The 72,089-nt window shown below is 44.5% G+C and overlaps 1 protein-coding gene across 1 annotated transcript; it reads right to left on the bottom strand.

Moving 5' to 3' along the window:
* Positions 1-3,125: 3,125 nt before the first annotated feature.
* LOC129707714 (CD9 antigen-like) lies at positions 3,126-36,719 on the bottom strand. Its single transcript, XM_055652941.1, has 8 exons — positions 36,414-36,719; positions 14,913-15,015; positions 9,145-9,242; positions 7,311-7,385; positions 6,137-6,238; positions 4,971-5,060; positions 3,834-3,917; positions 3,126-3,730 (listed from the first exon to the last, which is right to left on the bottom strand). The coding sequence occupies exons 1-8, from the start codon at positions 36,474-36,476 to the stop codon at positions 3,665-3,667; spliced, it is 681 nt and encodes a 226-aa protein (XP_055508916.1). The 5' UTR covers positions 36,477-36,719; the 3' UTR covers positions 3,126-3,664.
* Positions 36,720-72,089: the final 35,370 nt, after the last annotated feature.

Consider the following 72,089-nt stretch of genomic DNA (forward strand, 5'->3'; position numbering starts at 1 on the left):
TACTCCCCTGCACTGTCACACCAGCCCCGAAGTTTATTATTCTCAGGTCTGAGGTAATTCCTAGTGTGCAGTTTGAGTTTTTAATAGTCTCACAGCAACTGTTAACACTTAAGCCGCAAATTGCAATATTGGAAAGTTGACTTTGATTATTTCAGTATTTTTGTGACTTGATTATAGAGCAGCAGCTGAGAGTAGCAATCATACTGCATTTCCCTTCACAGCAAAACGTCAGCTTTCAATAACAGATTAGAGCATTCAATTGGCATTAACTGAGAGTTGTTGTGTATTACGGTTCTTTTGCCAGATGTGTATTGAGTTTAGTTTAGAGATTCCCTACCCCTGGGTAAAAGACTCCATGCATCCTCCCGATCCGAAAATGTATTGACAGATGCAGCATGGAAACAGGCCCTTCAGCACACAGAGTCCATGCCGACCACCGATCACCCACTCACACTAGTGATCCCACTCTCTCATCCACCTGCCGCATACTAAGCGCAATTTACAAGGAGCAATTAACTAACAAACCCGCACGTCTTTTAGAGATGTGGGAGGAAACTGGAACATCCAGAAAAAACTCACCTGGTCACATGGAGAACGTGCAAACTCCACGGAGACAGCGCCCGAGGTCAGGATCGAACACAGGTCTCTGGTGCAGTGAGGTAGTGCCAGCTCTACCAGCTGCGCCATCGTGCCACCCTTAAATGTAATATAAATTCTAACAAAAGATTGTAAACGGAGAATGTCATCTTCAATTTCTTGTAAGCGCAGCTTTCCAGGTCAGTTATACCGTAACTTAACAGGAAATTAGAACTCGAATTCCATGATTATTAAGAAAGACAAGTGCTATTCTTGTGGACAAAAGGTGTTGGGATGCATCTTGTACCTTGTGGTTGATGTCCACGGTAGATCATTGTCCGACAAGCTGCTTCACGGGTTTAAGAGACTGACCACCTAATTTAATTGATACATTTAAAAAAAATATTGTCATCTTTTTGTCAAGTTAAAAATTCAAAAAAATTGAAATCTTGTTTTCAAACTTACTGTACTGGAACATTGCATAACAAAAAAAAAAAAAATCACACTAAGGTTAATCAGAACCTGCAGAATCCAGTGTCACCGGTATGAAGGGATCCGGCCTGAAATGTCATCGAACCATGACGCTGCCCGACCGACTGAGGTACTCCAGCACTTTGTGTTTTACTCAAGATTCCTGCATCTGCAGTTCCTCCAGATAAAGGTCTGGTGACTACATATGTTTGGCAGTCATTGAAGATCACACCTTTCTGTTAGCATGTACTGTATACATTTGTCCCACCAAGTCCACACCGACCAGTGATCACCCCGTACACTAGCATTATCCTACACAATTTACAGGAGCCAGTTAACCTACAAATCTGCACGTCGTTGGAATGTGGGAGGAAACCGGAGCACCCGGAGGAGAGCCACACAGTCACAAAACCTCCGTACAGACAACAGCCATAGCCGGGACAGAATCAGTGTCTCCAGCGCTGTCAGGCTGCGCCACCGTGTTGCCCTCAACTTGCAGCGAGATCTCCCTCAGTAGCTCTCTCCAAACAGCTGACGCCATCTGCACGGTGCTAACACTCTCCACTTTGGGAGTTTGTTCGGAGTACCACAACAACAAACTTCCCCAGTCACACGTGCTTTCCCAGCACATTTGAGAGAGATATCATAACGTCCATGGAGCGAGATGGAAAGGGAACATAACAAATAAACAGAGATGAAGCTCACATTTCTGAACAGAGTTCAAATCCTCAATTTGTACAATCCACAATTTTCAGAAAAGTCAGGCTTAATATAACATTTCTGCCCATTTGATTCCGAGAAACTGTTCATCAAGTAATGTCATCCATCAGCTGGATAGATGTCAGATGAAGTCACTTTTACATCAAATGACACAAGACATACCATTTTCCCTAAACAGGCAGAGGTTAGGAATTACCAATATTCCTAGATTTTGCCCATCTTTGGACCTCAAGGGATAATTATACAAAACAGGCGACAGTGTGGCGCAGCAGTAGAGCTGCTGCCTCAGGGTACCAGAGTCCCGGGTTTGATCCCGACTATGAATGCCGTTTGTGTGGTGTTTGCAGGTTCTCCTTATGATTGCATGGGTTTCCTCTGGGTGCTCTGATTTCCTTCCACATCGAAAGGGTTGTAAGTTAACTTGCCTCTGCAAATTGCCCTAGTGTGTTGGGAGTGGATGTAAAAGTGTGATAACAAAGAACTAGTGTGAATGGGAGATCAATGGTCAGCATGGTCTTGATGGGCCGAAAGGGGTCTGTTTCCGTTGTGTATTCTTCAATAAATCATGGGATAGGGTGTATGTGGTTTATTTTACCCAGGATAGGGGAATCAAGAACCAGAAGACACATTTAAGGTGAGAGGGAAAATATATAATAAGAACCTGAGGATGCAACCTATTCCACAGAGTTTGGTGGCTATATGGGACTAGCTGCCAGAGGAGGTAGTTGAGGTAGAAACTATAACAGCATGTAAAACACACCTGGACATGTACATAAATAGGACAGGTTCAAGGGGGATATGGGCCAAGTGTGGGCAAATGGGACTAGTGTAGATGGGTCATCTTGGTCAGCATAGACGAGTTGGGCCGAAGGGCAAGCTTCCTTGTTGTATGATTCCATGTCAATCAATAACGGTAGCACATAGGAACCAAATAATGATAGTGCTATGGACCAAATAACACTCTGCTCTTAGAATTTACCTTCAAAATGTATATCCTTATATAAAATTATGAAGTGGATGGATATAGTAGACATGCAGAACCTTTTCCCCAGGGTGGAAGTGTCCAACACTAGCGGGCATAACTATAAGGTGAAAGGGAGTTAGGTTGAATGGAGATGTGCAGGGCAAGTTTTTTTGGACAGAGGCTGTAGAGACCTGGAACGAATTGCCAGGGTCAGTGGTGGAGGCAGATATGATAGCAGCGTTTAAGAGGGTTTTAGATAGGCACATGGAAGTGCAGGGAATAGAGGGATCACACGCAGGCACAGGAGATCAGTTTAACTTGGCATCATGTTGGGTACAAACATAGCGGGCCGAAGTTCATGTGCTCTACAGTTCTATGTAAAATGACCCACACATTTCTGTAAGTTCAAATTTAAACTTTATTTTTTGAAAGGAACGGGTAAATTTAGATATCTACATGTTGCATCATTTTTTAAATTCCACAAACAAAATATTTTAAAGGAATTATTAAATTCTGACCAGGTCATAATTCAACATAAGCATTCTGCTCTTTAGAGCCACAGATTAACACATGATAGCTATTTAACTACATTGGCACTTTAAATTCAAAATCTAAAGTCTCCTCTCTCTCCTCGAACTTTCAATTTCAGCCAATACAACAAATACATTTAAAATTATTGAAAACCTTAAAGAAAACTTCAGATTTGCGTTTACTGCTCTTTGCACTCAATTTATACAAAATGTTAAATGCAGTGTAAACCCACTAAACAGATGAAGTTTTGTTTAAGGTTACGTTTTGCAGATATTTTAAACTGAATATAAAATGTGAAAAAAAATTATATGTTTATTAAAGTCAAGCTGTTAACAATAGAAGCAAATGTGGTGGAAAAAAATCCATTCCGTGGCTGAAAGGCACAGTTGTTTGAACCAATCCTCAAATCATCTCTCTACTGTTACGAATGGCACAGCACAACACCATGCTGAAAATCATTCCAAATACCTTGGGGAAAAAAAAAAAAAAGTTATTAAATTGAATGCACATATTAAAAGCAAGCCATCTTAAGTCCCCCATTTCAGGGATTGGAACCACTACCACTACTCACCATTACGATTCCAATTCCAATTCCAACTGCCCCAATGATGTAGAGTTTTGTGCTGAACAAATCATCAATTGCCGTTAGACATGACTGCAAAATAAATTCAAAAACGATGAAGTTCTTCATATAATCATTTGAAGCTTAAGTTGACCGAACTGTGGACGTCTGGGTTAGTGTGGGAAACTGGAGCTATGATGGAAAATGATTTTCAGGAACAGCAGAAGATCTGGTTAGTCTTCTCCTTCTTTGGCTTCTTAGGGCACATGGTGCCGGGGTTACACAGGGGGTTCAGGCAATTCTAATTCTTTCACCCGAGCTTCCCTCCCAGCCATAGTCACACCCACACATTAAAAAAAACACGTTTTTATTTTCCATTGACATTGAGGCATTCATATAATTCGGATGACGTTCATAAATGCCGATTGTCCCCAGAAAGGGAAACAAGACAGGTGACCATTACCTGAGGTGACAGTGGAGGACTTAGACCATTGTAACAGGGGAAGGAATATGCACTGGACAGAGGTGACTGAAATAACATTACGGGGGGCTCAATTGTATTGCTCACAACAGCAGAGAGTGATAAGATTAGCCAGAGGTTAGAATTAGTTAAGCCCAGAGTCTTGGGTAGGGTACAGGACTAGAGGCGGTTAAAGCCAAAGGAGAGACACAAACCTGTACAGAGATTTGAAAACCAAGAGGATTTTGAAATCATTGCATTTTTTTGACCTGGAGCTATAGCAAGCCAATGTGATGCAGAGGGGTCATGGGCAGAATTATGAATCATCGCAAGAGTAATCAGGGTGAACAGGAGTCCGTCCAGGAGATGGCCAAGGCATGGATGAGGGTTTGAAGCATGGGAAAAGCTTGACGATGTTACATGGAGAGCAATGGCATGGAAGAGCTAAGCTAACCAGCAAGGCTACACAACCGCATTAGTTTCAGTTCATTAGAAGAGCATTAGAAAAAATCAATGGTCAGGAAATTAACATGATGTTAGACCATGCATGATGTTAGCATGGTTAAACTGGCATGATGTGAACATGGTTTAAATAAATGGTTAGCATGATTAAAATGGTGCTAGTATGATTAAAAAAGCATGATTAAAATAACATGGTTAGACCAAATCCAAAAAAATTACAATACCTGTTTGGTTACCATGTCAATGAGTCCTGTTTTCGGACAGGTTTCTTGGATAAGCACTTCCAGTGGAACTCCAATTCCACAGCAGTTCAGCTGAAATAAAATAACTTATTCCAATCATACCTTCTTTATACAAATGAACTCATGCTGAAAAGTGGTTATCTGTGAAGTCAAATATTTTCAATCGCGTGCAAACAGTTAAATAGTATTTTAGTTTCCCCTTTCAAAAGAAATAAAAACTGCATGCTAAATCAAAGGGTTTACAACAACTTCCATCTAAACATAGCATTCCCACATTTAAATGTTAACGGTGTTTCTTATTTTTGCTCGTACCACACATAAATCCCAGCCAAGAACAAAATGCTGGAGAAAGACATCAAGTGGCATTCTTCATGTTGAATTGAAAAGGTAGGGAGACAATGAAAGATTTTTTTTTAAATGGTCAATCACATTTTCAAATTTGTGGACTGGTGTATGGAGTCAATCATTCCACTTAACTAGCAGAGAGAAAGGAAAATAAATCCAAAGAATTACACTGACCAATAATGCCAGCCAGTGAGTGTGTAGGAAGGAACTGCAGATGGAGGCTTAAACCGAACATAGACACCAAAATCTGGAGTAACTTAGCCGAACCGGCAGCATCTCTGGAGAGTAGGAATGGATGACGTTTCGGGTTGAGACCTTTCTTCAGACTGTCTGAAGAAGGGTCTCGACCTGAAACGTCAACCATTCCATCTCTCCAGAGATGCTGCCTGTCCCGCTGAGCTACTCCAGCTTTTTGTGTCTATCTTGAGTGTGAAGCGATGTCAATTGTGATCATTTGGCCCAATGTGGAGATAAAGAATTTGCAACACTGCTGTAGAACTGATGCCAAGCTAGTTCATCTCCCTCCCACCCTCCAACACCCTCACACAAAGGAAGTCAAATTCGAGTTCAGCGTTGAAATCGAAGAGTGTTTTGCAAGTTGCGTTGCTGCTAATTTGTGCCTTACTAATTCACAATAGACCTGTGTATTGTCCATGGGAGGACAAAAGCAGGGTACAGACGCCGATGGTTATGACACCAACATGCAACTTCAAATATATTTTCTTCATAACTTCATATAACTTCACAATTTTCCCAATAGAACATTTATAATTAAAACTGTTTTAGCCACATTAATGACTTACTCCATTCTGTATGCCAATTAGAGCTGCTTTCTTGCTTTCATCTTTTGATTTGATATATTCAGTGTACAAGGACATGTATCCGTCCTTCACTTCTTGAGTGACCTGTGGGTTACAATTAGAAAATATCACTTATTTACTTGTATGGACAGACTAAATTTTAACAGTTCTAACAACAAATGTTACCAGCAGAATCGTGCATGCAGAAATAAAAACAATGCAGGCAACCTTCAATATCCCAAAATAGTATGTTTGGACCAGAGCTAAGGACACAGGAGGAAGAGCCAGGAACCAAATGCCCAGGAATGCTGGAAACATTAACCCACCGGAGAACTATTTAGGTGTCTTATTGTCAAGTGTACTGAGGTACAGTGAAAAGCTTTGTTTTGTGTGTTATCAGATCAGATATTACTCTACATAAATACAACCACTTCAAACTCAAATACATTGGGGAGAGGAAAGGGTGCTAAACAGAGTTCTCAGCATTGTAGCTCGTCAGTTCCATAGACAAGGTCCAATGTCTGTTATGGGGAAGAGGCAAATCAACAGCACCCTAGCTTATGGAAGGACTGCTCAAAAGCCCGATAACGGAGGGGAGAAGCTGTTCCTGACTCTGATGAAGCGCACTTTCAAGCTTCTGTACCTTCTGGCCAACGGGGGCGAGAAGAAAATGGAGGGGCCTGGGTGGGACAAGTCTTTGATGATATTGTTATCAATGTAATGAACTTTCTCATTTGTTCAAGAGTCCTTCAAGAACAAAAGCGAAGGATCACCAAATGGATCTGAAGGTCGTTAAAGATATCCAACTCTTGGATCCAAATTCAGTCCAGACATCTTGGGGTGAATGCCTCTCTCTCTCTCTACTGTCAACAGGAACCCCAATCCAGGAGAACTAGGATTGCCTCTGCCCACCACAATGGTTACACTCTTTCAATCCAATTCAAGACAAATTGCAGTTGGAGGCACTGTATCTTGATTGGATTATGTGTAAAACAGAAAGTTAGCACATACCTCAAAGTGGTAAGGCAACACTGCTCTGGTACAATGTCGTCAGCGAGAAACGTTTGACTTGGAATTGCCAATGGCAATAGATGGCCAAGAAAAGTTAATGCTCAATTTATTAGTGGCAACATCCTTTAGGTGGCAATGAGCCATCAGGTAAAACCTTTCAACATACCGTATCTTTATTCAAAAAGCCCCATATTCCAGCCGCAATTTCGACTGCAAAGATGATGAGGAGGAACACGAAGAACTGAAATAGAAGATTGTTACATTAAAACACGCAAACTCTATCAGTATAAAATTCAGTCCGGTTTAAAAAAACGCTCATACTCCATTTTTTCCTGAGGATGAATTTATCCAAAAGAACTGATAAACATCAAGTGATGTGACCAGTCCAGCGTCGAGTCCCATCACGACAACATGGGACTGATTTGCAGGAGTATCTCTCTCTCCCTGCCTTACCTCACAATTGTATCATGAGGGTCACCTGTTGAATATCTCAGTTATTCTTCAAAGCTAGTGCGGTTTGGCGCTCGTCCTTTTCCAACATAACGGTGAGACCATACTGCACCAAAATTGAAGAATAAATTTCCCTCATTTATTTTGCTTTCTATTTCCTAATTAAAGATTATGCAGGTGAGAAAATTCCAAGGTGAGTAATCCAGTTACAATCAGTGGATAGGTATGCTTTAGAGGGCTATGAGCCAAGTGCAGGTAAATGGGATTAGCCCAATGTGCTGACTCGGTAGACAAGGCGGGCTGGAACCGTTTCCGGGCTGTACAGTTCTATGCCTCTGAAGTACCTGTACCATAAAACTGTTGACTGAAAATCAAAGCACATTGTCCAAATTTGAATATTGGTGTAAAAAAGAGTGCTGTAGTAACCCAGTGGGCCAGGCAGCATCTCTGGAGAACATGGATAGGTGACTTTTCACACTAGTTCTGTATTATCCCACTTTCTCATCCAATCCCTGCACATTCGGGGCAATTTACAGAGGCCAATAAACCTACAATGCGGCTTCACCAACACTTTGTACAACTGAAATATAACTTCCCAACTTCTATACTCAATGCCCTGACTGATGAAGAAAAATTTACCAAAAACAGAAGGTGAAAGGAATACTATTTGTAATGGAGCAGCTTCCTATCCAGTTGCCTCTTGAGTTAATTACGAATAGAAAACATAACCAAAACTCTTTAGGAAAACACAAAACAGGCAGGAAGAATCTCCTCCAACAAATCAGTCCACTGTTGTGGCGTTGGGACTCGACGCTGGACCAGTAACATTTGAGGAAGGGTCTCGACCCCAAAACGTCACCCATTCCTTCTCTCCAGAGATGCTGCCTGCTCCGCTGAGTTATTCCAGCATTTTGTGTCTACCTTCCAGTAACATCACTTGTTATTTATCAGCCCTTTTGGATAAATTCATCCACAGGCAATCAACAGATCAGGCGACATCTACGGAGGGAATGAACCGATGACTTTTCGGGTTGGGATACTTCTTCAATCTTGATTGGAGTGGGGGGGGGGGGGGGGGGGGGGGGGGGGGGGGGAAGAAAGCTGGAAAGGAGGCGAGGACAGAACAGAGTGAGTAAAGTCCATTTTCAACTTTACAGCATTCTGAACAACAATGTCATGAATAGTTTCATTGATCTAGAACTTCAGGTCCTCCAAACGCACTGAAAACAATGCAGGCGCAGATTTTATTTGGAACCTCGACTAACGGGCCTCAAGGCGGAGTAGACTCGATGGGCTAATTCTACTCCTCTAACTTGTGAACATGCGAGTTCGCACCGACCCGTACACTAGCTCTATCCTACACACTAGGGACAATTTATAGAAGACAATTAGCCAACAAATTCACACATCTTTCCGATGTGTGAGGAAAATAGAGCCACAGGAGGAAACCCACAATGTCACAGGGTGAAAGTAAAAACTCTGTACAGACAGCCCCCATGGTCAGGATTGAAACCGGGGCTCTACCGCTGCACCATTGTTGTTCTACTTACACATCCAAGCATGCAAGTCGACTCTTGAATGGCCCCACAGCATCCGAGGAACCCAACAATCATCATCAGTGCACCAGCTCCGATCAAAATGTAGACACCTGCAGGAAAAAGCATGAAGCATGAGTGGCAGATCCGGCTTGGGAGCAATAATTGTCAGTGTCGATATTCTTCCTTCATTTTCATTGGGGTAAAATCCTAGGACTTCTCGCTCAACAGCATTACCCAACTTTAGACTCCACACAAACTGAGGGGACCCGATCCAAAACATCGTCTATCTAGATAGACACAAAATGCTGGAGTAACTCAGCGGGACAGGCAGCATCTCTAGATAGAAGGAATGGGTGATGTTTCGGGTCGAGACCCTATCTAGAGATGCTACCCGACCTGTGCACCAGCACTAGGTTTAAAAAAAAAATGTAAACCAGCATCTGCAGGTCCTTGCAGATAGACAATCTCAGTTTAACACGCAGTTCAACACCAACTTCTAAAATGTGAACAAGCAATAGGCATTAAATGCTGCCTGAGACAGCAAATCACATTTTCAGTGCACCAAAGGCACCAAGTATTTGCAATTTAAGTTTCCTCCTTTGACAACCTTCCATTTAAATTGACTAGTGGAAAGCCTAGGCACCCACATCTACCCGATTCTCACATGGACTTGCTACCTACATACAGACGTTATTTGTGGCTGAACCCCTGCTTAGATAAAGGTGGGAGTTAAAATTTCCAAGCAATAGATTTTGAAAGCTGTAACTGAAGCTCAATGAAGCAATCTTAAGAAGCGCCCTACCCAAAACATCACCTATCCATGTTCCCTTACCCGTTGAGTTAGTCCAGAACTTTGTGTCAACTTTGAACTATTGATGGATGCCCTTACACATGCAAATGAGTCTCCCATTAAATAACACAATGCAGAAAGGAAACGGCACCTTGATCAACAATCCCCATTTAGAAATTAATCTGATCTCAGCCTTTCCACAGAAACCACCCCCCCCCCAAAATTACAACATCTTCGAAGCCAAAACAATGTGCTACTTGCACAGAACACATCTGCATCAGAGATACAATTCACAATTGTACGCTGCAATAAATGATTACCATTCTCCACAAAGCCATCTTTCAGTGGGAAGCAGCAGGAAGTGCCTAATGTACAAGGCTGCTCTATATTTAACATGGCACATATCCTTACCATTAAAATCAGCCATAACCCTGATGACATTTCAAGGGCTGAAGTCTCGCATGCAAGGAAAAAATTCCAAGCTTCCACAAAACTTTAAAAATAAAACCAACTGGGTCAGGGCACAAAGGAAGCCAGATAGTGATATGACCAGCAACAGACATTGTGGTAGAACATTCAAAACACTTCTGGTTTAGATATTTTCCATCCATTCATTAACTGTTTCCATCTTGACAGATGATGCCTGACCTACTAAGAATTTCTAGTACTTTGCTTGTAATGCTAGTCTCTCCACGGAAGAATGTTGTGTGTGGTACTAGGAGTGAATCCAATCCAAACTCCATTATTTACACAATCTTCTTATTCCACCCACCAGAATGAATTTGTTCCTTTGGCTCCGCTATAACTTTGCTTTGAAACGTCAACCATTCCAACCCATCCACATAACTAAGTTCACCAAGCAAGGCCGCTTTCCTAATTCTATAAGATGAGTAAGCCACATGCATCTCCTCCTTGCCCGAAAACATTGGCTCACCAGTACACTGGTAGTTACCAGTGTTTTATTTTAGCTGCACCAGCCAACATCATAACCACAAGTTGAAGTCTGGAGTCAAGGAAGCATGAACCATAGTGCGTTCTGGCTTCTACATTATTCCTTTAACCATCTTTGGATGTAGCTCAAAAATAATGCAGCTTCTCTGGAGAACATGGATAGGCGATGTATCGGGTCGGGACCTGCCTTCAGATTGCTGCATAAAGCTGCAGATACTGTTTTCAAAACAATTGGCTGTTTGGAATAGTTAACCCCCCCCCCCCACCCAAATATATAAAAACTGCATATTTAGTTTGATTTTAATTCAAAAGCTTGAATCACCAGGGGTCCAGTGTTTAGAGATACAGCGTGGAAACAGTTCCTTCGGCCCACCGAGTCCACGCTGTCCATCGGTCACCGGTTCCCAATAGTTCTTTGTTATCCCAATTTCTCATTCGCACTTTGTATCCTTTTGCGTATTGACCAGCATCTGCAGTTCCTTGTTTCTGCAATGGTACAGGACATTGTGTGAAGGGACACTAGTGGGCTGGGCAGGCAAGGGTGTAGATGCATATTGCACACATACTGCTCTGCCTGCCAAAGTTGGAGTGGGACAAGGCTGTGCAGGCTAGTACCAGCAGTTCAGCTGCATGAGATAAGAAACAATAACCTCACTGTATTCTCTGCCCATTTGGTTCACCAATGAGGTCCAAGCTTTCAGTAGCAGCAATGAATTGGGAGTTTACAGAGTTGAACAACACCGACTGGAACCAACCAGAACAAACTATGAGGAGATAGAAGGCGATGCTTTCACTTTGGAGACATCTCTTGGAGAACCTGGGCCCTTCCCGTAAACACTGGAGTTGTCCGCTGGCATGGCAACAGGACCGATGCTGGTTAACCTCCCTGCAAGGTCAGAGGTTGTCGAGGCACAATGGTTCAATGGTGCTTTATTGTCCCATGTACCGAGGTACAGTGAACTTCCCCCTTTGCATACAGTTCAGTAAAATTCGTACTACACAGCGGCACGATCATACAAAGTACAAGAGTGTAAGAATAGTAGATTACATTGAGGCAGTACATAAGATTCGCCACGTTTCCGGCTCCATTTAGTATCCTTTAAGTTCGAAGTTGTTAAAAATTTAGTCTTATCTTGGCCATAAAGGCGGGGTGGCCTGTCGACACCACTGGGCTGGAGTTGCAGGGTTGGGCCAGGCCTGGTGGTGTTGTCAATGTTCTCCACTTGCCGCTCCGTGCCGCTGCAGGCCATGTCTGATCCACATGCTCAGCCTCTTGGAGTGGTCCTGTTCTGATCCAGCCCCAGGCTGCTTCAGGGCCTCCAGCAGCCCACTCCACCAATGCCTTTATCTGGGCATGTCGGCCCACGGACGCACCGCCCATCACCGCCAGCGGTCACCATTCAGCCTCCGTGCTCAGCCCACTCACCAGCAATGACACTCTCCTCCATCCACTGCCGGACACATGGCGCTCCCACCCCAATCTGAAAATTACCACCCTACACCAATTCCTCACAACCCATCCATGAGTAGCTGCCTGATCCTTCACCGGATGTGACAGTGGCAACAGCTTAGAAATTACAGCTTTTCTTCTTCATGTCTAGAACAGTACAGCACAGGAGCAGGCCCTTTGGCCAACAGAGGACCTAGGTCTAAGACCTCATTCATAGATCTACCAGTTACTGCTTCCAATACTCTTGCACCCACTGCATTAATTCATTACAGGGCTCTTGGACTCCAGAGCAAACAATCACAGGCTGGTTTTTAACCTTTGAAAGTTCCTCTGCTGAGGTTGTGAATAGTGCTGCTTACACATTCTCCCTGCAGCCGTGCGAGTTTCCTCCGGGTGCTCTGGTTGCCTCCCACATCCCAATTTCATGCGGGTTTCTACGTTAATTTCCCTCTGTAAATTGCCCCCTGGTGTGTAGGGAGTGGATGCGAGAGTGGGAAATCTTAGAACTAGTGTGAACAAAGAGAACCAGAGACACCACCATTACCTCACATCTGGCGGGAAGGTGCAGCCTTTCCTCGAAAGACCTGGATAGAGGGGATGTGGAGTGGATGTTTCCACTACTGCAAGAGTCTAGGAGCAGAGGGCATGGCCTCAGTGTAAAAAGTATGCGGCAGAGGTCATGAATTAGGTCGTGAAAGTGGGACAGGCCCTTTATTCTGTCCCTATGAAGTGTGACCTGATGGGAAGAGACAGAGTGGGACAAGCGCCGGCCAGACTGCTGAGCCAAGCCCCACATCTCACCGTTGAGGCCAGTCCTCAGAGGTCTCCTCACAGCAACCATGGACCCATTATTGATGAGGGAGTGTCAGGGCCGGGAATGACATCGGGTTTCTGGCACAGCTGCGCTGGCAATAACAATAACACTTCTCCACGCTAGAATGAATCACAGTCCTGGAGTCATACAATGATTCCACTGGGAGCAGTGTCCCCAGGAACACATCTCCAAGCACTGCGCTCATGCATCAGCACCCGTGCATCACAACCTCTGCCCCCCCTTACACCACACTACATGTTTCAAATAATCTCCTGCAGTACGTGCAATAAATCACTCTGCACGAGTGGAATGAGTGATACAAGCTCCACCCTCAAATGCAGCATGATAGGACTTAAATGGAACAACACAAAGTGCTGGAGTAACTCAGTGGATCAACCCGCATCCAGGATTTAAATGGAAGTGACTGATGTGCATTTAAGCATGATTTCTGTGACCCACTTCCCAGTTTAGGTTTATTACCGTCACATTTACAGCGTCTCAGTTAAAAGCTTTGTTTTGCCGGCTATCCAGTCAGATCAGATAAGACTCCACGTAAATATAACCAAGCCAAACTCAAGTCCAATAGGTAGAGCAGAGATAGGGACTGCAGAATATAGTTCTCAGCATTGTAGCGTATCAAGTCCATAAAGTGAACAAGTGCTTTCAAGTGAAATGAACAAGTAACAGTAAAAGGTTTTAAAAGATGTGACAAAGCTGGCAGAAAGGGGTCACCATCACATTTTAGGATTGACCCTTATTTCAATGACATTTTCCCAAAGGAAAATAGTCATACAGATTATAAACCTCACCTCATCAATCAGAAAGATAAACCATGCAAAACATGAGGTGGCTTCACATTTCACTGTTTTTTCTCTCATCTTACACATTGTTCTCATATCTAACTCCAGCCTCTGTTCATCCATCTGCCATTCAAACCCTTTTCTAAAGAAGGGCCTCCACCCGAAAAGTCACCCACTCATTCTCTACAGGAATGCTGCCTGTCCCGCTGAGTTACTCCAGCATTTTGTGTGTCTATCTTTGATGTTAACCAGCATCTGCAGTTCCTTCCTACACATACCACCTCACCTGCAACTACCTATCGACCGCCAAGCTTTGCTCCATGCCCACCTCTTTCCCCAGCTTTCTCCCCCTCACTACAGTCAGTCTGAAGAAGATGACAGAAGGTGACTTGAAACATCACCTTTCCACATCCACCAACAGATGCTGCCTGATCTGCTGAGTTACTCCAGCACTCTGCGTTTCCTTGAAGGTTTTAGGTGGTTGAGTTTTCTATTCATAATTGAAAACTCCCAAGAGTAAACATGTATCTGCAGCTCCTTGGGTCTACATTAGGAAGTGAAGATGGAAATCACGTTACTCTAGGAGAAGGTACACGTTATAACCTAGTTCAAGTGACATTCAAACGAGAGAATTAGTGTCAGGCGTGTACACATCTTTGCTACATTTATATAATTATTCACATCTACATGTTTGATTTGTTTTTTCAAACAGCTGACAGAACGTAGAAACAAGTAACTGCTGATGCTGGTTAATATACAGGACACAATGTGCTGGAGGAACTCAGGTCAGGCAGAATCTCTGGAGAACATGGATAGGTGATGTTGTCAAGGCCCTTCTTCAGATTCCTACAAAATGTGTTAGTCCTTGCTTTCCATTGACCACCATTGTTCGCATGTTCTACAAATGTAACACACTCAGAATCAATTTGGACAAACTCTCCTGTATCCTCTCTTACACAAGCAGTTTCATCTTACCCCTGTAGAATGTAAAAGACTGGTTTTCAATTTCAAAAATGCTCTTCGTCGACGGATCGAATCGAAGCCATAATCCGACTGCCAGGACTGCTGTTCCTGCGAGCTGAAAGAAATGAAAGAACATTGAATGCGCCACACTTGCAGAAACATGTTATAACACGGCTAGACTTGCCAGCCTGTAGTGCTTCATCTTTCCCATAACGGAAGAGAAACAAAACACTGATGAGCTCAAGGAATAGCAAATTAAATAAAACACAAGATAATGGATTTCAGAGGCAGTCGATTTAAAATGACATAATGCAAGTGCTTATCCAATCATATTTATAGATGTATTCTGAAAAAAACACCTTTAGCACCACACTGTCTCCTACCTTTAAGAACATTTTGTATCCAATTGGCCAGCTCATCCTGGGTCTAACTTTCTGGATCAGCCTACCTTGTGGGGCCTTGCTAAAGCCCACATAGACATGTCCACTGCACTGCTCTCAATCTACTCAGTCATTTCTTTAAAAAAAAACTTGGCAAGGATTTCCCACAGAATCCCTTTCTGACTATCCCTTTCCCAAATGGTGGTCGTTCCCGTCTCTCCGAATCCCCTCCAATAATTTACCCACCACTGACATTATGCTCACCACTCTGCAGTTCCCACGTCTTCCCTAAATAGAGGCATAAGATTAGCCATCTTCTAGTCTTTTGGCAGCTGTAAATCATACAAATATCTTTGCCAGGGCTCCTGTTATTTCTTCTCTAGCTTCCCACAATGTCCAAGGATATACTTGATCAGATTTGTCTATCTTAATGTGCTTTAAGACATCCAGTGTCCCCTCTTCTGTAACGGACTCTCTTCGCACCATTGTTATTAACTTCCGAGTACCCTACAGAAATTGCAGATGAGAAATATTGCACCCTGGCCATCTCCTGTCTTTAAGAGGCCTTAATCTTTTCCGAGTTACGCTTTTTGCCCTTAATATACCTCAAGAGTTAAGAGTGTTTAACTGTCTTTAAAATCGTGACCAGTAGAATGAAATTCTTACTTACTGCAGCTTTATAGGCACATTAAATGCAACAACAGTAAATAATAAGTAATACATTAGAAGTTATTCTTGGTAATCTAGATCACAATAGTGCAAGTTAAAGTGTGCGGTGCAAGTTTGCTGGTCCAAAATCCATAGCAGTTCGGTGCTGAGGTAGGGTTGCACTGACTGGTTCAGGAGTTAGAAACAAGGAACTGCAGATGCTGGTTTACCAAAAATGACACACAGTGCTGCAGCAATTCAGCGGGTCAGGCAGCATCTCTGGAGAACATGAGAAGGTGATGTTTTTGGTTGGGACTCTTCTTCCTGGTTCAAGAGCTTGATCATTGCTGGGAAGAAGCTGTCCTTGATCCTGGAGATAATGGTTCTTGGGCTCCTCTGTACCGTATCCCTGATGGGAGTAGGGTGATGAAAGCAAGGCCAGGAAGGCAAGGGAGTATGATGATATTTGAAGCCTTTTTGAGGCAGTGCTTCCTGTCGATCCCTTTGATGGTGGGGTGATCAGTTCCAGTGATACATTGGGCCGTGTCCACCTCTCTATGTAAACTCCTTCATTTGTAATATACAAGTTACCCATCCCAACTAGTCAGTATATACTCTCTACTGCACACCGGTAGAAGTTTGATGCAAGTTTGGCAACATGCTGAAAACATCTCCAAACTCCTGAGGAAGTAGTACTTGTAAAAACCTCCTCTGACTCTCTTTTGCCTCATCTGCCAAGCCCATCTTATGTCCCATTTTTGAGCTCAGAGAAGAAATAGGAGGATGCTGTCAGGACTTGAGGGCCCGAGCTATAAGGAGAGGTTGAGCAGGCTAGGACTTTAATCCTCGGAGCACAGTAGGATTAGGGGTGATCTTAAAGAGGTGGAAATGATTACGAGAGGAATAGATTGGTTAAAGGCACAGAGCAGAGGATTCACAAACCAGAATGACATGGGTTTAAGGTGGCCCGCGCAACTTTTTTTTAAAACACAAAGGGGTATGTATATAGCTGCCAGAGGACGTAGTTGAGGCAGGTACTATCCCGTTAAAAACATTTGGACATGTACATGGATAAACGTGTGCAGGTGGGACTATTGTAGGTAAGGTATCCTGGTCGGCCTGGGCAGGTTTGGCTGAAGGGCCTGTTTCCATGCTGTACAACTCGAATGACTCCTAATATTCCTCTTGCAGGTACTCTTACACCTCTTATACTCAGAGGTACTCAACATTAAGAGTCTAACCAGGAATGACCTGTTCAAATGTACCATGAGGAACTTGGAGATAACAATGATAAACTATTGGTATTTCAGCATTCAATCTAGTGAATCTTCATGGCAATCTGATCTAAGGTTCAGTGAAGATGACCCTTCCAGATGCTGTCTCACCAAAATATCTCCCCAAAGAACTCTCCCTTATCCTGTTTGAATGAAGGCCAACTTAATTGCCCATGGTAACTTTCAATTATGAACAAGAACCAATTATGAACATGAATCAGCACTCGTTAATCAGAAGCCTGAATTTGTGTTTTGGATCCTTCGTGAATGGTCAGATAAAATTTGCTCAAGATTCCTCAATCACTTAGCAAAAAAAATAGAATGTAATAATAAGCTTAAAATCAAATCCAAATCAAAAGTCACCTATTCTTTTTCTCCAGAGAAGCTGCCTGACCCGCTGAATTACTCCAGCAGTTTGTTTATCTTCAGCATAAACCAGCATCTGCAATTCCTTCTTACATATCCTGAACAAATTAAAGTTTAAAAAACTGCAGATCTGATCTTGGTTTTCATTTGACAGATTTCTTTAATCAAACTCTTCAATGGATTCCCATGTTAAAACAGAAACAGCATTTATTAACAACATTTGTGATGGCTTTTTAATAGAATGTGTAATTAATGCAAGGAATCCATAGCTACAGAGGTTTACATATCAGCATTGACTGTGGGTCCCAAAACCCAAACCATGTTAACTGTTAAACAGCTTCTGAATGGGCAAATAAAAATGAATCTGGAGAGCAGTCCAATTACAAGCTAGGCTAATAATAAATCAAAGAATAGTGGGAATAGCATTTCAGCTCTTCCCGTCAAAAACAAAGTGTACCAGACTTGAGCAGATACTAACAACGCCTACTTTCTGTTGGGCATATGTCCATCTGGCACTAGACTTTAATCTGCACCATTCCCTACTGTCTATTTACATGGCTAATGAATTCAGGGAAACAAGTTCCAGTGCGTGGACACAAGCAACTGCAGAAGCTGGTTTACAAAAAAAAGACACAAAGTGCTGGACTAACTCAGCAGGTCAGGCAGCATCTCTGGAGAAGATGGACAGGCGATGTTTTGTGTCGGAACCCTCTCCGATGCGGGTAGTGGGCTGCCACAAGTATTCACGATGCACGGATCTGCATTGCACCGACATTCATAGAAACATAGAAAATAGGTGCAGGTGGAGGACATTCGACCCTTCGAGCCAGTCGAACCGCCATTCATTGTGATCATGGCTGATCGTCCCCTATCAATAACCCGTGCCTGCCTTCTCCCCATACCACTTGACTCCACTGGCCCCTAGAGCTCTATCTAACTATCTAATTCCTATTAGCTCTTCATATTAATTGTGACTCTCAATGGTCTAACGACAAGAGATGGGACCCAATGTACCACCAGGAACTTCAAGGTGGTAACAATGCCTGTGTTGGCAAGTTCCCTATTTTCCTTTGCTCAAAACAAAGCCACAACAAAAATAAATCCAGTATAATTGGAAAAGCAGCAAGTCTGACACCACTCAATGAATCCTAATACAATGGTTAAGGAATTAAAACAGAATACCCTGCACTTGCCACCCCGCCGGAATCAACCAAGCAATTTGCATTTTTACACTATTATGATTTATCTAGTATTAGGATTATTAATTTATTATATTATTGATAATTATATATTTAGCTGTTATTGCATTTATGGGCCTGTTAAGGGGCAGAAAGTAAAAATCTCAATGTTTTAAAAAAGGACCCAAAGATCTGCAGTAACTCAACTGGTCAAGCAGCATCTCCGACGAAGGTTCCTGACCAGAAATGTCGCGTATCCATTTTCTCCAGAGATGCTGCCTGACCTGCTGAGGTACTCCAGCACTTTGTGCCCTTTTTTATAAACCAGCATCTGCAGTTCCTTGTTTCAACATGAAAGTCATTGTACTGTTGATAGTACATATGATATTTAAATGCCTTCGACTCTTAATACTAATAATTAAGAAAGAGATTTGGTGTAAACATCTTCGTTTCATTCATCACGTTTCTTCAATGTCTCTTTCGCAAATTTTAGTTGTTCTGAAGATATTTCATCCCTTTCTGTTCGATTTGTAGTTAGTCCCAAAGTTGGCCAGCACATGCCAGCAAACAAGGCATTATCTGAAGAAAGGTCTTGACCCAAAACGTCACCCATTCCTTCTCTCCAGAAATGCTGCCTGCCCCGCTGAGTTACTCTAGCATTTTGTCTATCTTCAGTTTAAATCAGCATCTGCAGATCCTTCCTACACGTGAAAAGCTTCCAAATGGGAATAGCCATCGCTGCTCAGGAATGCCAGAAGTGTTATCCTGACACCAAGAACATTTATTTTATGCACTGCCTCTACTTGACAGCCATTCCTCAAACAACTGGCAGTCAGAAAACATTGTGGATAGATATAAAATGCTGGAAATGCTGTCTGACCCGTTGAGTTATTCCAACATTTTGTGTCCATTATCGGTATAAACCAGCATCTGCAGTTCCTTCCTACACCGAAAACATTGTGCGTTGGGCTTGTCTTCTCAAATACTCCCTTTACTTCATCTTGGAAGTTGAGGATTATTTCTCCTTGTGTCACTCCATCCCACTAAGGTTCATAATGTTGGCAGATTACAGGGCTCAGCAGATCACATTCCCGAATACAAGGAAGCCACTGCCTGCAATCCCAACCCTTCTTCTTCACTCCAAACCTACATCTCCTGCAATCACTAACTTCCACTGGATGTATGTTTTCCCTATCACTCCCCTCTCTGCAGTGCAAGTTAAAAAAATAATTCCATAAATAACTTCAAGTGGCTAAAAACTGAGACCGGCTAAAGTATGTAAATTCCAAAGCAACCGAGTAACATTTATAGATTAGAACCCAGAGCTGCAGTGCTGCCGGGACTTAACAAGTGTCTGAAACAAACAATATCTCGGTGGGATTCAGCATTTTTAAAATACACTGCACACTATTATGTGCAATGTGAATATGAGATAAATCAAGAGATGTTTATTTTAGTTTATAACAATTGTCCAACCACCAAGAAAAAAAATGGTGGCTGATTATGGTTATTCAACACCAATTCACTGTTCCTAATGAAAACACAGTGCTAGAGTAACGCAGTGGGTTAGGCAGTATCTCTGGAGAACATGGACAGGTGATGTTTCGGGTCTGAACCCTTCTTCTGACTCACTATTGCCAATGTTGAGTACATTACTGGTGTGGATTACATGAACAGAAAGCATTGTTCTTAGCATTTCTTGCCCAGCAGATAGTACAATTTCAAGATGCACCCGTGTATGGTGACTCCGAACACAATCACTCCACTTTTGTTCCATCTCTTTTCCACTTAGGAATCACTCTGGTAATTTTCCCTTCACTCTACCATTTTGTACTTGTTTTTTCACTTGATTGTTTTCTTCAGATCAGATAGTATTATTTGATTTGATTGGATAGCATGCAAACAAAAGCTCTTCACTGTACTTTGGTAAACGTGACAAAAAAAAAAACCTCTAAACTACTACATTTTCTTCTTAGAAAGTGGTTGTGATCTCGGCGAATATTCACTCTAGCCACTTAAATCTGACATATAGTGTCAGCATCTTCTTGAACCACTGTAGTTTTCCTGGGGAAGGTACTCTATAGTTGGACAGGGGCAATTAATCCCCTGTTGTTGTAGAAATATTTGAACTGCAGTTGCTGGTAAAGCCACAAAATACTGGAGTAACTGAGCTGCAATGACCCGCTGAATTGCTTCAACATTTGGAATCTATCATGTTGTTGAAAATAGACACAAAAGACTGGAGTAACTCAGCAGCTCAGGCAGCATCTCTAAAGAAAAGGAATAGGTGATGTTTCGGGTCGAGACAACTTCCTCCTGAAACGTCACCTATTCCTTTTCTCTAGAGATGCCGAGTTACTCCAGCTTTTTGTGTCTGTCTTCAGTTTAAACCAGCATCTGCAATTCTTTCCTTCTCATGTTGTTGACAAACACTTGCTCTGCTGTGTGCTATTTACAATCTATCACATATTATATCTCAAAATCTAAATTACCATGGTAGAAGGCACAGGCGTAAAGATTTTACATGGATTACAGGAAATGAGCTCATAATCAATTAAGCTATCGTAAATCATGGATTTCCCCCGAAGACGCTTGAGGTCATTCGCCATTTTGATTAAAAAAAAGTCATACAGGAGTCAAGTTGCATTGCTGTGTATTTGGTTGTCATGTAATGTATTTGGTTATCAAATGTGGCCCAAGTATCAAATAACACAAATAATGCACAGTAACACAGATTGTAATTCTCACTCAACAAAGCTAAAGAACACTAAAATAGTAGCATTTAATTGTGGAACAGTACAGCACAAGAACAAGCGCTTTGGCCCACAATGTCCGTGCCGAACATGAAGCCAAGTTAAACTAATCTTCTCGGCTCTGATCCATATCCCGCCATTCCCTTCATATCTGTTTGCCTATCAAAAAGCCTCTATCAAAAGCTATGCTCTCTTGTATTTGACATTTCCACTCTGGGAGGGCGATTGCAGATAAGGAGAGGAGTAAACTATAAAGTCAGAGTGAAGGATAAGAGTGGAAGGGGGGGAGGAGAAGGTGAAAGAAGGGGAGGGGACAAAAAGAAAGGGCGATTTTTGGGGATGAGAGACAAATGTACATGGGAGCATGTTGATGTGGGGGGGGGGGGGGGGGGGGGGGGGATGAAATGTGAACATACTGAGGTGGAGGGAAGGCATGGGGTATAACTTGCAATAGGGTAAACAAAAAATCTTTGCAGCTTCCAGAGAAAAAGTAGGGCAGTGGAAATAGATCTATATTTTATATTGACACAGGACTGGAATTTTTCTGTGGTGTGTTAATCAATGATAGTTAGAATGACAGGTCACTAACCCAAAACAGGGGAGAGGAAATAGCAGGCTGCCTGTGTCCCAACCGCACTGCTACTACCTGCATGGTGCCCATTGTGTGGGTGAGCAGGTGAGGGGATCTGGTGCAGAGAGGGGAATGCGGGAGGGGGGGGGGGGGTGGGGGGGGGGAACAACTCTGGTGACCATTATTTTTAGTGCCTGGGGAGGGGGTCGGGTGCTGGGAAGGGGAGGGGTGGGGGCTGGAACTTGGGTGCCTGGCTTCCACCATCAGCAGCGGGACAGGGCAGTGTGGGATCTCTCCAAATACTGACAAGAATAGCCGATGCCTGATCTTCTCCCACTCCCCCCTCCCCAGCTGCCGCTGAAACAGACAAAAATGTCTTTATCGGGTCCCGCGTGATTGTGAATTTTAAGAAAAATTACATTTAAAATGTTGAGAAAACACAAAAGATATTTGGTCAGGTACATGAACCAGAAAAGTTTAGAGGGATATGGGCCAAACGTGGGGAAGTGAGACTAGATGAGGCTTCGTGGTCGGCATGGACGAATTGGGCCAAAGAGCCTGCTTTCGCGCTGTATGACTATGACAAATCAGGGCAGTACAGTGGTGTATCTAGTGGAGTTTCTGCCTCTACCCTCCAGCGACCCAGGTTCGATGCTGACCTCTGCCGCTGTCAGTGAGGAGTTTGCAAGTTCACCCTGCAACTGCATGGGTTTCCCCTTGGCTGCTTCAGTTTCCGTCCCTCCACGTGCGGGTTGATGGACTAATTGATCATTGTGTATAGGCAAGAGGTATAATATGGAGGGAGTTGAGAGAACTGTGGATAGCATTTGCCCTGACCCGAGGCATTGCCTGTCCATTTCCCTCCACAGATGCTGCCTGACCCATTGAGAACCTCTAGCACTTTGTGGTTTGCTAGTAAAGACACTAATTCACCAGTGTTGCTTGTTCAATTATTAGATGTCGGAAATATAAAGGAAATGCAAATCGCAGAAAATATTCAGAAAACTGGCCAGAGTCTGGGAAGGTGCAAGTTGAAAAACAAGAACTTTAATTTGCAGGGAGGGGTTAGTTTGGCAGTGGGATGGGAGAGAGACAAGGGAGTAACTATGATGGGTGGAGACTAAAACTGCCCAGATGCCACAATGTTTTTGAAGTCATCGAGAGAGATCAGCATCTTTTAGAAATACAGCTTGGAAAGGGGCCTTCAGCCCACCGAGTCTACGCCGACCATCCACTGTCCACGCTAGTTCTATCTTATCCCACTTTCGTTTTCACTACCTACACACGAAGGGCCATTATACAGGGGGCCGATTAACCTACAAACCCACCGTTTTTGGGATGTGGGAGGTAATCGGAGCGCCCGGAGGAAACCCACGCTGCCACAGGAAGAACGTGCAAACCCCTCACAGACAGCACCCAAGGTCGGGATCGAACCTGGGTCTCTGGCGCTGTGAGGCAGCGGCTCTACCTGCTGCACCACTGTGATAATTAGTGAAAAACACAGGAGGCAGAAAGCAGCAGATTGCAGGAAATCTACAACAAAATACTCAGCAGGTCGGGCAGTAACCTGGAGGGAGAGAGAGTTCCATGCAACCGATGTCAATGACTTCATGACAGAACTGGCCAGTCCCAACACACACCGGAAAAGCTGGTTATCGTAAAATGCTGAACTCAGCAAAGTCAGCAGTTGGAACATGCCGAGACTGGATGAATATCAAATGACTTGCTGGTGCTGGAAAAATAAAATAAAAACAACATGCTGGAAACAATGAGGTCAGCAACACGGACACAAGAACTACCATTTCAAGTTGACGGCTCTCCATCAGAACTGGCAAGGTGGGGAAAAAATATTTTAAGTTGCAGAAAGCAGAGGAGGGACAAAGGAAGTATTTACTAAAGGTTCCACCAGGGTTACCATGGTGATCCACTACTTACAAAATTGCCTAGTTTAGTTTATTGTCACGTGTACCGAGGTACAGTGAAAAGCCAACCAGTCAGTGGAAAGACTATACATGATTGCAAATGAGCCATCCACAGTGTGTAGACACAGGAAAAAGGGAATAATGTTTTGTGCAAGATAAAGTCCAGTTAAGTCAGATTAAATACAGTCAGAGGGTCTCCAGTCAGGTAGATGGTAGCTCAGGATTCCTCTCTAATAGTTGATAGGATGATTCAGTTGCCTGTTAACAACTGGGAAGAAACTGTCCCCGAATCCGGAGGTGTGCATTTCCACACTTCTGTACCTCTTGCTCGATAGGAGAGGGGAGAAGAGGGAGTGGCCAGGGTGCGACTTATCCTTGTCGAGGGAGCATGAGGTGTTAATGGACTCAGTGGAAGGGAGGTTGGTTTGTGTGATGGTTTTGGTTTGCTGCCACAATTCATCCAGATTAATAAGAGTGGTTGGCAAAAGGAAACAAGATAGGAAATGTAAAATATAAATGCAGAGAACAGGAGCTAAAAGTGTGGGCTGCTGTTCCCCAACTAATGTAGGGTTGGGTTGGATGTGAAGGAGGTCACTTTTGGTCAGAGTGGGAGTGGAAGGAAAGAAAATAAAGCACCAGGCAACTGCGAGCAAAACAAGATGCTGGAGGAACTCAGCTGGCCAGGCAGCATCTGTGGAGGGAATGGACAGGCAATATCTCAGGTCCGGATCCTCCTTTAGACATGGTCTTTGCTTCATTTCTGTTAAGGAAAGATTGTTCTGTTCAAACTGTTGACACAAAATGCTGGAGTAATTCAGCAGCTCAGACAGCATCTGCGAGGACATGGACAGGTGAAGAAGTTTCGGGTCGGGACCATCCTTCAGACTGATTGGAGTAGGGGGGGAGAGAGAATGCTGGAAAAGAGAGGTGGGGTCAGGATTAAGCCTGGCAAATGATAGGTGGATAGTTATGGTGGGGGAATTTGAGGCAACTGCAAGAGCAGGATTGTTGCCGTCGGTTGATCATGTGGTCTGCAAAGCAGTGGCCTAATCTATCACCATCCTGATAAAGGTCATGACCCGATTCACCGACTTTCCTCTTCCCACAGATGTGGCCTGACATACTAAGTATTTCCATTTTACATTTCCTGCATCTACAGCTTTGGAGGGCGGGGGTCCACCCATTCTAGGTTTGGTTTCTCTACCTCCTGAGATATCCTGAGCACCAAATGTAACACACCAATTGGAATAGAGACAACTGCTTTCCCCAGAATGACCACTGGACTGGATGCAGGTATTGAGATGAAAAGGCAGATGATGCAGGGGGAACTTGTGGTGCAGAGGGGAGCGATTGAAAAGCGAGAAAGGCTACTGTGGATGGGAATGTGCGTGCAGTGGTGGAATTACCACGAAGGAGGTGGAATTTATCGAGGACGATCAGTTGTATATGGAGGCGGGTGGGGTAGAAGGCGAGGACAGGAGAAGGTCCACTCTTGGTTTGGCTAGGAGGAGGGTTGAGAGCAGCTGTGCTGGACGTAGAAGTTATTCTGTCAACCGAATAATTTACAGTGAAACAAACCAAACCAGGCAACACACAGCTGCAGTCTCCTGTTACTTGGGTTCTCCTTCCCACTCCTGCTTCGGTGCTACAGCGTTGAACAAAGACCACACAAGTTTAGCAAGAATAACACTTTATCTTCTGTCTGGGAACTCAATATTGAATTCCTCCGTTTCAGATAACCAGCCTTTCCTGTGTTTCACAACCAACCAGCTCCGATAACAGGTCTTTCAGACTAACTATACAGAAGTTCCCTCAATTGTTGGGTATTTCCAGCATTTTTTGTGATTTCCTTGTTCCGGGGACTGCACTGTCCTGCCTCTCTCATTGCCAGCATTGCCCTCGTTCATCTGTGAGGTAAACCACTCTGAGATCAGGGTCTCACCCGATCTCCACACTGAGAGCACACATTCCCTTTGTTCTCTCAACTCCTCTCCCTCCCTCCAATGTGTAAACTTGTCCTTCTTCAGTTCATGACTCAGAAACTTTAACCCTTTCATTCTAAAGACAAAGTGCTGGTGTAACTCAGCGGGTCAGGCAGCATCTGTGGAACGAATGGACAGGTGATTTTCGGCTTGGGACCCTTCTTCAACCATTTTCTTCACCACAGACACCTCCTGACCCCGTTGAATATTTCCAGTACTCTGTTTTGATTTTATTTAAACTACCTGCCCTGCAGCAACCAATCCCTTCCTTTGATGTTAACATGCCTGCTGTACCTGTGCCATAAGGTCATAAAAAATGGGAGTAGAATTAGGCCATTCGGCCCATTAAGTCTACTCCACCATTCAATCATGGCTGATTTATCTCCCTCCTAACCCCATTCTGCCTTCTCCCCATAACCTCTGACACCTGTGCTAATCAAGAATCTATCCATCTCTTCCTTAAAAATATCCACTGACGGCCTCGACAGCCTTCTGTGGCAAAGAATTCCACATTCACCGGCCTCCGACTAAAGAAATTTCTCCTCGTCTTCCTAAAACGACATCCTTTAATTCTGAGACTATGACCTCTAGTCCTTGACTCTCCCACTGATGGAAACATCCTCTCCACATCCAAGCTGTGCCAGCTGATCCTGGCAAAAACATCAGGTTTGTTTACAGGTGGTAGAGCTTGCAAAGCCGAGGGTTACCTTGATCAATGGGACCCACGTGCCTTGATCAATGGGACCCCCCACGCCAAACGGAAGCAAGAGTGTCTAAAGTGTTTAATTGTCATATGTACCGACAAACGGAACAAAATTCTTACTTGCAGCAGCATTAAAGGTTCGTAAACACAGTACTCGTATATAAAATAGTAAGTTGTACTAATACTAGTTGTAAAGTTTAAACTCAATTTAGTGCAACCAAAGATAGCCCATATGTACCCAGTTGCTGAGGTTAGTGTTGTGTAGTGTTCAAGAGCCAGATTGTTGTTGGGAAGAAGCTGTTCCTGAACATGGATGTCACTTTTGTTTGCTCCTGTACCTTCTTTCCGATGGCAGGAGAGATGAGAGTGGGCTAGGGTGGCGCAATTCCTTGACGATGCTGGCTGCTGCGAAGAAAGTACTGCAGAGTGCGAAGTACTGCTGGGTAATGCATGCATCTGCTGCAGGTCCATTATTGCTGCATGACCCCACTGCTCTCTAATGGAGAAACAATGGCAGGAGACAAGGCTGCTCCTCTAATCTGGCACCATCAGGCATCTATTCAGTTAGCATACTCAAAATGGAAACCTAATGGACAGGAACAGTACAGCATAGGAATCTGCCCTTCAGTCCATGATGTCTCTGCCAATTTAAACTAATCCATTTACCCTGCATTTAGTCTGTATCCCTCTATGCCCTGCACGTAAAGGACTGAGTCAAACACCATGCTAGATAGTGGTGACTAAATGTCTGAAGAAGGATCCCAATCGGAAATGGCACCTATCTATTTTCTCCAGAGACGCTGCCTGACCCGCCGAGTTACTCCAGCACTTTGCGCTCTATGCAAGATTCCAACATCTGCAGTTGCTTCTGTCTACTAATTGCTAGTAAATGTTTTGCCAGGGATTAAAAGGAAATTACACATAGCTAATGGAGGCATTTTTTCCTGGATTCAAGACCAGATATCCACCCTTCTGTTTCCTGTGAAATGAAAACTACTGCTAAGCTGTGTATGCTTTTAAGTTAGACAGCTTTGCTAAGAAACACCGCACAGAAGGCTAATCAAAGATTAATATTAGGCTAAAGATACGTAGTACATCTGACATTATTTTGGGAGGTAGTGCAAAAAACATCACACCATCCAACCAACACTGTTCTTGTAGCAGTGCCTGCTGGGGGACTAAAGATTGTTTTTGTGGAGATAGACACAGCAAAACACAATGTTGACACCACAAGCTTCACAACAAACCCTTGTTGTTGGTTGAGTTACCTGCCTAAACTACAAGATAAACCAAAGAATTGCAGCTGAGTTGTACAAGGTTTATATACAGACAAGTTGTATTTAACTGTGGAGGTTTGCGGGAAGGCTCACCTGTGGATTGGAACTCCTTCTGCAGTTGTATAGAGCCCTAGTGAGACCACACCTGGAGTATTGTGTGCAGTTTTGGTCCCCCAATTTGAGGAAGGACATTCTTGCTATTGAGGGAGTGCAGCATAGGTTTACAAGGTTAATTCCCGGGATGGCGGGACTGTCATATGCTGAGAGAATGAAGCAGCTGGGCTTGTACATTCTGGAGTTTAGGATGAGAGGATATCTTATTGAAACATATAAGATTGTTAAGGGTTTGGACACGCTGGAGGCAGGAAACATGTTCCCGATGTTGGGGGAGTCCAGAACCAGGGGCCACAGTTTAAGAATAAGCTGCAAACCATTTAGAACAGAGACAAGGAATCACTTTTTCTCACAGAGAGTGGTGAGTCTGGAATTCTCTGTCTCAGAGGGCAGTGGAGGCAGGTTCTCTGGATGCTTTCAAGAGAGAGCTAGATAGGGCTCTTAAAAATAGCAGTCAGGGGATATGGGGAAAAGGCAGGAACAGAGTACTGATTGGGGATGAACAGCTATGATCACATTGAATGGCTCAAAGGGCCGAATGGTCTACTCCTGCACCTATTGTCTATTGACATCGTGCAGAGCATAAAGGCTTGGTGAACAGTTTTTCAAAAACAAAGTCTACTTCCCACAGCAGTTCCCCCACCCAGAAACATTGATTGGTCCATTGAGACTCATTCCTACAACTGGGAGCAGTATGATCTGCTGCTGAGACAGTCAAGATGGGAGCCTGACATTGGGTGGGCAGATAGAAAGGGTGTTGTGGCCACAACACTCGATGCAACACAACCATTGCAGTAGAAGCAAAATACAACGAAACCCACTGTATTCTAGCTTGTATCCACTGTATCCTTCATTACAAACCGTCTTCCAGTGCCTTTCAGAGAGACCCCAAGGCAGAGGGAGTGACTAAAGGCATGGCTGAAACATCTTGAAAGTATACCGACAGAAGGAATTCCTCAGCAGGCACAAATGGAGGAAGGAACTGGTTGGACAAAGGAGATGAAAGATATACGGACATAATTCCCGACAGATGGAGAATTGCACGAGGAGGCATTCTGAACACAAAACCAGAAGTGAAGTCATGGATGGACCTGGTCCATTATAAACAGGTCAGTAAACATCGGTGTGAGTCACAAGAAATTTGCTGCAAGTTACATCAAGTTTAGGGAAGACTGAAGGAGGCAAGAGGGCAGTTGGGATGACACTGACAATTGATTCCATTATTAAAAGAATATAAATGAGGATATTGCAGTTCTGTAGAAAGTCAGAGCATTACAGTCCTTTTCCAGCTTGCTTCTCCCTTCCCTACAATCAGTCTTAAGAAGGGTCGAGCCCCAAGATGTCACCGATCCACGTCGCCAGAGACGCTGCCTGACCCGCTGAGTTGCTCCAGTACTTTGTGTCCGTTTATGTATTAACCAGCATCTGCAGTTCTTTGTTTTTACAGCAAAGAAATTGGGCCTTCAGTACACGTCGACTATCAAGTACCCATGACACCACTTATTTTATGCAGCCCTCCACCCCACACACATCCCGTCAACTGAACTCATTTGCACACAAGAGGCAAATTACGGTGGCCAGCTGATTTACCAACCCATGAGAGAGGAGCTCAATTGTACCAGCACTGGACCTGAATCACTAGTGTAATTGGTTCCACACTGCACTGTTCTTCACATCACCTGGTACTGCAGTTAACCAAGTCGTCCTGGGCATCAGGCCAAGGAGCACCATGACAGAGGAATGAGATATTGTGACAGAAAATCCCAAGGCAGCACAGTGCATCCAAGAAAGCTTTAAGACATGATTAAGAAGATACATTTATACTAGAAACCGATCGATACTCCATCTCATCTTAGGAAATCTTCTCTGCCACTAAGCCGGATAAGCGCAAATCAGGTTTACAAGAATCTTGCCAGGACTCAATGGCCTGAGCTACAGGGAGAGGTTGGGCATGCTAGGTCTTTGTTCCTTGGCACGCCAAAGGATGAGGGGATATCTTATGGAAGTATATAAGATTATGAGGGGAATTAAACGGGACGATGCATATTTTACCGAGTACAGAGTAGGGGAATCAAGTACAAAGGGCAGGTGGTTAATGTGAGAGAGGAAAGATTTACTAGGAAACTGAGGGGCAACGCTTTCACTTAGAGCGTGGTGGGTATATGGTATTAACCGTAAGAATAGTTGAGGCAAGTACAACACCATTTAAAAGACACTTGGACACGTGCATGGATAGGAAATGTTCAGAGGGATACAAGCCAAATGCAGGAAAATGGGTCAAACCTAGATGGGGCATCTTGGTTTGCATGAAAGAGATGGGCTGAAGGGCCTGTTGCTGGGCTCCCTGGCACTAAATTAAATCAGGCATTAAATGTTGGTTGGGGAACACCCTGGGAACAGTGATCTTAGCTCTATGACTTTACAGGCTATTATTGAAAGGGACAAGTTTGCTCTGCCGATTAAGGTGTTAAACTGGGAGGGGAGGCTGATCTCACAGCATGAGAGAGGACCTGGCAAAACAGATCAGGAGCAAATACTTTGGATAAAATAACATCAGACAAGTGGGAATATTTTAAAATAGTTAGTAAGAGTTCAGGGCCACCATGTTCTAGTAAGGACGAAAGGCTGAAATGGGAAGATTAGAGCACTTTAGAAGACAAAGAATATTGAAGGCATGATCAAGGGAAATAGGACACGGATGGCAAGTGGAGGCAGTAAAGTTCAAGGGAGTCTCTTGAAGATTATAGAGTGTGAAAGAGAGAAAGAAATTAGAATGACAGAAAGACGTCATGAAACATCCAGTAGAATTGAGGAGAATCTGAAGATATCTGGAGTTCATCAGGAGCTTCAAGAAGGGCTACCCAGAGCAGGGCTCGAAATTAACGGTTGCCCGGGTGCCAATGACCACTCAAAGCGCCGCCGGGCAACTAAACACTGAGTCATTTTGCCCGGCTTGGCAAGCAGATACTGGTTTGTACCGAAGATAGACACAAAAAACTGGAGTAACTCCGCGGATCAGGCAGCATCTCTGGAGAGAAGGAACGCAACGTTTTGTGTCGGCGGTGACGGCTGTATTGCGTGGGAAAGATACTCTACACTGGTTCCCCAATTCACCCTGTACTTACCCCTTTCCCATCCATCCTGCACTTCTCCTCCATCCATCCTGTACTGATCCCCCATCCATCCTGTACTAATCCATGCCTTCATCTCATACTGACCCACCCTCCATTTACCCTGCACCTTCCCCCATTCATCCTGTAGTAAATCCCCATTCATCCTGCACCCTCTGATCCACACTATACTGATCCCCCCCCAATTCCTCCTGCGCTGATCCCCCCCCCCCCATCCTGTACTGATGCTCCCATTCAAGAAGAATGGGGGGGAACAGTCTGAAGAAGGATCTCGACCCGAAACGTTGCCTATTTCCTTCGCTCCATAGATGCCGCCTTACCCACTGAGTTCCTCCACTGGTGTCTACCCCCACCCATCCCGTACTGAGCCCCCCCATTCAACACCACTGGCATTCCCCGTGCTCTCCCCTCACAATTTTACCTACTCCAACCAACATGTACTAATTCACCTGCCTCAATCCATCCATTCTGCACCGACTGCCTTCTAACCCCCCCCCACCCTGCCATCTATCCACCCCGCACTGATTCACACACAACCTCTTCCCTGACCCTATTGTCCTGGAAACGTCTTCAGAGCAAATATTGACTATGTTTGATAACAGAATGCAATCAAATGTGTTTTAATTCCCAATGTTATTATTTGTTTTAATCCATAAAGATGGATTAATTAAATTGTGAACACGTGAAACATTAAAACCGCAGTGTTCGATTGTCACTGCTACCATTGACACGTTATTACAGAATTCATTTTAACGGCAAATCAATGCTCTTAATATGGAGTATCAGTACTGTAGTTATTTAATGAGCAACATTCACAACTATACGTACGCATATATGTTACCATGGTCCAGAATTTATTGACACAGGTTGATCATAAGCTGAATAATCCAACCACATTTTTGTTTGGAAGTGGAAAGAACTAATAGAAATTGCATTCATTGCAATGTGTAAAAAGAGTTGAGATACTGTCGTATAATTTTGCTGCATGTCATTGTGGGATATATCATGTCTTGATTGGTGAATGTTTAGTTTGTGATTTTATTTGAAGCAGAAATAATATGTGAATGCTTCATTGAGTATAATTCCGACTGGTAACTACGCGCTTCGTCCGAGCACATTATCGCACGTGTCATGCAAGCCGTCTTAAATTACCACCTAAACTGTTGCCCAGCTGGCAACAGGGAAAAAAAGTTAAGCGAGAGCTCTGCAGAGACCAAGAGGTGTCATCTGCATCTGATCCAAGTGATGTGGACCAAGTCCTAAAATGAACATCTCATTTTTTAAAGAGGATGTAGAAGATGAAGAGACTACGGACTTCAGAATCTTTAGCAAAACAAAACAAGATCGCTTTTCTGGTCACCACATTATAAGGATGTAACTATATCAGATAGAGTGCAGAGGTGATTTACCAGAATGTTGTCTGATTCGAAATTTAGTTTTGGGGAGAGATTGGATAGGCTGGGCTTGTTTTCCCTTGTGAGAGGCTGAAGGGTGATCTCATAGCAATATTGGATTACGAGGGGCATTGATAGTCAGAATCTCTTTCCCACAGAAAGGTGATCAAAAACAAGAAGGCATATTTTTAAGGTGAGAGGAAGTGGTTTTAAAGGAGACTTAGTTTAGTTTAGAGATACAGCTTGGAAACAGGCCCTTTGGCCCACCGAGTCGGTGCCGACCAGCAATCCCCACACACTAGGGACAATTTACAATTATACCAAGCCAATTAACCATGGATAGACATGACTTAGACATGGATAGAGAACTGGTTGGCAGGCAGGAAGCAAAGAGTAGGAATTAATGGGACCTTTTCAGAATAGCAGGTAGTGATTAATGGGGTGACGCAAGGCTCAGTGCTGGGACTCTAGTTATTTACAATATATATTAACGATTTAGACAAGAGAATTAAATGTGACATCTGCAAGTTTGCAGATGACACAAAGCTGGGTGGCAGTGTGAGCTGTGAGGCGGATGCTATGAGGCTACAGGGTGACTTGGATAGGTTGTGTGAGTGGGCAGAAGCATGACGGATGCAGTGGTTAAATGTGAGGTTATCAATTTTGGTGGCAAGAAAAGGAAGGCAGATTATTATCTGAATGGTATCAGATTAGGAAAAGGAGAGGTGCAACAAGACCTGGGTGTGCTTGTATATCAGTCACTGGAAGTAAGCATGCAGGTACAGCAGACAGTGAAGAAAGCTAAGATAAAAGTTGGCCTTCATTACAAGAGGATTTAAGTTTAGGAGCAAGGATGTCCTACTGCAGTTGTACATGGCCCTGGTGAGACCGCACCTGGAATATTGTGTGCAATTTTGGTCTCCTAATTTGAGGAAGGACATTATTGTTATTGAGGGAGTGCAACGTAGTTTCACCAGGTTAATTCCTGGAATGGCAGGACTGTCATATGACTAAAAAATGGGTCGACAGCTTATATTCACTGGAATTCAGAAGAATGGGAAGGAATCTTATAGAAAAACATAAAATTCTTAAAGGGCCTGTCCCACTAGGCGATTTTTTTAGGCGATGGTCATAGTAGGTCGCTGAAAACCTAGCGACTGGACTAATGGGTCTGTCCCACTTAGGCGATTTTTTTAGGCGACTATGACAACGGAATTCACCGAAGTCAGCACCGGCGACAACCTACGGCATCCTGGCGACAACCTACGCCATCCTGGCAACAACCTATGCCACCTGGCGACAACCTACGCCATCCTGGCAACAACCTACGCCATCCTGGCAACAACCTACGACAGCACCGACATCAGGAGAAGACAAGCTACGACAAACCCACAGTCGCTGAAAATTTTTGAACATTTCAAAATCCAGCGGCGACCAGAAAAACGCTCCAACTCTTTGGGCGACTGAGGAGACTACTCATGACCATACAGGCGACACCACGGCGATCGTGTTGCGACAGCCTAGTTGTCAGCAGTCGCCTAAAAAATCACCTAAGTGGGACAGGCTCTTAAAGGATTGGACAGGCTAGATGAAGGAAAAATGTTTCCGATGTTGAGGGGAGTCCAGAAACAGGGGTCACAGTTTAAGAATAAGGGGTGGGCTATTTAGGACTGAGATGGGAAAAAACGTCTTCTCCCAGAGAGTTGTGAATCTGGAATTTTCTGCCACAGAAGGCAGTGGAGGCAAAGTCACTGGATGTTTTCAAGAGAGAGTTAGATTTAGCCCTTCGGGCTAATGGAATCAAGGGATCTGGGGAAAAGCAGGAACGAGGTACTGATTTTGGATCATATTGAATGGCAGTGCTGACTCAGAGGGCCGAATAGCCAACTCCTGCACCTATTTTTCTATGTTTCGAACCTACAAACCTGTAGGTCTTAGGAATGTGGGAGGAAACTGGAGATTCCCGAAAAATCTCATGCAGGTCACAGGGAGAATGTACAATTTCCATACAGACAACACCCTTAGTCAGGACCGAACCTGGGTCTCTGGAACTGTAAGGCAGCACTCTACCCCTGTGGCACCATGCCACTTGAGGGGAAAGTTTAATCCTTCCACAGTTTGCTTGAGATATGGAAGGTGGATGAGTGTTACATTTTGAAGACATTTAGACAGACAATTAAATAGGCAAGGCATAAAATGATACAACTGTTGGGAAATTGGATTTAGTGCACGCGGGCAAACATTTGGCACTGACACAATGGGCTAAAAGGGCCTGTTGCTGTGCTGTACAATTCTGACTTTAAAGACAACAAAATAAAAAAGGGTCAGAAATAGAATCTGCAACAGAATACAATCACAAAGAAAGATGTTGCAAGGACATTTCATTGTTTTATCCACCCCCCCCCCCACCCCCCCCCCCAAACAGGAGCTGCAGCTTCCATCAATGGAGGGGTGAAATTGAATTACAGGAACATGTAGCAAAAATAAAACAGACTGCTAGAGGAACTCAGCGGGCCATACGGCATCCGCGGAGGGAAACGGACAGACGATGGTTCGGGTCAGGACTCTTCTAGTGACTGGAATAGCACAGCAAATAACAGTACAGACACAGGCCCTTCGGCCCACAATGTCAAACGTGGTACCAAGTTAAACTAATCTCCTCTGCCTGCACATGATCCATATCCTTCCATTTCCTGCCTATCTAAAATCTCTTAGATGCCACTACATCCGTCTCCACCACACACACCCCTGGCAGAACAAGCTATGTTAAAACAAACTGCCTCCTCTCGCGTTAAAGCTATGCCCTCTAGACTTTGACATTTCCACCCAAGGGGAAAACAAAGTTCTGACTGACTGACCTCAGGAGATGTAAAGGGAAGAGGTAGGGCCAGAGTTGGCAGGCGATAGGTAGCTCCAGGTGGAGGAGGGGTTGACTGGCAGGCGAGCCAAGTAGGGAGAGAAGGTAGCAGAAAGCAAAGATCCTATAGCAAACTCCGCTACATGATCTTTGGCAGAAAGTATTCAAGGCTGGAGAAGGAGGGGTGCATGCAGATAGTGGAACAGAGACAAAATGGGGAGCCCAAGGCAGGACAGTGGGGTGAAGGAAAATGGAGATACCTATAGTTGAGGGAGGGGTGAAAAGGTCAGGAATTTGCAAGCTGGCTCATTGAATAATAAACAGGAGCTGTTTGGAGACACACGGAGCTACAGATGGTGGGAGTTGATATCTCACTTCGTTCCAGGGACGGGGTTTCAGTGCAACTGATCGATACTCTTACACAAGTTGGACAAATCCGGCTAGGCTCAGCTCAAAACTTGCAGACCAATACACATTCTGCAGTAGGTTCAGCCAATCTTCCATCTAAAGAGGGGGAATACCTGTCGTGCCGACGTGGAGCGGCCATGTTGTGGACGACACACCTGGATAACTTGTGTGTCCAACCCCTGGGGTTGAGAAGGGAGCGGCGGGGCAGCTCTGCGTGAAATACTTCACCAAAAGCAAGCTTTAAGCTAGGGAGTTTACCCCGACAGCGTTACACCCGACGGCGCCTCCGGATCCAAAACAAACTTGATAATCTCAAACCACAAACTTCAAATGGGAGAATTTTTGAGTCTCAAATGACAAACTTTAAACCGTGAGACTAGAGTAGAGTAACTCCTAGTGTACAGTCCCACCGCCGCTGGCGGCGCGGATTGTCTCTCAAGAGGACAACCTTGTGATGGTTGAACTTTTAAGACAAACAAGGCGGCCGCGTTGCCCGCCGTGGCTGGAAAACGCTTCTCGTCTATACGTGTACAAGGAGCAGGGAAGAGCACTCACCCAGAACAAGAAGTTGAAGCCGAAGAGTAGGTACTTGACGCACTTCATGCCGCCCTGCACCATGGTGGCGATGGGATGGGAGCGGATCAGGGATCAGAGACGGAGACGGAGACACAAACACACACACGCGGTCCTGGGTCTCACTCTCACACTGCAGATCCGGGGCGCTGGCCCTGCGCACGCGTGGAATGCGACCTCGCCCTTGTCGCGATCTTTGGTCGTGATTACTCGCAGGTGCGGAGAAGCCGAGGGCCGCGACTAGGACCAGGACCAGGGCGGGATAAGGCTAGACCACTGCTGGACCAGGGCGGGATAAGGCTAGGCTACTGCTGGACTAGGGCGGGATAAGGCTAGGCTACTGCTGGACTAGGGCGGGGGATAAGGCTAGGCCACTGCTGGACTAGGGCGGGATAAGGCTAGGCTACTGCTGGACTAGGGCGGGATAAGGCTAGGCTACTGCTGGACAAGGCTAGGCTACTGCTGGACTAGGGCGGGATAAGGCTAGGCTACTGCTGGACTAGGGCGGGATAAGGCTAGGCTCCTGCTGGACTAGGGCAGGGTACAGGCTGGACGAGACCGGGATAGGGTAGGGTAGGGCAGGGCCGCGTAAGGCGAGTCTGTCACTGGGTTGGTTTGAGCAGAGCAGGGCACGACTGGACCGAGCCAGGCCAGGCAGCCTAGTTGAGCAGCGTAGGGTAGACTAACCAAGGCTGAGGCTGGGCCGAGCTGTTGAGGTGAAGCGGGCTGAGCAGAGTCAGGCAACCGTATTGTATTGTATAAGGGCAGGGTTTGACCAGGGTGTAGTTCCGCCGCAGGTTCCTCTGCTGTTGTTGTTCTCTATCTATCTCGATGTAATGGGGCGAGGCCCCGCTGCGGTCGGCGAGTCACAGATTAGTTTCCATGGAGATGCGGGTATTATTTTTGTTCTCAGACGCTTAGTGGGACCTGCTGGTGGAAGGGTCGCCGTCTCCTGTGTGTGTGTGTAATGTGTAACTGCTGCGTATCACTGTCGGCACGTATATAGACACAGAAAATAGGTACAGGAGTAGGCCGTTCGGCCCGTGGCCATCATGGCTGATCATCCAAAATCAGTACCCCGTTACTACTTTCTCCCCATGTGCCTTGATTCCCTAAGCCCGAAGAACTATATCCAACTCGCTCTTGAATACATCCAGTGAATTGACCTCCACTGCCTTCTGTGGCAATGAATTCCACAGATTCACAACTTTTTAGGTGAAAACGTTTTTCTTCATCAATCTGAGGAAAATCCCCATTTATATTTTCCTCTATATGTGTGTGTGTGTGTGTGTATGTATATATATATGTGTGTGTGTGTATGTATGTATATTGTCTATTATGGTATAACAGAGTACGATGTTAACAAATCTGTTGTGCTGCTGCAAGTAAGAATTTAATTGTCCCATTTCAGTACATATATCAATAAAACACTCTGGCCTCTTGAAATCAGAAATAATATTTAGTTTGCCTGAAAAGTTTTGTGTAAACAAATTTGAGTTGCGTGCATACATTACTTTATTGGCAAATCTTTATACGTGGTGCAATGGAGACAGAAGGTAAATTGGACTGCAGGGTGCCTTAACCATTACTGGTGTAGTGATCTTATTACCTGCACAGTGAGCCAGGTGGACAGAGTGGTTTAAGGAAAAGGGGTAGGCTATTTAGGACTGAGATGAGGAAAATCTGGACAGGTACATGGACAGGAAAGGTTTAGTAGGATATGGGCCAAATGTGGCTAAATGGGACGTATAGATGGGGCATCTTGGTCAGCATGAAGGACCTTGTTTCCTTGCTGTATGACTCCATGACTCTGTATACATTCAGTTGAATACATTTGCTCACACACACACACACAAGGTGCCAACATGCATTCATACATAAGTGAATCAGTAATTTAATAACTTCATCCATCAGTGAATCAGCTGAGAGATCAGTGCCCAGTGGTATTAGAATCAAGGTTGCGGTCCTTGGGTGAACCCTGACCAGGTTAATTGGATCTGTTTTTTATGCCTTCTTGTCAAATGTACAGCCCTCCAAGGAGAAAGATGACCACCCCATCAACTCCCTGACAACGTAAGGACATTCTGCAGTACAATTAGATCCCTGGCTGTGCATGAAGGATCTGACAGTGAAAGTCCTTCTCGCTGCCAACCAAGTGAGCCCCTGGTGCTTACTTGGTGATTGCTTTGTTCAGAGAAACATTCAAGGTACTCATCAAACTGCAGGCTGCTTCCTGAGTGAAATGCATTTTTCTGCTGAATTTTTTTTCTGGTATGGCTTTCCAAGCATTGAAATGCCATTTTGGTATTGGTTTGTTATTGTCACGTGTCCTGAGATACAGTGACAAATTTTGCGTACTACCCAGCCAACTCAAATCTCACTGCAGGAGTACAATCACACAATTATACAAATACAGCCTGTCCCGCTGAGTTACTCCAGCATTTTGAGTCTACCTTCAATTATACAAATACAACAGGTAGTGTATAGAGAAAGAAACCAGAGTGCAGAATATAGTGTTACAACATTATTACATTATTGTGTTACGGTTATGGAGGAAGTGCAAGTAAAAAACATAAAGAACATTCACAACTCTGCTATTTGTTGCGGTCTAAAGCAGAGCTGTTGCCAAAACAAGCTGTGAGCCACCTCGATAGGGTGGTTTCTATTGGGCATTTGTAGAAGTTGATAAGAGTTGTGGGAGATTTCCTTAGTCTTATGAGAAAGTACATGTGTTGGACGCAGCTTCAATGTGGTTGATCTATGGCTTGTTGTTGGTGATATTTATGTCCAGCAACTTGAAGCTCTCCACTTCAGCATCATTGATCCTGACTGGGGCATGGACTCCAACACCAGTAATTATCTCCTTCATCCTGTTGACATTGAGGGAGTGGTTATTGTCCTGACACCATGTTATTAATCTCTCTGTGTCCTTCCTGTACTGTCGCATCATTGTTTGCGATTCAGCCCACTACAGTGGTGTCAACTGCAAACATGTAAATGGAATTAAAACAGAATTTAGCTGTAAAATTGTGAATGTATCAGGAGCATGGTAAGATGCTGAGAATGCATTTTTTTGTGTTGAGAATTATTGTGGAAGTGTTGTTGTCATCTACCTTCACTGATTGTGGTCAATGGGTCAGAAAGCCGAGGATTCAGTGGGAGAGGGTTGCTGGCTCCTAGGTCAGGGAGTTTAGTTGGGATTATTGGTGTAGAAAGCAGAGCTAGAGTCAATACATAGAAGTCTGATATAGATTCCCTTGTTAACCAAATGTTTGAGCCATGTGTGTAGGGCCCAGAGAGATGGTGTCTGCAGTGGATCTGTTGCATCAGTGGACAAACTGCAGTGGACCAAGTCTGGCTGGGAGGCTGAAGTTAATGTGCGTCATGACCAGCCTCTCAAAGCACTTCATTGTACAGGATGTCAGAGCCACTGGATGGTAGTCATTTAGGAATGCTTCCTCGATTATACAAATGGGCATTCGAATTTCATAGAGTGACCAGAGTCCCAAAGTTCCATGACAATTCCTGTGGCTTTTATCAGTTCCATCATCCCGTATCAATTGGAAAATATCCCACTTATTTTCACGTGAGGCTTTGATGGAATTTCTAACATTAACCCTTGCCGTTCTACCCTAAAATGGAAGCAGCCCTTTACATTGCTGACTTTAATGGTGCTTTATCTTGCATTTGATCTTGATTAGTAAAGGCATCAAAGGTTGGGGGAAGGCAGGAGAAGGTGGTAGTGAGGGAAAAATAGGTCTGCCTTAGATTGAATGGCAGAGTATATTCGATGGGCTGAATGGCCTAATTTTGTTCCTGCGTCTTATGGTCTTACCACTCAGTGAAAGATTATTCAAGGGTTAATTGGAATCTATCCTTTCACAGAATTGCAGTGCAACACTTCAATGAAATTAGTTAATGATTTACCACAGTTCATCGTCTGCATTCATTAAATCTCTATTCAATAAAATGTGAGCAGAGTTAATACCATGAAAAGCTTTTGCATTGTTACAAATGTCTTATAGTAAATGTTATTCGTGGGTGGTAAATCTAAGGACAATTGTGTGTAAGGTATATGGCAATTGTGAAGTGGCATGGATTTATCTGATTTAGTGTGCGAGTTCAGGACAGCCTGGTGCTTTGGCAAGGTTATTTGTGTTCGATCTGGGTTATAAATCTGCACCCTTCCTTTATTCAGGCTGACCTGTCGCAACATGAGCAAAAACATACGTGCACAGTTTCCTGGGGCCCTGTTCTATTATCACCAGGGCTGTGAATGGGAAATACCAGCTGAAAGTACAAGAGATTGAACGGTAAACAAAGCTAGTGGCTCGATGACCTACTGGCTGCAACAACTAGATCTGGAGAGCACCACCGCCTAATAACATTACACTTTCTCTTGTGGGAGCAATTAGCAAGCAGCATTAGGACATAGTGGGCTGCTGAAAGATAGTATTTCAGCGCAGATGGTGTCTGCTGCCTCCTGGCAACTAAAATGGGGGAGGTGTTCTTTTCACGGGTCTCTTGGGAATTTATTAGAAAAAAAAACAATGAATCTGTAGACTCTTCAATCTCCTCCGCAGTGAACGATTCAATTGCAAGAATAAACTGCTGCTGCAGCACACTGAAGCTAATAGAACTTTGCTGGGAATGCATGGATATGTTTTCAAAGACCACGATTTAGCAGTATCCCCATCTCCGGGGACTGCTCATCTATCCCATAGTTCATCTGGTCCCAGATCCACTCGGGGCCTCTCTCCAGAGCTTGCTGGTGATGTAGGTAGGAAACATAAAGAGGCAGAGGAGTTGCACTTTAGTTTATTGTCAAGTGTACTGAGGTACAGTGATAATCTTTTTGCTGCGTGCTATCCAGTCAGCGGAAAGACAATACATTATTATAATCGGGCCATCCACAGTGTACAGATACATGATAGAGGGAATAACGCTTAGTGAAAGGTAAAGTCCAATTCAAGATAGTCTGAGGGTTTCCAATGAGGTGACGGTAGATAGTAGCTCAGGACAGCTCTCTAGTGGATGGAGTGGTTCAGTTGTCTGATAACAGCTGGGAAGAAACTAAATCTGGAGGTGTGTGTTTTCATACTTCTCTACCTCTTGACTGTTGGGGAAGAGGAGATGAGGGAGTGACCGGGGTGAAATTCATCCTTGATAAGAGATAAGACTTTGCCTTCCATTCATTGTGATGGATGTTTGTGTAAATTGTGTTGTGTCTTGGTTCTTTTTCTTGTGTGTATGACTGCAGAAACCAAATTTCGTTTGAACCTCAATGAGGTTCAAATGACAACAAATAAATTGTATTGTATAATGTTGGTGGCCTTGCCGAGGCAGTGTGGTGTAGATGGAGTCTATGGAAGGGAGGTTGGTTTGTGAGATGGTCCGGGCTGCGTCCACAATGCTCTGCAATTTCTTGTGGTGTTGGATGGAGCTGTTGTGATACATCATGGTAAGATGCTTTCTGTGGCGCATCTGTAGACGTTGGTGAGAGTTGTTGGGGGACATGCTGAATTTCCTAAGGCTTCTAAGGAAGTAGAGATGTTGGTGTGCTTTCGTGGCCATAGCATTGTTGTGGGCAGTCTACGACAAGCTGTTGGTGATATTCTGTCCTGCCTAAAATCAGCCACAATCGTGCCAGTGCCGAAGAAGTCTCCCATCACCAGCCTTAATGATTACCGTCCTGTGGCCCTCACTCCGGTAATCACGAAGTGCTTCGGGAGATTGGTCCTCCAGCACATCAAGGACTATCTACCACCAGACTTCGACCCCCACCAATTCGCTTATCGCCAAAACCGATCCACGGAAGACGCCATTACCGTAGCTCTCCACTCTGTGCTGAGCCATCTGGAGCAGGGGCAGAGCTACGTCCGGATGCTCTTTGTGGATTATAGCTCAGCTTTCAATACAATCATTCCGGACATTCTCATTGGTAAACTGGTCACTCTCGGCCTCCCCACTCTCACATGTGCCTGGATAAAAGATTTCCTCACCAACCGGCCTCAGACTGTGAGACTCGGCCCCCACCTCTCCTCCACTCGCAGGTTGAGTACCGGCTCCCCACAGGGCTGTGTGCTAAGCCCCCTCTTATACTGTCTCTACACCTACGACTGTAGCCCGGCCCACAACAACAACCGCATCGTCAAATTTGCTGACGACACTACTGTAGTCGGACTTATTTCAAAGGGAGACGAGGCAGCCTACAGAGAGGAAGTCCTGAAGTTGACAACCTGGTGCTCAGAAAACAATCTGGCTCTGAACACCAGGAAAACAAAAGAGCTCATTGTCGACTTCAGGAGGCACAGTACCGACTTAGTCCCCCTACATATCAACGGCGAGTGTGTGGAGAGGGTCAACACCTTCCGGTTTCTCGGCGTCCATATCGCTGCTGATATCTCCTGGACAGACAACACGACAGCGGTCATCAAGAAGGCTCAGCAGCGGCTGCACTTCCTGAGGGTCCTGAGGAAGCACAACCTGGACTCTAACCTGCTGCTGACCTTCTACCGCTCGTCCATCGAGAGCCTGCTGACATACTGTATTACAGCATGGTACGGCAGCTGCACCACGGCAGACAGGGAGAGGCTTCAGAGGGTAACTAGGACAGCACAGAAGATCATTGGCTGCCCTCTCCCCTCCCTGATGGATATTTACACCTCCCGCTGCCTTAGCAGGGCAAAGAATATCATCAAGGACAGCTCCCATCCTGCGTTTGGACTGTTCAACCTGCTGCCCTCTGGAAGGCGCTATAGGTGCATCAAATCTAGGACAAATAGACTCAGGAATAGTTGTTTTCCGAAAATTATAACTACTCTTAATTCACACATGCACTGACTTTACAGCTCAACACCCGGACTTCCATCTATTATATTCACGTAATGAAATTTGGAACTGTAATGTGTATTGTAACTGTAACTTTTAACATTTTTTTAAAAAACGTTTTTAATATTTAATATAATCTTTAAACATCTCCTTCACCATTTTGCCTTTATAGATATGTATATAGCGCCGCAGAATTGTGCACCTATCCCCCCCCCCTCTCCCTTTTGTTTTGTTTTTCTGTTTCTTGTTTTTTGTACTAAATTATATGTATGCACTGAGTACGAGCAGCTTTTAATTTCATTGTACATGTATAGTGACAATAAATGGCATATCTATCTATATCTATATCTAGCTATATTTACTCCTGGGAACCTGAAGCTTTCGACCATCTCTACTTCAGTGCTGTCAATATGTGATATGTATACCGCTTCATTTTCTGCAGTCTGAAGTCAATCACAATCTTCTTTGTCTTGCTGACATTGAGAGAAAGGTTGTTGTCTTGACACCAGGTTACAATGTTTTCAATCTTCTTGCATTATTCTCATTATTTGATATCTGGTCCACAATGGTGGTGTAATCCATGATTTGTAGATTGAATTGCATTTACACTTCGGTGCACTGTCGTGGGTGTACAAGGAGTAAAGAAAAGGGCTGATAACACATCCCTGCAGAGCACCACTGTTGAGGTTTATTGTAGAGGATGATTTGTCCTATATACTCACTAATTGGGGTCAGTTGGTCAGAAAGTTGAGGATCCAATTGCAGAGATGAGTGCTGACTCCATGTTCCACGTGTTTGGTGATGAGCTTGGATTGGATAATGGCAGAGCTGTGGTATATGAAGAACATTTTGACATATGTGTCTCTCTTATCCAGATGTTCCAGGGATGAGTGAAGGACCAGGGGTATGGTATCTGCCATGGTAGGCGAACAGCAAGGTTATTTGGTAGATTGGATTTAATACGTTCCATTATCAGTCTCTCAAAGCACTTCATGAGGGTGGACGTCAAGGCTATTGGACGGTAGTCATTAAGACATGAGCTTGCTTTTCTTCACACCGGGATGATAATGGTCTTCTTGAAGCAGGTGGGTACCTCAGAACGGAGTAGGGAGAGATGAAAGATGTCTCTGAACTAGTTGGTCCGTGCATTTTCCTAAGGACGTGGCGAGGGACGTACAACATTTCAGGTTTGGTCCCTTCTTCAGACCCAAAATATCAAATATCCATTCCTTCCCCAGATGCTGCCTGATGCCCGAGTTCCTCCAGTATTTTGTGTTTTTACTTAATTAAAGTCTATTTTCTACACTGGTTTCACCAGATTTGCATAATCACAAACTTAAAATTAATTTTCTAAAAAACCTGAGGCTTATCAATGAGTCATGTTGATCTTTCTTTGTGAAAAAGAATTGCCACATGGAAATGAAGAGAAGTCAGTTATGTAATTTCAAGTTAATGTTGGGCAAACTTTCCCTATTGCGTCAAAGTAGAACTAGAAGTAAGTTATTTCCAGCCTCCAGTTTAGATTATGTGGTTTCATAACCTAAACTGAAATTGTTGTGGTATTATCGGTTCCGATTTCCTTGTAGAGGCCACTCAGAGGGTAACATAGTCCTATCGCATGGTAAATTACCTTTCGGCCCAACTCTTCCATGCCAAGCAAGATGCCTCATATAAGCATTTTCCCATAAACTTAGAACATAGAACAGTACAGCACAGGAACCAGCTCTTTGGCCACAATGTTTGTGCTGAACATGATGCCTAGTTAACTGATCTCATCTGCCTGTACATGATCAGCTGCACTTGCTCCAAAGCCTTCACATTGTTTCTGTAATGGGATGACCAGAACTGCACGCATTGCTCTAAATATGACCTAACCACGATCCTACAGAGCTGCATCACGACTTCCTGAGTCTTTTATTCAATGGCCCTGGCAATGAAGGCAAACATACCATGTGCCTTCTTTACCATCCTATCTACTTGTGCTGCCACCTTCAGTGAGCTATGAACTTGGACTCCCATATCCCTCTAAACAATTCCTATCCATGTATCTGTCTGAGTATCTTTTAAATGTTGTAATAGTACCTGCCTGACCTACTTCATGTTCTTAACTGCTGGGGCGTAAGGTATGGGATGTACCAATAGTCTAACGTTGAGGACAACAGATGAATATTCATGTTAATATCCATGCTCTTAAATGTCATTTATTTTCTGAGTCAAAGTGACTATGCCCTGCCTTGAATCATGTTTATAGCATTGGAGATGCATGTTATATTTACGACTGACAGTAATCTAATCAAGTACTAAATTTACATTGCCTTAGAAAAATAGGTGTTAAAGTTTGTGGCTCTGGTGGCCTGATGTGGGTTGCTAGGATTTAAATGTTGTTATAGTTTCTGTCTCAACTACCTTGTTCCATATGCCCACCGCCCACTCTGTAATATTAACATGTCCCAATGTTTCGAGTGAAAATTCCATTGTGAAGCCAGGTTTTAGCAGTCAGTAAACACAAGGCTGCATTGACCCAGTAAGTGTGGCAATAGTTGGACTTTTGAGTGGGAAATTAGTAAGCGGAGATTCTCGTGTTAAATGAGCTGCTATATAGAAACATAGAAATTAGGTGCAGGAGTAGGCCATTCGGCTCTTCGAGCCTGCACCGCCATTCAATATGATCATGGCTGATCATCCAATTCAGTATCCCGTACCTGCCTTCTCTCCATACCCTCTGATCCCCTTAGCCACAAGGGCCACATCTAACTCCCGCTTAAATATAGCCAATGAACTGGCCTCGACTACCCTCTGTGGCAGAGAGTTCCAGAGATTCACCACTCTCTGTGTGAAAAAAGTTCTTCTCATCTCGGTTTTAAAGGATTTCCCCCTTATCCTTAAGCTGTGACCCCTTGTCCTGGACTTCCCCCAACATCGGGAACAATCTTCCTGCATCTAGCCTGTCCAACCCCTTAAGAATTTTGTAAGTTTCTATAAGATCCCCTTTCAATCTCCTAAATTCTAGAGAGTATAAACCAAGTCTATCCAGTCTTTCTTCATAAGACAGTCCTGACATCCCAGGAATCAGTCTGGTGAACCTCCTCTGCACTCCCTCTATGGCAATAATGTCCTTCCTCAGATTTGGAGACCAAAACTGTACGCAGTACTCCAGGTGTGGTCTCACCAAGACCCTGTACAACTGCAGTAGAACCTCCCTGCTCCTATACTCAAATCCTTTTGCTATGAAAGCTAACGTACCATTCGCTTTCTTCACTGCCTGCTGCACCTGCATGCCTACTGTCAATGACTGGTGTACCATGACACCCAGGTCTCGCTGCATCTCCCTTTTTCCTAGTCGGCCACCATTTAGATAATAGTCTGCTTTCCTGTTTTTGCCACCAGTGAACCTCACATTTATCCACATTATACTGCATCTGCCAAACATTTGCCCACTCACCCCAGCCTATCCAAGTCACCTTGCAGTCTCCTAGCATCTTCCTCACAGCTAACACTGCCTCCCAGCTTAGTGTTATCCGCAAACTTGGAGATATTGCCTTCAATTCCCTCATCCAGATCATTAATATATATTGTAAATAGCTGGGGTCCCAGCACTGAGCCTTGCGGTACCCCACTAGTCACTGCCTGCCATTGTGAAAAGGACCCGTTTACTCCTACTCTTTGCTTCATGTTTGCCGGCCAGTTCTCTATCCACATCAATACTGAACCCCCAATGCCGTGTGCTTTAAGTTTGTATACTAATCTCTTATGTGGGACCTTGTCGAAAGCCTTCTGGAAGTCCAGATACACCACATCCACTGGTTCTCCCCTATCCACGCTACTAGTTACATCCTCGAAAAATTCTATAAGATTCGTCAGACATGATTTACCTTTCGTAAATCCATGCTGACTTTGTCCAATGATTTCACCACTTTCCAAATGTGCTGCTATCCCATCTTTAATAACTGACTCTAGCAGTTTCCCCACTACCGATGTTAGACTAACTTGTCTGTAATTCCCCGTTTTCTCTCTCCCTCCCTTCTTAAAAAGTGGGGTTACGTTTGCTACCCGCCAATCCTCAGGAACTACTCCAGAATCTAAAGAGTTTTAAAAGATTATTACTAATGCATCCACTATTTTTGGAGCTACTTCCTTAAGTACTCTGGGATGCAGCCTATCTGGCCCTGGGGATTTATCGGCCTTTAATCCATTCAATTTACCCAACACCACTTCCCGACTAACCTGGATTTCACTCAATTCCTCCAACTCCTTTGACCCGCGGTCCCCTGCTATTTCCGGCAGATTATTTATGTCTTCCTTACTGAAGACGGAACCAAAGTAGTTATTCAATTGGTCCACCATATCCTTGTTCCCCATGATCAACTCACCTGTTTCAGACTGCAAGGGACCTACATTTGTTTTAACTAATCTCTTTCTTTTCACATATCTATAAAAACTTTTGCTGTCAGTTTTTATGTTCCCTGCCAGTTTTCTTTCATGATCTATTTTTCCTTTCCTAATTAAGCTCTTTGTCCTCCTCTGCTGGTCTCTGAATTTCCCCCAGTCCTCCGGTATGCTGCTTTTTCTGGCTAATTTGTACGCATCATCCTTCGCTTTGATACTATCCCTGATTTCCCTTGTTATCCACGGATGCACTACCTTCCCTGATTTATTCTTTTGCCAACTGGGATGAACAATTTTTGTAGTTCATCCATGCAGTCTTTAAATGTGTTCCATTGCATATCCACCGTCAACCCTTTTAGAATTAATTGCCAGTCAATCTTGACCAATTCACGTCTCATACCCTCAAAGTTACCTTTCTTTAAGTTCAGAACCATTGTTTCTGAATTAACAATGACACTCTCCATCCTAATGAAGAACTCAACCCTATTATGGTCACTCTTGCCCAAGGGGGCACGTACAACAAGACTGCTAACTAACCCTTCCTCATTACTCAATACCCAGTCTAAAATAGCCTGCTCTCTCGTTGGTTCCTCTACATGTTGATTTAGATAACTATCCCGCATAAGTTCCAAGAAATCCTCTTCCTCAGCACCCCTGCGAATTTGATTCACCCAATCTATATGTAGATTGAAGTCACCCATTATGACTGTTTTGCCTTTGTCGCACGCATTTCTAATTTTCTGTTTGATACCATCTCCATCTTCACTACTACTGTTAGGTGGCCTGTACACAACACCCACCAGCGTTTTCTGCCCCTTAGTGTTTCGCAGCTCTACCCATACCGATTCCACATCCTCCAAACTAATGTCCTTCCTTTCTATTGCGTTAATCTCCTCTCTAATCAGCAACGCTACCCCACCTCCTTTTCCTTTCTCTCTATCCCTCCTGAATATTGAATATGACCCTCTCCCCTCTGACAATGTTGTAATTAGTAAAAAATGAACTTTGCTAATGACTTAAATCTAACCCTCCGGCATAAATCACCTCCACGTGGCAAATTCGTTTATGTTTCACAAGAAAGATCAGCCGCGTTCATTGAGTTTAGAGGTCACCGATCAGTTTAATATAGAAAACGCTACAGAGTAGATAGATGTAAATCTTTAAATGAAGAAGCAGGCAGCAGCTATGCAAAGTCAGCGTCAGAATAGGGAAGTATTGGATGGGTTCGAAAATAGTGGATAACAGTAATTAAATCACAAAAATCCAGTCATGGCTTGTGCAAAGTCAACAAAAGAATGCTCTGCATTGTTGTTTGTGAAAGTGAAGCAATTCTCTGCCTGAGCAGAACATGCATTGCTGGAGGGACTCAGCAGGTCAGGCAGCATCTGTGGAGGCCCCACAGCCTCAGACGCACCTTTCGAATGGAGATGAGGAGGAATTTATTTAGCCGGAGGTTGGTGATTCTGTGGAATTCATTGCTGCAGATGGCTGTGGAAGTCAAGTAATTGCGTATTTTTTTAAATGGAGACTGTTAGGTTCTTGCTAAGTAAGGGCGTCAAAGGTTATGGGGAGAAGGCAGGAGAGTGGGGATGAGGACAAAATAGATCAGACACGGTTGAATGGCAGAACAGACTTGATGGGCTGAATGGCCTAGTTATGCTCCTACTGTATAAATATTATGGACTTATGGAAGGAGCGGACAGATGCCATTTTGAGTTCAGCTTTTTCAGACACAAAATGGGGTTGGGTTAATAATTGCTATCATTCTGGCTGAAACTGATTAAGGTAAGTGTTTATTGGACTGGGTAGTGAAATCAGTGCACCTTGGATTTAGATATTTAATGTAATGGCAATTTTAATCTTTTCCAATCTTCAGCTTTCCGTTGCCATTACTCCATGGGTAGGTGGGAGTGATCGTACGCAGCAAAGCAAAAACGGTTCTTCCAGTCTTTATTTCCAGCTTAAGTAGTTCTTTATAGAAGTAGATGTACAGACAAAAAAGTGAACATACCAGATTCTCTTTATTCTTTTACAAATTGTAGCTTTCCGTTCTTACTATTTGGTAAAAACTGTTTTCTCTCCAAATCCCGTGGCTGGTCTGATCTGGTTGGTCCCTCTCCCCCTATCATGTAGTATCAAAAGCCCACCCCCAAGCGTACAAAATAATTCAGCAAGAAATATCTAGACAAAATAACATAATATGCTAACAGTAACTAGCCTAAGCATGAATGGCTCCTAGTCATCATCCAGGTTTAAAGTTCCAATGGACTCTTGACAGAGATATTTGTTGCAATGAGCTTGTTTTATCAAACCCGCAGTCTGCTAAGCATGTTATAGATATCTATTTGTAAAGGTTTAGTTGGCATTATATAGCAATGGTTGTCATTCAAAATGAAAGGACCAAAACCTAGCAATAGAAGTTTTGAAGAACCTTTTTAATTTTATATTTAAATATCTGTGATCCTTTTGTAGACATCTGTGATAAATACAAACCATGATACCAGGAACCTCAAAATACCAGGGAAAATGTTTCACAATAAAATCTCTGGGGTGTCTGGAAGGTAATAAGCTTTCTGATTAGATTAATCTCTAAGGTTTCAAATTATTTGTAAATCTCCCCACAGTAACAGCTGTTGATTATTGACTCATCACGTTCTCAATGCAATCTCTCTTTCTGTGATCAGTACCAGCTTGGGGGTTGACATATTTTCAAGACCACTTTGCTTCCTTGATGCGTCGATAGATACTAAATGCTGGGATAACTCGGGCAGCATCTCTGGAGAGAAGGATTTGGTGGCGTTTTGGGTCGAGACCTTTCTTCAGTCTGAAGAAGGGTCTCGACCCAAAACGTCACCCATTCCTTTTCACCAGGGATGCTGCCCATCCAGCTGAGTTGCTCCAGCACCGAGTCTATCTTAGCCATAAACCAGTATCTGTAGTTCCTTCCTGCACATTGCTTCCTTTTGCAGATTTTAACGCTGGTGTTCATGCTATTAATTCTTCACACCATGTGTGTCAAATATTGGGCTGGAGCGTATGGTTATCTGATGGGTAAACTCAATGGGAGTTGCTGTGGGCAAGACAACAGGTTTGGGATTGATGCAGCATGGTAGTCAGCAATACTAGTAGTCAGATGAACTGTTTTAGTTTTAATCTAGTTTATTGCCACGTGTACCAAGATACAGTGAAAAGCTTTCTGTTGTGTGCTATCCAGTCAGCGGAAAGGCTATAATAATAATAATACATTTTATTTGTATAGCGCTTTTCAAGGACTCTTTGCATGGTGAGTCAAGAACAAAACAAAATAGAGCAGTAAGACAGAGATGCAAAGGGGAGGGGGACATGGGACTAAGGGTATGCAGAGGTGAAGAGATGAAGAGACTATGCATGATTACAATCGAGTTGGCCACAGTGTTCAGATACAGGATAAAGGGAATAATGTATAGTGCAAGATGCACTATACCATGCATAGTTCCTTGAAGGTGGAATCTCATATAGACAGGGTGGTAAAGAAAGCTTTTGGTATGCTAGCCTTTATAAATCAGAGCATTGAGTATAGAAGCTGGGATGTAATGTTAAAATTGTACAAGGCATTGGTGAGAACAAATCTGGAGTATGGTGTACAATTTTGGTCGCCCAATTATAGGAAGGATGTCAACAAAATAGAGAGAGTACAGAGGAGATTTACTAGAATGTTGCCTGGGTTTCAACAACTAAGTTACAGAGAAAGGTTGAATAAGTTAGGTCTTTATTCTCTGGAGCACAGAAGGTTAAGGGGGGACTTGATAGAGGTCTTTAAAATGATGAGAGGGATAGACAGAGTTGATGTGGACAAGCTTTTCCCTTTGAGAAAAGGGAAGATTCAAACAAGAGGACATGACTTCAGAATTAAGGGACAGAAGTTTAGGGGTAACATGAGGGGGAACTTCTTTACTCAGAGAGTGGTAGCGGTGTGGAATGAGCTTCCAGTGGAAGTGGTGGAGGCAGGTTCGTTGGTATCATTTAAAAATAAATTGGATAGGCATATGGATGAGAAGGGAATGGAGGGTTATGGTATGAGTACAGGCAGGTGGGGCTAAGGGAAAATAATTGTTCAGCATGGACTTGTAGGGCCGAGATGGCCTGTTTCCGTGCTGTAATTGTTATATGGTTAAGATAAAGTCCAGTAAAGTACGATTAAAGATCGTCCGAAGATCTCCTGTGAGGTTAATGGTAGCTCGGGACCGCCTCTATTTGTTGATAGAATGGTTCAGTTGCCTGATAGCAGCTGGGAAGAAACTGTCCCTGAATGTGGAGGTGAGTGTTTTCACACTTTTGTACATCTTGCCTGATGGGAGAAGGGGGAAGAGGGAGTGACTGGGGTGAGACTGATCTTTGATTATGCTGGTGGCCCTGCCGAGGCAGCATGAAGTGTAGATGGAGTCATGGGGTGGGAGGTTAGTTTGTGTGATTGCCTGGGCTGCGTCCATTAAGTCACTGTACCAAGGGGCAGGATTCACTTAACACCTGGCTCCTCAGATTTCCACCCATGCATACAGTGCAGCTCCATTCCTTGAAATAGGCCCTCAACCTTCACTGAAATAGTAATAATGATCAGGTTTTTGTTTTCTTTATTTGACTGCACATGTCTGTTTCTAATTAAGCAACAGAAGTTTAATGCATTTGTAAAATATACTTTGACATTTTTCCAAGTGCTTCCAAACATCTTTACGCATTGGGAAACAGTGGGAAGGTTTTGACAGCAGCAACAGGGGAGGCCATTGAAGCATAATATATGTAATGTCACTCATTGCATTGTCTACTCTGCTTTCTGGTTTGTTGCAACAGCAGGACCTCAAGTCATTCGGAGCTTCAAAGATTGGTAAAGGCGGTTGACTTTGCTGTCTTTTAAAGGGTTTAGAGGCCTATGGGCTAACAGCAGGCAAATGGTACTGGCTCAATTGATCGGCATGGACAAGGTGAGCCAAACAGGCCTGTTTCAGTGCTATACAACACTATGACTGCACAACACAGGCTGAGCTAACCAAATCCCACTCATCGATGGATTTTCCTCTCCAAAGTGGTCCAGAGTCTCACTGCTAAAGTTCCATAGGGAAGGCACCCCAGAGAAATGTGTTAATGTAAACACACTGCGTCGAAAGACGACTAGAACAATCAATATGGTGAGTTTTTCTCAATGATATTTATGCCCCAAGCCAAGCCTGGAGCCTAGAACAGTGCATCATAGGGACCAGCCAAGCCTGGAGCCTAGAACAGTGCATCATAGGGACAAGCATAGGGACAGGCCCTTCGGCCCACTATATTCATGCCGAACATGAGATGGCCACTTAATCAATTGCCAGGTGCACCAATTGGTGCAGTGAAATTTGAGTTACCACACAGCCATACAAATAAAAAGAACACAATACACAATAGAGTTTAACATAGACATCCAGCACAGCAGAATCAACGTTTCCCACTGTGATGGAAGGCAATAAGGTTCAGTCATCTTCCTCTTTGTTCACCCGTGGTCAGGGCCTTTGAAACCTCTGCAATCGCTGCTATGGACGGCCCGATGTACAGCCCGCTCGTTGGGATGATCGGAACACCGACGTCGGAACGGAGGAACACACTCTGCGGCTTGGAGTTTCCGAATCGGCCGCTTCCTACCGGAGACCGCGGCTTCCGAAGTCCACAGTCTGAGCTAGACGGAGCTCCAACACTGGTGATCCTCGGCAAAAGATATCAGGAAGCCGCTGAAGCTCTGATACCGCTGCTGAAGCTCTGGAAAGGCCGCGCAAATCCAGTCAGTAGGCCACGAGGGGGGGGGGGCGAAGATGAGACACAGAGAAAAGACGCATCTCCGTCCAGGTAACGTGAGTGAAAAACAGTTTCCCCCTATTACCCCCCACCACACCCCACATAAGACATACTGAGAAACATTTAAAACATATATTTAGGCACACTAAAAATAACAAAAATAGTGAAAGGACTAACAGCTGCTGGTGAGGCAGCCACTGCAGTGGCGCCACCCGATGGACTAATATCTCCTGGTCTCACCATGAAGGTTTAATTGAGGGGCAATTATCAGGAATATTCGTCTGTTGTCCTCAGTGGTAGACTACCAGTACATGGTGTCAAAAGCCTTAAAGTATCCTTGCAAGTCGAATTAAAAACAGGGTGTTTTTACCTGGTGAAGATTGATGCTTGTTTTAATTAATATCTTCTATCCATGTAATTCTGTAGGTTAAACATAGAGCACACAATCCCTGAAGATGCTCACTATTCTTAGTTTAGTTTACTTTAGAGATACAGCACGGAAACCCATGTGGTCACGGGGAGAACGTACAAACTCCATGCAGACGGCATCCATAGTCGGGATCAAACCTGGTTCTCTGGTGTGTAAGGCAGCAACTCTACCGCATGCGCCACTGTGCTGCCCCTATGGTTCCAAGGTTTGCTAAACTCAAATCCCTTAGTTTATTGACATTCAATCTTGGATTGATGGAAAGCAAACTCTGGAGCATAGCCCTCAATGCCAAACCCAACACCATTGGACTGGTTTGCAGGCTGTGGAACCACAGGCCTTAACAAACAGCTGGGTGAACGTATGGGCAGCCTGGCAAGGTCTTGTGATAATCCTTCTCTTCCCTTGCCCAGCCAGGGGTGGGGTAGAGTCACGGGCTACTCAGACGTGGGATGATAAATCCGGTGGCAGGAAACAGCAGATGTAGACATTTGAGAACATGCTGCAGTAATTGTGAACTTGAAGCAGGCTGCATCTACCAGGTTGAGAGCAGCGCTGGGCTAGACTGGCCAAAGGTGAGGGCTTGGGAATTGGAACAGACACTTACTACGCAGGAGCTGGAGAGAGGTTGTGTTCAAGGGCAATGAAGAACATTCCTAGTCCCCTAGCTCCATCAGGAGAGCAGTAAATGGCATTTGACTGTTGGTGCAGATAAGTTGTGCGTCCACTGGTATCTAGTTCTCCCTGTCTGTAACTGTTTCTCTCTGAGGCAGCCTGCCTTGTTTAAGTTTTTAAAATAAACTTCCAATTGAACATTGAAGTAGGGGGACTAATTTACAAAATGTCATTGAAGTGTGTCATATTTCAAAGTGTAGTCTACACACACTTCAAAACAGACAGACCATCTGTCAAGGATTTCTTTCATGTCTGGTATTTCTCATAACTCAAACAATTCAAAGAATATTGAGATAAAAGTACAAGGGGCAACATTTAACGTTAATGTGTTGATTTTCCCTTCTGTTAGTCAAGACCCACGAATTGCCCACTAATTAATCAGATGTTATTGACTGGAGCAAAGACCATTTACATATTTACAGATCGTCATATATCTTTCTCATTTTCTGCATTTACACTGGGAGCTGGGGAAACAGATTATCAGACGATAGACACAAAAAGCTGGAGTAACAACAGGTCAAGATCCTTCCTCGTCTGGAGATCTTTTTCTCTAGAGATGCTGCCTGACCCGCTGAGTTACTCCAGCTTTTGGTGTATGTCTTCGGTTTAAACCAGCATCTGTGGTTCCTTCCTACACAAAAAGATAATGTATTATTTACGGGAAAGTGACGACATTAGGCAAATTTCAACTCTCAAGAGATTTATTTAATAAAGCAAGTTCAGATTTCAAAAATTGAAGTGCAATTTAGATTACGTATTCATTTATCCAGATAGCACCAGGCTGAGGTTTACGAAAACAGCCTCTCAGCAACATTCACTTATGTGGTTTTAGAGTGTCTCATTCAATCAGCAGGAATTAGTGCCAGATCTTACCCATGCAGGGCCGGCCTTAGGAGGTGCGGGGCCCAATTGGGAGCAATTTTGGTGACCCCCAGGTTCCCAGCCAAGGCCTGTCAGCCCTGTTATTTGGTATATATTATGAAATTGTACACTAAGAAGCTATGGATTATTCACTGTGTGAATCTCTCCTGCTCTCGTCTGACTGTCAGTACCTCTGCTGGCTTCCAACCTTTACCGTAGCTGCTAATTACCATTAAACTGAATTATATGATTGGACACAATGTCCTTGGAGACATGGGCTGATTGGACGGGAGGAGACCGATTTGTTGATTGGACGGGAATTTTAAGGGTAGCTGGTCGGTAATTGGATGCAACCCCCTTGGAGACAGCGGTTAATTGGCCGCCAAATAATTGGGCACAAAAAATGGACAAATAGGCAAACAAATAAATCGGAATTCCGATTTAAATCTGATATAAGGTACATAGGTTGGGTATCGATTAATTCTAGAAAACAGATTTAAAAAAATAATCTACCCCTATTAATTCACTCAAGGTGTATTATGATGTGTTCTACAGTATGGAGTGTACAGCAAAACTTGCACTTCCGTGTTGTTTCTTCAACGGACCACTGATTTATTTAAAGAGCAAAACAAAGTGCTGGAGAACTCAGCAGGGCAGGCTGGATCTATGGAGGGTCCGAAGAAGGGTCTCGACCCAAAATGTCAGCTATTCCTTCCCTCCAGAGATGCTGCCTTACCCGCTGAGTTACACCATTATTTTATGTCTATCTGTGGAGGGAATGGCTAGGTGACGTTTAAGGTCGGGCCCCTTCTTCAGGCATTTTTTAAGGGGTTGGGAAAGATCAAAAACGTCACGTATTTAAATATGTTGTTATGAGTATAACTAGTAGTGTGGGAGAAAATTTCATGAGCCATAATTGCCACATACATACCCAAAAGTAGAAATGTAGAAATGTAGTTTTGTTTAGATACATGGAAACAGGGCCTTTAGCCTACTGTGTCCATGCCAACCATTGATCACCCATTCACACTAGTTCTATGACATCCCACTTTCTCATCCATTGGAAGCAATTTACGGGGGCCAATCAAACTACGAACCTGCACGAATTTGGGATGCGGGAGGAAACCGGAGCACCAGGAGAAACCCACGTGGTCACAGGGAGAACATGCAAACTCCACACATACAGCACCCGAGGTCAGGATCGAACCCAGGCCTTTGGCGCTGTGAGGCGGCGGCTCTACCTGTTGTGCCACTGTGCCGCTCTATTGTAAAATTATGCATTTAATTATTATAAAATATTTATTAATTGCAAAACAAACTCAACCAGCAGGTTACACCCGGTTTCTCCAGAGAATCCAGGACATAAATTTCATCCTCTTGTTTATTTTCGGAGTCGAAGTGAACATGTTCTGCCTTGAATCAAAACAGAATATGTTATTCGCATTCTAGATGCATATTATATTCATGGCCGGCAGTAATTTACTTTCTGTTACAGTCAAGTAGCTACATTTATATTTAGTTTTAGTTTTAGAGATGTAGTAAGGAAACAGGCCCTTCGACCCATCTAATCCATGCGGACCAACGGTTACCCCATACACTAGATCTGTCCTACACTCTAGAGACGGTTTAACCTAAGACCTAGAAGGCCAATTAACCTACAAACCTACACATCCTTGGAGTGTCGGAGGAAACTGGAACACCCAGAGAAAACCCGCGCGGTCACAGGGAGAACGTACAAACTCTGTACAGACGGGATCCATAGTCGGGATCGAACTCGGGTCTCTGGAGGCGTAAGGCAGCAGCTCTATCGCTGCGCCACCGTGCTGTGGATGAGTAGGCGTTAAAGTGATTGGGTCTCCTGGTCTGTTGTGGGTTGTTAGGATTTTATACAACGCCAGAGATTTGTGATTAGCACAATAGATACCGCACACAAAGACAGGAGCAGCTGGGTGTGTGTATGGGCAGAACCTACACCGCAAAGTATTCCTGGAATCCCTTTTCTCACTTGAGAGTGAAATAGTTATCATGATCTTGACACGGCCTTTTGTGCTAAACAAGTGTTTTTTTTGTTGCAGATGTTAGGACATGAAGTTGAACTCGAATTCTGATTTTAATGCAAAACGAGAGCAGAAAATGCTGCCAACCATGCAGCACTAGCAGAAAGAGAAATACTTGCAGTTTTATGACCAGGGCCTTTCATCTAAAGAGAGTAAACACTTTATTTTTTAGTAGCAGACAAGGCAGGTGAGTAAACGAAGGAAAGACACAAAGTACTGGAGTAACTCAGCGGGTCAGGCAGCATCTGTGCAGAACATGAATAGGTGACGGATTGAACCCAGGTCTCGGGCGCTGCACCACTGTGCGAAGGTAACCCCATTACAGTCTCTGCTCCAAAAACCAACTTGTTTTCTCTCTGTTCAAGTTCTTGATCTTAAACGTTAACTGTTTCCCTTCCTGCAGATGCTACCTCTCCTGTTTCCAACATTTTTTGTGGTTTGGCCTTGCAGATTTTCAGCATCTGCAGATATTTTGATATTATGATTTTGATAATCTGATGTGCATTAAAAATTAGAATAATAATTCCATATAGGCCGGCATGGTGGCACAACTGCTGGAGCTGCTGTCTCACAGTGCCAGAAACCCGGGTCCAATCCCGGATTCAGATGCTCTCTGCGTGTGGAGTTTGCATGTTCTCTCTCTCTAACCGTGTTGGTTTCTCTGGTTGTTTTCTCCCACATCACAAAGACATGCGGGTTTATAGGTTGATTGGTCCTCTGTAAATTGCCCCCAATGTGTAGGGAGTGGGCGAGAAATTGGGATAACAGAGAACTGGTGTGAATGGGTGAGTGATGGTTGGCATGGGCAGCGGGTGAAATGGCCTGTTTCCCTGCTATTTCTAAGATAAGCTCTATACATTACTGTAGATGCCTCTTTGAAATCTTTCAATAGACAACAGGGGCAGGAGGAGGCCATTCGGTCCTTCGAGCCAGTACCACCATTCATTGTGATCATGGCTGATCGTCCCCAATCAATAACCCGCGCCTGCCTTCTCCCATATCCCTTGATTCAACTAGCCGCTCTAACTATCTCTTAAATCCATCCAGTGATTTTGCCTCCACTGCCGTCTGTGGCAGGAAATTCCACAAATTCACAACTCTCTGGGTGAAAAAGTTTTTTCTCACCTCAGTCTTAAATGGCCTCCCCTTTATTTTAAGTGATTGATTGATGATTAGAGTGATTTGAGGGGTTGAACACTGGATATCTAAACTAAACTGTGAATTGAAGACATTGGATGAATCAACAAAGATCTAACGGTTGGAATCTAAGAATATGTCACAATTTCCTATTGGGCAATCCTTAAATGCAGCCCGTTTGTGACTCAGCATAACCAGTTCAACCACAGTCACATTAAATGACTGAACAGTCTCATGGCATGAAGTGTTTGTTTATTCCTGTGTTTTCTGGGATATACAGTATGGTGCCACCATTATAGAATTCTTTCTTATAAAATCTTGCTTTTATTCACTAACACTGTATGTTTTGGGCGCAGACTGTTTCAGGATGTCTGGTCTGTTTGACTGTAGGGAAAGCAACCAGCTGTAAGCTCATTTGGAATATGTCACACACGTGACATTTTCAAACTTGGTCTTAAAAGACAATCTAAACAAAGGATGCAACATTTCGTAATTACAAGTTTGTGATTCGGTGCAAAGTTAATAGTTGAGAATGTTTGTCTCTTTAAAATTTGTAAATACACATTTGCATCACATATGCTCTGTAAAAACAATACCAATGTCTGAAGAAGGATCCCGACCAAAAATGTCACCTATCCAAGTTCTCCACAGATGCTGCCTGACCCGCTGAGTTACTCCAGCACTCTGTGTCCTTTCTTGTAAACCACCATCTGTAGTTCTTTGTTTCTACAAATGTTAAATACTGGCTTCACTGGTATTTCAGATTCATATGAGAATTAAACAGTATCAATGGTATATAGACATAAAATGCTGGAGTAACGGTGGGTCAGTCAGCATCTGTGAAGAAAAGGAGTAGGTAACATTTTGGGACGAGACCCTTCTTCAGACACCTTCCTATATATTGGCATATATTTTGATCAATGGTCAGCGTGGACTCAGTGGATCAAAGGGCTTGTTTCAAGCTGCATTTCTAAAATAAACTAAAAGTATTTTGTTTTACTGCAGTAGACCTTTCCCATAAAAAAGGTGTGAATTCATTGAGTTATATGACCATTTAAGCAATGGTCCCTGTTCCAGCCCCCCATCAGATACAGTAACTAGCAAGACTTTGTCCAATATGGTTGACAGTCCTACTTTGCATTCCTTCCACAAAATCCAGGCTGACACTGTCTTTACTTTAGGCTTTAGAGATACAGCGCAGAAACGGGTCTGTCGGCCCACCGCGCCTATGCCAACCATCAATCACTCCGTAAACTAACACTATCCTACACAATAGGGACAATTCACAATTTTTTACTAGTCAATGAACCTCGTATGTCTTTGGAATGTGGGGGAAAACTCATCCGGTCATGGGAAGAATGTACAAGCCCTTAGTCGGGATCAAGCCCAGTTCCCCGGTGCTGTAAGGCAGCAACTCTACCACTAACCCACTGTTGCGCCCTTTCTGTCGAACAGAACTGAAGGAAGCGTTTGTCGACACTGGGCCTGCACCCGCTGGAGGTTTCAAGAATGAGGGGGAACCTGATTGAAATGTACAGAATAGTGAAATGCTTGGATAGAGTGTATGTGGAGAGGATGTTACCACTGGTGGGAGAGTCTAGGACTAGAGGTCATAGCCTCAGAATTAAAGGACGTTCTTTTAGGAAGGAGAGAAGGAGCAATTTCTTTAGTCAGTAGGTGGTGAATCTATGGAATTCTTTACCACAGAGGGCTGTAGCGGCCAAGTCAGTGGATATTTTTAAGGCTGAATGGCCCAATTCTATTCCTATTATTTATGATCTTAGGAATACTGCTCCATGAGAGATGCTATATCATTGAATGAGACAACTTGAGGAAACATCTGTCTAGACAACGAGAAGGACATTTTCCGTGGTCAAGATGAGTTAAAGGGAATGGCGTGAGTGGACGTTTCACCTTCTCCTGCTTCCAGATATTGTTCTTGAAGTATTATCAGCAAAGGGAAATAAAAGTGATCTTTGTCCCACAACCAACATCATTAAATCTGGCCACTTTGGGGATCTTTTGTGTTTATTTAGCATGTGTTCCACTGTAACAGAAACTATATTTGAAAAATATATTAAATTGCCTTTGTGATGGACCTTAGCACCTTAAGGGAATGGAAGATGGTCCTATTCTGTTTGGTTTTACAAGAATTTGTGTACTTACAGTATGACCAACTAACTGAGATCAGTCAAGCAAGATAGTAATTTTGAGATCTGGTCTGATATTAAATTGGACCCAAGCCAAAGTTATAATTTGTTTTTCCAAATTCCACCCAACCCGACCATCATTCCTTTGCATGCTTGTTCCCACTGCCCTCTGCACTGCATTCCTCTCACACACACTCCCTGCCTACTTGTCTCTGTCTTTCCTTCATTCTCCCTCTCCCCCCCACTTGCCCCCTCTCCCCCTTGCCCCCCCCCTCCCCCTTGCCCCCTCCCCCCTTGCCCCCTCTCCCCCTTGCCCCCTCTCCCCCTTGCCCCCTCTCCCCCTTGCCCCCCTCTCCCCCTTCGCCCCCTCCCCCTCCCCCCTGCCCCCTCTCTCCCCCTGCCCCCTCTCCCCCTTGCCCCCTCTCCCCCTTGCCCCCTCCCCCCCCACCCACCTCTCCCCTGCCCCCTCTCCCCCCCTTGCCCCCTCTCCCCCTTGCCCCCCTCTCCCCCTCCTCCCCCCTCGCCCCCTCCCCCCCTCTCCCCCCTCTCCCCCCCCTCTCCCCCTCTCCCCCTCTCCCCCCTCTCCCCCCCCCTCCCCCTCTCCCCCCTCCCCCCCTCCCCCCCCCTCCCCCCCTCCCCCCCCCTCCCCCCCCTCCCCCCCTCCTCCCCCCCCCCCCCTCCCCTCCCCCCCTCCCCCCCCCTCCCCCCCCCCCCCCCCCCCCTCTCCCCCCCTCCCCCCCCCCCCTCCCCCCCTCCCCCCCTCCCCCCCCTCCCCCCCTCCCCCCCCTCCCCCCCTCCCCCCCCCCCCCCCCCCCCCCCCCCCCCCCCCGAAGGGGGGGGGGGGGGGGGGGGGGGGGGGGGGTTTGTGTTTGTGTGATGGTTTGGGCTGCGTCCATAACTCTCAGCCGCCTTTTTTTTCCAAAGTTGGTGAAACCTGTGATAAGCTATTACAGGTTAGAAATCCAACAACATCTTGCACTGATGTTAGCTCTGTTGGCTCTTGGGAAGGGAGCTTATCAATAGGTGAATGTGCTTGTGTTAGCCCCCACTGTAGTTATGTGATTAGCTTTGGACTAGGAAGATGTTGTCAATTGGTTGAGAAATGAATTCTTTGGATTTCATATTGAAGGGCAGACACCTTTGAGTGCAAAGATAATGTAGGAAACATGAATACAAGGACTTGTTGTTTAAGAAGGAACTGCAGATGCTGGAAAATCGAAGGTTCACAAAAATGCTGGAGAAACTCAGCGGGTGCAGTGTAGATGACATGTGCATGTACCTTTACATCTAGAAGGCCATATACTAGGATGTCCCGGGTCACTTCTGGTCTCCAACTGGAGGCGTGGGTTCGGATCCCACTTCTGACACCATGTAAAGAGGAGTCATAAACACACTGTGTCTTTACTACTATTTATTGATAATACACAAACGTTGCTGCCCTAGCTGTACGTGGTCTGTCACCGGAGCTAGAGAGAGAGATCAATGGGTGGGGAGGTTGCAATTATACTTCTGATATGGGGAGTGGTTAGTAGTGGTGAGGTCACTATATTAAAGGTACAGGTGCACAACCTTTTATCCGAAGTTCCAAATAACGAAAAGCTCTGAATAGCGGACATTTTTTCGGTCCTTGAAAAAAGGTCTTTGAAGGCGTTCACCGAGGGCGGCCCGCAGAGGTGACAGCGGAACCTCCGGTCGGTCCTCGAAGAAAGGGGAACTAAATCCCCATTCATAAAAGAGAAGGTGAGGGTATATTGCGCGGGAGGTATGATAATTGACAATCTGCTGCTGCCTGCCCGTTGAGTTAAAAAAGTTCCCACGGTAGACTCACGATACACAGTGTATCGTGAGTCTTGCATGGGAACTTTTTAACTCAGCGGGCAGGTAGCAGCAGATTGTCGCTCCCTTCAGTTTCACCCCACCTACACCCCTCTGCTTCCCGGCCATGTGTGTGACCCCTTCCCTCCCCTCTCCAGCTCCCCGCCCATTGCACCGGCGCGGGGGATTTGTACTGTCTTCACGTCGGAGCCAGTGCCAGTCACCGGAGATGTCAGGACCAACGGGACGCCGGCCCCCAGGCCCACTGCAAGCACGGAGATCCCAGAGACCCACAGCCAGCAGCAGTCCAGCCCCGCTCCAACTACAGAGGAACACGCTCCCCGTAGGGACAGAAGCTGATGGTGTGCAAGGTACGTCTTGGTCTTGGGGTTGCGGATGAGGGGGCGCAGCTCGGGCTGTGACGTCTCCGCCACCCCCCTGTACAGGAGCTGAGACTGGGAACTGTGGGGTTGTTTGCAGTTGCAGAGGGAGGGGGCAAGGGCGGTACAGTTCCCAGTCTCAGCTCCAGTCCAGAGGGGTGGCCGGAGACGTCAGGACCAACGGGACACCGACTGCAAGCACGGAGATCCCAGAGACTCGCAGCCAGCAGCAACTCTTGCCCAGCCCCGCTCCAACTCCAGAGGAACCCGGGTTGCGGATGAGGGGGCGCAGCTTGGGCTGTGGGCGAACTGCCACTTGTCGCCGTAGCGGTGCATCGGGCAGCGGATTCCTCTGGAGTTGGAGGGACAGGGAGACACAGCGGCTTTTGAGAATGGTGGGCAATCCCTTCCAAAGTTCTGCCCACACAGTCAGTACACCTCTCATACACTTGTCTCCCGCACTAAGATCATCTCACAGAGAATGATCCCAGCCTAACCCTCCCTATTCTCTCCTATTCTGCAAGAAAAAACTACATTGAAGACTCAAACTCGCGATCGAGTAACTGCCGGGATCGAGGCGCAAACTCGCGACCTTGCGGATATGAGCAGAGCACTCTACCACTACGCTAAAAATCTTCCATTCCAAAAGCCGAAAAATTCTGAATTACGAAAAGTGTCTGGTCCCAAGGCTTTCGGATAAAAGGTTGTGCACCTGTACATGCACATGTCATCTACATGCAGCATCTATGGAGCGAAGGAAATAGGCAACATTTCAGGCTGAAACCCTTCTTCAGACTCAATGCTGAATGCAAGGACAACAGATCCAGACACTAGCTCATGAGGAACACAAAGTACCAAGGTGCTCCATCTAAGTTACTCATTTGTCCTCGTGTGGTCAATATCTCTCTAAACATTTTCTAGCCATGTACCTGTCCAAGTGAAGATTGACACAAAAAGCTGGAGGAACTCAGTGAGTCTGACAGCATCTCTGGAGAAAAGGAATAGCTGACGTTCCAGGTCAAGACCCTTCTTCAGACCCGACCCGAAACGTTACCTATTCCTTTTCTCCAAAGGTGCTGCCTGACCCGCTGAGTTAACCAGCTTTTTGTGTTTATCTTTGGTTTAAACCAGCATCTGCAGTTCCTGCACATACCTGTCCAAGTGTCTTTTAAATGTTGTTATAGTACCTGCTTCAATTACCTCCTCTGGCAGCTCGTTCCATTAACCCCCCACTGTGAAGCTTCCAGTGAATCTTCTTGGCCTTGAATCTTGCAGACTGAAGCCTTGTTCTGTGTTGGTATTCATTTGATTCCTCCCCCCTCTTCCCAACCCTCCTCTCAGCATCTGCACACCATAATCCGGTTGATATGAAACATGTTGCTTTGTGGTTTCTGCCCAATCCTGCTCCCGTGCTTTAGCAGTAGTCCGTTTCTTTTTCCGTCTCAGCTTCATTCCTCAAACAATCTCCTGCTTCCTGTTGCCTCCCTTCAACCCCACCCAGCCCTTTCATCTCTGCCCTTGCTGCGTTGCCCAGTCCCATATTCCTTCTCTGATGTCGATCCAGTTACTTCATTCTGTGTCCGCTTACTGTTTACACTCCCCGCCGTCACCTCTCAACGTCCTCACTCTCCCAGCTCATGGGGATAAAGTATGATTAGCAATCAAGATTTTCCCAATTGAGTTATAGTAATTTATTTTGTCATTGGTCATGTCGATGGAGTTGGGTAACTTATAAAAATAATAAATTAAAATAAAAGAAGATTTAAAAAATGGAAGAAAAAAGGGTGGCACGATGGCGCAGCGTTAGAGTTGCTGCCTCACAGCGCCAGAGATCTGGGTTCGATCCTGTCTAAGGGGGCTGACTGTATGTAGTTGGTATGTTCTTCCTGTGACCACGTGGGTTTCCTCAGGGTGCTCCAGTTTCCTCCCAAATTTTTAGATTTGCAAGTTTGGCAGTTAATTGGCTTCCTCTACTCCCCCTAAGGTGTAGGATAGAACTAGTATACGGGTGATCGATGGTCGGCGTGGGCCGAAGGGCCTGTTTCCACGCTGTATCCCGAAACTAAAAAAAACTAAAATAAAATAAACTAAGCTGTCGTCTCACTGATCTTTTGTTTTATTCAGAACAAGAGGAAGAGGAGAGGAGAGAGAGAGCAAGAGGGAAGAGAGCGAGGAGAGCGAGAAAAAGGAAGGTGAGAGAGAAAGTAGGAAAAAAAGAAAGAATATTGCACAGCAGCGGGTGTCATCACCTTGTATGATAATAAGCCGCAGGGCCAGTTGCCTCTTATGGGAAGTAGTAAATCAGACAAGGAGCCTGCATAAATGCAAGGATATGGATCTGAGGAAGCTGCAGGGATGGGGCAAGCCTAATGGCATTTAAATAGAATGGAAATTATAAATTAGATTACTGGTAGTTATTAAGACAAAGCAAGTTTCATTGAATAATTCAAAATTAAAGTCATAGAAACATAGATGCAGGAATAGGCCATTTGGCCATTTAATATGATCATAACTGATCATCCAAAATCAGTACCCCATTCCGGCTTTCCCCCCATATCCCTTGATTCCCGTAGCCCTAAGAGCTAAATCTAACTCTCCCTTGAGCACATCAAGTGAATTGGTCTCCTCTGCCTTCTGTGGCAGAGAATTCCACAGATTCACAACTCTGGTTGAAACATGTTTTTCCTCATCTCAGTCCTAAATGGCCTCACCCCTATTCTTAAACTGTGACCCCCTAGTTCTGGACTTCCCCAACATTGGGAACATTTTTCCTGCACCTACCCTGTCCAACTTTTATATGTTTCTATAAGATCCCTTCTCATCCTTCTAAATTCCAGCAAATACAAGCCCAGTCCACCCATTCTTTCATCATATGTCAGTCCCGCCATCCCAGGAATTAACGTTGCACACCCACAATAGCAAGAATGTCCTTTCTCAAATTAGGAGACCAAAATTGCACACATTACTCCAGGTGCAGTCTCACCAGGGCACTGTACAACTGCAGTAGGACCTCCTTGCTCCTAAACTCAATTCATCTTGCAATGAAGGCCAACATGCCATTAACTTTCTTCACTGCCTGCTGTACCTGCATGCTTACCTTCAGTGGCTGATGTACAAGCACACCCAGGTCTCGTTGCACCTGCCCTTCTCTTAATCTGACACCATTCAGATAATAATCTGCTTCCTGTTCATGCCACCAAAGTGGATAACCTCACATTTATCCACATTATACTGCATCTGCCATGTTTCTGCCCACTCAACCAACCTATCCAAGTCACCCTGGGGGTGTCATAGCATCCTCCTTGCAGCTCACACTGCCACCCAGCATGTGTCATCTGCAAATTGAGAAATGTTACACTTAATTCCCTCGTCTAAATCGTTAATGTATATTGCAAACAACTGTGGTCCCAGCACCGCGCCTTGCGGCACCCCGCTATGCCTGCCATTCTGAAAAGGATCCAATAATTCCTACAATTTGCTTCCTGTCTGCCAACCAGTTCTCTTTCCATGTCAATACCTTAACTGTATAAACAGTAGCTTGGTAGTGTTTATTCCTTGGGAATTGTTAAATGGAACACATAATGTGGTTACTGATAACGCCCATGTTATAGGATTAGAAAATGCCTGGTAAAAAAATATTTTTTGCCAGAATAATTTTGTGTAGTAAAAAAAAAAGATCAGCTGTATTTGCCAGAATGAAAGTATTGTTGCAAGGTTTTTAGATTTCATGTTGGTGATGGTTCCATCTGCTCATTGTCTATCCCTTACCTGCTTCTACCCTTCATCTGAGATAGACACTAAATGCTGGAGTAACTCAGCGGGACAGGCAGCATCTCTGGAGAGAAAGAATGGGTGACGTTTTGGGTCGAGACCCTTTTTCAGACCATATCTACCCCCATCACCTTCCTTACCTGTCAGATTCCAGCAGTCATATCCTCCTGGGGTTCCACTCATCTCCTCCAACTTCTGTCGCTACCTCCACCCATCCCTATAAATTAACCACCAGGTTCCTTCTCCCAGCTCATCCACCTGACTATGTATGCCCATCACACCCTTCTCCCCCCCCCCCCCCCCCCCTCTGTTTTTTTCTGGAGAGAAGGAATGGTTGACATTTCGGGTGAAGACCCTTCTGCAGAGTCTGACGAAGTGTCTCGACCCAAAACGTCACCCATTCCTTCTCCAGAGATGCTGCCTGTCCCGCTGACTTACTCCAGCATTTTATGTCTATCTTTGTTTTAAACCAGCTGATTCCTTCCATCACCTATCAGACCCTGCCTCACTCCTCCCTCTCGCCTCTTTACACTGGCTACCCCCACTTTAAACTCCCAGTCCTGAGACATGTTCTTGACCTGAAACATCGACACTCCCTTTGTCTCCTCTGATTCTGTTCCACCCACTGAGTTCCAGCAGTTTGTTTTCGGCTACAGACTACAGCATTGTGTCTTTGGACCACGTGGTTTGTGAAGACCAATCTGAATCTGAACTTAAATAATTGCTGAACATTTGAGTAGAGAATGTGCAATATCTAATAACGTGAACTAACTGGTTAAAATGGGAAGTCTGCAAAAATGTTGAAAATCACTGAATTCTCAAAGGATAGCTTCAAAATCTGAAGCTGAATTGTACATTTATTTAGAAACAGATGCTGATTTGCACAAAAGGACACAAAGTGCTGGAGTAACTCAGCGGGTCAGACAGAATCTCCCTGATTAACCTGTTGAGTTTCTCCAGCACTTTGTAAGTTTAGGTCATTACTTCTTCCTCTGGGCCAGCTTTATCAGTCAGGGTTTGAACAGCCAAGACTGTCGCGTTGTGTGCAGGAAGGAACTGCAGATGCTGGTTTACACCAAAGATAGACACAAAAAGCTGGAGTAAATCAGCGGGTCAGATAGCAACTCTGGAGAAAAGGAATAGGTGACGCTTCGGGTCAAGACCCTGCCTCAGACTAAAGAAGGGTCTTGACCCGATATGTCACCTATTCCTTTTCTCTACAGATGCAGTCTGATCCGCTGAGCTACTCCAGTTTTTTTGTATCTATCTTCTGTTGAGTTATTTGCTGGCTGTGTGAAACATAAAGAAGGAATTGCTCGCAGGATAGATGACAAATTACAGTCATGCAAATGAATCAACACATCCATAATTGCCTAAAGCAATATTTGCACAGTTTGACTTCATTTCCAGTGTTTAAATTCAATCAAAATGTCTGCACCAGGTTTTTTTGACTCCTGATACATATCTGGTCTCGTGCTTTTTGATATCGTAAAGCTTAGAAATCCACCTTACAAATTCAAGTGTGTTGGGAGGAAGTGTAGATTCTGGATTAAACCGAAGACGCAGTAGGTTGAAGCAACTTTAAATCTTTCTTTTTAAGATTGAGGCTGAAGTTTCTGAAGATGTTTGTGGAGAACCTTTAGAAAAATGACATCTTCCTGGGAATAAATGTAAGATAACCTTCAGCTTTTAAAGCACGACACTTGGATTCTTGTCGGGGATCGGAGTGTGGGAATCTGGGGGAGTTAAGGGGAGAATGAAGTGGGAATAGTGCAAATGATGATCTTTGAAATTTCAATTCCTGTTTCCATGTTGTATGAGTCAATGATTCTTTACCAAAGCCTCGATTTGCAAATGTGAATAGGAACTTAGCATGCTGGTGGCAAGCCAACCCATCAGAAATAGCTTGGAATGCATATTTTTGGCATCTCTGGCGCCTAACTGTTCTGTCCCTGCAAAACTAGCTGATAATGGGGCCGGGATATCTGTGGTTGAGGCCTGTTTTGGTCTTAATTACCAGGGCTTTCTCTTACCTAGGTCACTTCTTGGCATTCTATTCGGTAATCTTCATCTACCACCAGGTAGGTTCACAGTGGAGTGAATTAAAAAGGAATTCAAAAGGACAAGTAGCACTTGTGATTTCCCTCTTCACAGATGCTGCCTGACCTGCTGAGAATCTCCAGTATGTTCAGTTTTCATTTCAGGTTTTCAGCACCTCCATATTCTTTGGGTCTCTTATTGAAGTGTTTTACCCTCCACGCTATCTCACTGCAAATGTTTCCCCCGTCTCCCCCTGATCCCTGCCCCCGCCAACTTCACATGGTCACCCGTTCACACTAGTTCTATGTTCTCCCATGTTCACATCCACTCCTTACACACGAGGGAAAATCTACAGAGAGCCAACTGACCTCCAAAGCTGCGCGTCTTTGGGATGAGGGAGGAAGCTGGGGCACCCGGAGGAAACCCACGTGGTCACAGGGAGAACATGCAAACTTCCCACAAACAGCACCCCTGGTCAGGATCGAACCTGTGGCTCTATCTACCCACTGTGCCATCCTTTAATGAGAAAACCTTTATTCGGGTGAAAGTGGATTTAATTGTTCCCTGAATAAACTGGGTTTCGGGCCAGTGTTGCTTCAGGAAGGGTACTGAATTTGTGTGTAATAGAGGAATTGTCATTGAAAAATGTGTGCCTTAAACAGTGAGCTGAATACATAGTTGTTACGAAGATGGGTCTCGACCCGAAACGTCACTCATTCCTTCTCTCCAGAGATGCTGCCTGTCCCGCTGAGTTACTCCAGCTTTTTGTGTCTATCTTCAGATTAAACCAGTATCTGCAGTTCCTTCCTACACATAGTTGTTACGTATTGGCGGGCTGTAGCACTAAGATGCTTATGGTGGAGATTAGTGGAGGTCAGTGTTGGGTCGGGTTAGGGTGCTGGAGGAGGTGTTGCATGCATCACGCAGCGCTGCAGGGAAAATAAACAATGGTCTGAAACTGACAATAGAGACAAAATGCTGGAGTAACTCAGCGGGACAGGCAGCATCTCTGGATAGAAGGAATGGGGGATCATTCGCGTCGAGACCCTTCTTCAGAGTCCGAAACTTCAGATGCTGCCTGTCCCGCTGAGTTACTCCAGTATTTTGTGTCTATCTTTGGTGTCAGCCAGCATCTGCAGTTCCTTCCAACAGACTTCAATGGTCTGATCAGGACTAACAGCTGTACCTCTCAGCACAGCCCTCCACAGACTGGCTTGCATCTCGTATTGCCATCTCCCCCTTCCCTGATCCTCAGATCATCAGAGAATAACGCATTGACTTTCCATCCTTCTGACCAGTAAGCACGCAGGACTTTCTTCAGCCTCCGTCTGAAGAATGGTTCCAACACGAAATGTCACCTATCCACAGGCTGCTGCGGAGGCCATGTTGATGGATATTTTTAATGCGGCGATTGACATATTCTTGATTAGTAAGGGTGTCAAAGGTTACCTGAAGAATGTAGAAGAATGGGATTGAGAGGGAAAGATAGAACAACCATGATTGATTGACGGAGTGCACTCGATGGGCTGAATGGCCGAATTCTGCTCCTACGACTTATGGACTATCAATGTTTTCCAGAGATGCTGCCTGACCTGCCGCTGACTTTGTGTCCTTTCGTGTATAAACCAGCATCTGCAGTTCTTCATTTCTTTCCACCCTCTTACCGCTTGCGGTCAAGAGACTTATGTGGATGCAATCAGTGGTGTCCTGGACTCCAAAAATGCTTCAGCTCTCTGTAACCGTAGGGCATCAGTTTTAGCACCAGTGCACAACTATTCCGTTGGAAATTAAACTGGATATTCAGGAGGAGGTGAAATGAACCACAATTGTTTACATTAATATTCCTTTCCTACAGGTTCCGACCAAAATACCATCAGACAATTCCCTCCACAGAAGCTGCCTGACCCGCTGAGTTCCTCCAGCACTTTGAGTTTTGCTCAAGATTCCCACTTTCAGTTCCTTTAGCCACTGTGCCAAATTAATGAACAGTATTGTTGGCAGTACCTTACAGTGTGCAAGTTTACTGTTACATTAACCTGTGCAGGAACATTGATCACACACTCAGGGAAATTGTGAGTCTGTGCCCTGTAGAAGCAAATCTCTCCTTTTAATATCACATGACCACTGCCTGTTTAAAAATACCAGCTGACTGGTGAACAAGCAGATTTTGTTTAGTTCATTTATGGCATGCTTTAATTAATGCATCATACCCATGCTTTCTTGCAACCTATCTCATGGATCATTTACAGAGTTTAGTCAACCGGCCATTTTAGAAGTGCTCCATGTTCCCCTGTATTAGATTCTACATTCTAAATCACCGGAGAAATAGATTTTAAATCAACATTGAAAAGACATTTGGATAGGTACATGGGTAGGAAGGTTTAGAGGGATATGGGTCAAACACGAGTAAATGGGACTAGCTTAGATGGGTTGATGTGGATAAATTGAGCTGAAAGGCCCGTTTCCATGTGGTAGACTACAACCCCATGACTCTAGATATCAAATGATTATAAAAGTGCATCTGCCACTTGATCAGAGTTAACTTGGTGATAGATGTTTGAGGTGCCCGATCTAACTAACCTGGTGGCAGTTCTTTGTGTGAGTTCTCCTCACCACAGGACTACTAAATCATGCAGGAATAAGGAAGCCGCTGTCTTCTCCAAGGTCCCACATTACTTTGGCCTATTCTGATGTCCTTTATGTGTTTAGTTAATGAAACATTCAGCAACAGCAATTTTGAATACCTGTTTTCCTGTTTTTAAAGCAGTCAATATGGAAGTGAATAAAATAAGGTTTGTCAATCAGAGTTTACAAGCTCTTCCCACATTTCTCTACATTGCTAACAGACCCCAAGGACTACCTGATAAGGTTGTGGTATGGATACGCAGGGATGGTGGGATAGTGCCTGGATCAGAGGGGTTCAGTGACAAGGAGAGGTCGGATAAACAATTGAGAATTTAAGAATTCAATGTTCACACTGTTGAGCTGTAAGCTACCCAAGCAGAATATGTCCTGTACTCTTTCTTCTATTTTCTATGGTGTCTGTGCACGCTGTGATTGTAAATTTGATCAGCATTCCTTGAACCTTGCGAATTTCTGGAATGTCACATTGTGTCAGCTCCCAGATTTACATTCTCAGGACTTTGAAAGGTTTTAGCAGGCACGCAATTAACTCCTTTCCACTAATGCTCTAGATTAATCTGAGAACGGTTTATTTTACACCAGCAAAGGCTTGTTGAACTTTGTGATCACCCGAGCTAACTGCAAGGGTCAGAGGCGAGAGCATGAGTTGTATTAGGAATGTCAAATATTCAATGTTGTACATTAAT

The sequence above is a fragment of the Leucoraja erinacea genome, chromosome 22, assembly GCF_028641065.1.
Source record: "Leucoraja erinacea ecotype New England chromosome 22, Leri_hhj_1, whole genome shotgun sequence".
NCBI classification, from domain to species: Eukaryota; Metazoa; Chordata; class Chondrichthyes; order Rajiformes; family Rajidae; genus Leucoraja; species Leucoraja erinaceus.

Bases quoted from the DNA above. Each gene is read 5' to 3' on its own strand.
- LOC129707714 (XM_055652941.1), bottom strand. From the start codon at position 36,476: ATGGTGCAGGGCGGCATGAAGTGCGTCAAGTACCTACTCTTCGGCTTC. The intron at 9,243-14,912 runs GTAAGATGAAAC...TTTTTCCTGCAG, and splicing joins GTCTTTTACATTCTACAGGG to GTGTCTACATTTTGATCGGA. The intron at 7,386-9,144 runs GTAAGTAGAACA...CTTCTATTTCAG, and splicing joins CGACTTGCATGCTTGGATGT to TTCTTCGTGTTCCTCCTCAT.